We start from the raw sequence: 60948 nt of genomic DNA, 5'->3' as shown, positions 1-60948 counted from the left end.
AAATATATTCATTTGTGGTGAGTAAATGATAAGAGAACTTTAATTTTACTGTGAACTATCCCTTTAATTGTTTACTTCCCAAAGATTTGTTTAATAATGATTTAAGGAAATTCATATTGATACAATGGTGATCAAGCTTAAATGTCACTGAATTTATCTTAAACTTGGTCACTTTGACCATATTCACCCTATATTATAAAATTCGCAACACATACAATCCACATTAAACACGCAAATACCACTAGATAGAGGTAACACAAGAAATGCCCTGAGAAATGTAATGATGTTAGACTTTTTAAATTTAAATGACTGAAACTGAGAAAATGAAAACTGACAGAAAAACAGTGAAAACTAAAAGTTATTTGGAATGGCAAATTGAATATAAATCAGAAATGAAAACTAAATAAAAAAAATCCCAAACTATAATAACACTGTGATTTTAATGCATCCATCTGTACAGTTTATGAAGATGCAGAGAGCTGAAAATACTAGGCACACTTCAGGTGAGAGTATGTTCCTATTAGACATGCGTGAAAGAGTGAATGAGTTGGTCTGCGTCAGTGCAAGAATGTTCACATTTGTAACTAATATTTTATATTTTCCGCACACAATGTATATACATTTATCCAATACATGTTTTATTTTGTACTTTGGAGAATAACCTCTAGGTAGATATGAAATTAAAACCATCTTTGTTCAATACAATGTTAAACTGTTTATGAAAGTGATTTACAGTTTAATCGTAAATCTCGATTAACATACTCACCTCTAAATCTTTTGTAGTCATTTTTGTATTACTTTAGTGTAAATATATGTTCATTTGGATTCATATATTGACTTTAAGTGAATAAAAAGACACAAATTCACCCGTTTTCTCATTGGAAATAGGTACATTTCAACATATCATTGTCCTGGTCACAAAAGCAAAGTTTGTGGGGAATAATAGCCATTTTCTATACTTTTGAGGCATAAGCAATTAGGAAATAACACTTACTACCCAGGAACAAAAATAGTGTTACATAGTGTAATATGTTATTTTATATGGTGCCTTTCTAGAACACAAGGTCGCTTTACATGAGAGCAATTACATGAAAAATAGCAAATGGATAGTTTCACAAAAAAGAAGGGGGAAAAAGGGACTCCCTAACTAACTAACTAGCAGCCAAAAGATATGAAAAAATTCGAAATACTCAGCAGCCTCAGAGGGTTTAATGCGGCCTCAGATTGAGTCAGTTTTCTTACTGAAAAACTGTAAAAATGATTCACACAGCTTAACAGACGCAGGTGGTGACAATGATGGAGACTGTGTAAGTTTCTTAAAAGTGGAAAATAGAGTTTTGGGTTTACAGTTTGAGTTATTGTAGTTAGCCTGTGCATTGTTAAGAGAAGCCTTGTAATGGACATGGTGATCAGAGAGAAGAGAAAAGCCTTTCCAGACATTGACTTTCTGCATTCATAGCCCGCAATTCAGGAGTATACCAAGGAGAGAAATGAACCAGTCTACACTTGACAGGTGCATAGTCATCTAAAATGGAGGTAACTGCTGCATTGCACAAAGATATAATTTCATTAGGACAGGAGAAGTTTAAAGAAGAATTGCAAATAGAATAATAATACAAGACTTAATTGAGATAACAACTGAAACTAAACTTAATGAGCTTATGATCACAAAAAAACATCCAAAGTTCCCAACACAGAAAGATTGTGAAACCCAGAGGAACATACAATATCCAATGAGTTGCCATGACAATGAGTTAGAAAATTTACATACTGATTAAAATTAAAAACAATTGAGTATATACAGTGCATCTGGAAAGTTTTCACAGCGCTTAACTTTTTCCACATTTTGTTATGTTACAGCCTTATTTCAAAATGGATTCAATTCATTATTGTCCTCAAAATTCTAAACACAATACCCCATAATGACAACATGAAAGAAGTTTGTTTGAAATCTTTGCAAATTTATAAAATAAAAATCACATGTACGTAAGTATTCACAGCCTTTGCTCAATACTTTGTTGAAGCACCTTTGGCACCAATTACAGCCTCAAGTCTTTTTGTGTATGATGCTTCAAGCTTGGCACACCTATTTTTGGGCAGTTTCTCCCATTATTCTTTGCAAGACCTCTCAAGCTCCATCAGGTTGGATGGGGAGCGTCGGTGCATAGCCATTTTCAGATCTCTCCAGCAATGTTCAATCTGGTTAAAGTCTGGGATCTGTCTGGGCCACTCAAGGACATTCACAGAGTTGTCACATAGCCACTCCTTTGTTATCTTTCCTTTCCTAGGGTTGTTGTCCTGTTGTAAGATGAACCTTCACCCCAGTCTGAGGTCCAGAGCGCTCTGGAGCAGGTTTTCATCAAGGATGTCTCTGTACATTGCTGCATTCATCTTCCCTCGCTCCTGACAAATCTTCCAGTTCCTGCCGCTGAAAAACATCCCCACAGCATGATGCTGCCATCACCATGCTTCAATGTAGGGATGTTATTGGCCAGGTGATGAGATTTCCTCCAGACACGATGCTTGTCATTCAGGCCAAAGAGATTAATCTTTGTTCCATCAGACCAGAGAATTTTGTTTATCATGGTTTGAGAGTCCTTCAGGTGCCTTTTGGCAAACTCTAGACAGGCTGTCATGTGCCTTTTGAGGAGTGGCTTCCGTCTGGCCACTCTACCATACAGGCCTGATTGGTGGAGTGCTGCAGAGATGTTTGTTCTTCTGGAAGTTTCTCCTCTCTCCACAGAGAAATGCTGGAGCTCTGTCAGAGTCACCATCAGGTTCTTGGTCACCTCCCTGACTAAGGCCCTTCTCCCCTATCGCTCAGTTTGGCCAGGCGGCCAGCTACAGGAAGAGTCCCGGTGGTTCCAAACATCTTCCATTTATGGATGATGGAGGCAACTGTGCTCACTGGGACCTTCAATGCTGCAGAAATTGTTCTGTACCCTACCCCAGATCTGTGCCACGATACAATCCTGTCTCGGAGGTCTACAGACAATTCCTTGGATTTCATGGCTTGGTTTGTGCTCTGACATGCACTTTTACATTTACATTTACATTTACATTTATGCATTTGGCAGACGCTTTTATCCAAAGCGACTTACAGTGCACTTATTACAGGGACAATCCCCCCGGAGCAACCTGGAGTTAAGTGCCTTGCTCAAGGGCACAATGGTGGTGGCTGTGGGGATTGAACCAGCGACCTTCTAATTACAAGTTATGCGCTTAGCCCACTACGCCACCACCACTTTTACCTGTGGGACCTTATATAGACAGGTGTGTGCCTTTCCAAATCATGTCCAATCAACTGAATTTATCACAGGTGGACTCCAATCAAGTTGTAGAAACATCACAAGGATGATCAGTGGAAACAGGATGCACCTGAGCTCAATTTTGAGTGTCATAGCAAAGGCTGTGTATACTTATGTATTTATAATTTTTTTTTTTACTTCAAGTTGTCATTATGGGGTATTTTTTGTAAAATTTTGTGGAAAATAATGAATTTAACAAAATTTGGAAAAAGTGAAGTGCTGTGAATACTTTCCAGATGCAGTGTAAATCAGACCGTGGAACTGTTGCAGTGGTAGGGCAACCTTAGGATAGATTGAGTGCATTCGTCAGTCCGCCGTGCCAATTCATTGCCAAGAAGGAAACTTGCAGTTAGGGCACCAACACGTTTTTTGCCAAACTGACTTTGAGGCTCAGATGTTCCTGATGTGTAAGCAGCAGATAAATGTGCTTGCACGCTTGTTCCTCAGATTGTGCTTAAAGCCACCAATTGCCAATCAAGTAAATTACATGGGCAATGCCTAGCATTAGCGGAGCGAGACCCGCACAATACATTTCATAAATGTGTGAAAAGCTAAGGACAGGACTTTGAACTATGTATTCTCCTCAAAGGCTCCCAAGAAAAATGCCAAGAATGGCCTGTGGTGAGGGTCTATTTGCATATGCAAGTACGTGTCTTTCAGATTGTTTGACACAAACCAGTCTAATGGACAGATGACAGATGCGTTGCAAGCCAGTTTGCATTCTATTACATCTTTGGCGAGGAGACATAGTACCTGTGATCGCAAAATCGATGCATCCTGCACTGCTTCTGCCTCACAAACAGAAGCACATAGCCATGTACAACTGTGTACCCAGTTCAGTACCCAGCCAAAAATCCCCGAAAGATTGTGTCAGGCTTTCGCGTAGCAGGGGTCATCCGTGACAACCGGGGTCCAAATGCCGCCCTCTTGGGGGCAGTTGCTCAGCACAACCATTTTTTGGGTAAAAAATGGACATTTACAAATGTATATGTAGTTTTTTGCCTCATGCAACCGCAACAGGGTTTGAAAACCTTACTGGACACTTTTCCTTCCTTTCTTGGGCACAGATGGTTGCTGGAGCATCAATTCATGGTGCAGCATGTTTAACCAGCACCACAAAGGCGGCAGCACCAGAGACACGGACCCTTGTTGAATAGGGTGAATATCAAGTCATAATAAGCCACTCATGCAGTTCTGGAATGAACAGCACCGGCGACAAAACTCGGATGTTCCCCAACAAGGTAAAATGTTTGTCCTTTTTTCTTTTTAGGATAAAGCGAGAACTTCAAACAACTCCTGCCCATGGGGGAAATTACGGTAAGCACATCACCCTAGCGGGAACATTGAAGACCCAGCAACAAAATATCCCTGACATCATCACCACCACCACCACCAACATGATCGATCACTGCGTGCCGGAGCAAGCCTCAAATTGTTACAGCTGTACTGAACAGGCGAAGCCTGATGGAGAAGAGGAGAGACGCAAGGCTCAAGCCAGTGACAAATCATTCTCAAATTCTCTGTGCTCTGACACTAAAAGCTATTTCATTGAAGCACAAACATGGAGAAGAAACAATCCACTGATCCGCATGATTGAAAAAGGTTTAAAAGAGCGGCACTCCTCTGAGGAGTTAATATAGTGCCAGCTACTAACAGAGCGTCAAAGTGACCGACATATCCATTATTACAACTTTGTTGTCATGATGAAGTAACTTATAAACCCATGTAATCATAAAAGTCCCAGTTCCCATTCTTTGTAATTGCATACAATGACATTAGAGTCTGTAAATATGGAAACTGGTCAGAAATTTTAGCTTTGGGTGAACTATTCCTTTAAAAGCAATCTTAACAATTTTAAATAAAACAGTTTTCATCTTATGTGATCAAATTAAGTGGGGACAGAAGTAGCTTTGGTTAGTGTGTTGAGACAGATTGATGACAGAAATGTTGGAGAAATCACAGGCGCAGGTGGGTATGTGTTAAAGGTGCTGTTTTTCTCTGGGTACAACATGGATTCAGGCTTGCTCAAACGTGTCCAGTCAATCTTCACATTGACAGATCTGCACCGGGTGTCTTTGCCTTCTGTCGGAAGGGATTCCCATCACTGAGTCTATGAGGCAAACACAAGTACACACTAACAGCACCAACCAAACTGCAGCAGAGATTGGAAGATGCAGCTATGACACTGTAAGCATCTGTATTTATTTTCAAACAAAATCATATTAATTATTCTGTAGAGGGAGCGTATAGCTGTAGTATGGTTTTTATCTTGTCTGCTGTACTTAAAATGCAGTTCAGTAACTACAAAATGCCTCAAAGAATCCTTAAGGAATGCCAAAGGAATTTAAAATAATTCTAATCATATAAAAAACTTCCCAATAAGATCAAATACAAATAATATAATTTTTATTTAATTTTTGTAAGTTTCTTGTTAGATTCTTCTTAATTTTTTGTTTGATCTCTTTACGATTGGTTCGAAATAATGGTAGATATTCAATTAATAATCCATTTTTATTCATTAATTGATTATATTATCCATTTGACCGATCTTAAAAATAAAGGTTTCAGTTAGATCTTACAAGGGTTGTACACTTTCTTACTAGGGCTGTCAATTGAGCAGAGAAACATCACGGTTACTGTTGTAACCTCCATTCCCTGAGGGAGGGAATGAGATGTTGTGTCGAATGAAGTGAGACAAGGGGTCTTCCTTGGGAGCCTTGCATACCTCTGAACTTGAGAAAAAGCCAATGTGAAATTGGCAGACAGAATTAGCATGTCCTGCCCCGGACATACTGGTATAAAGGGAAGCGGGCGTGCGTCTATCAGTCAGGTTTTTGCACTGAGGAGCCGAGAATAAGGCACGGCCATTTATAGTGGTAGGTCTAGTGCCGTGGCAGGAGGGACACAACATCTCGTTCCCTCCCTCAGGGAATGGAGGTTACAGCAGTAACCGTGACATTCCCCTTCTGTCACTCACTCTATGTTGTGTCGAATGAAGTGACACAAGGGTCCCATTCAAAAGCGCCATGCACTAGTACGTGTTACGTGAACTGTTGACAGATGCAATCAAGCTGTTGTGTGCTAGAGGCAACTGTATTGGCTGCACGTAGCCCTCCCCAACGCCCCCAAAAGAGATGTCATATACAAACCTTAGGTTCCCAACACCCCTGAGGGGGGAGCAGGTGCTACATGACTAGCATGGGAGCAAGCCCTGCAGCTGCGGCCTTTTCTCTCTCTATGTCTCTCGCATAGAGTGTGAAGCACTATGAAATGCATCAGGGAAGGTGGTCCTTCCCAGTCCTATTCTCTCAGGGGGAAAAGACCCTGCAGAGGCCACATCCTGCCCAGACTAAGAGGAGTTAATATGTGGCAAATACACCACAAGGGTTGTGAAGCCGTACGTGGGAGTGGTGTGGTGGTAGGTCCTGCCTGATGAGGCATGGCGACTGGGGACAGTGGGACTGCCCAAAGGAGACGCGGGTCCGCCAACAGGGAGTACCATGGAAAATACATCACAGGGAGTTGCCTGAAGAGGGAACTAAGCCTGTGGAGCCCTACCCCAGTACAGAGCACCTGTGGCTCATAGTGGGTCTTGATGCAAATTGCTCTGCAGAATTAGCTGGCCAGAGGGCTAGAGAGGAGAACATCCAGGAAGAGACGCTTAGTGGCTAACCTGGGAAAGAAGACGCACTGGATCAACTTGGTGAAGGGGGCTGTGTACAAGCGAATCACCCGGTCGATTGTTCCGCATTACCGAGTTCCACCGGCTCGGACATGACAAAACGCATGACGAGACCGACTCAACCCTGAGATTGTAAAATCTCGCAAAGGTATTGGGTGTTGCCCAGCCCGCTGCTCTGCAGATGTCTGCTAGGGAGGTGCCATTGGCCAGTGCCCAAGAGGATGCCAAACTTGTCGTCGAATGTGCTTGAACCTGCAAGGGGGCGGGTGTCCATGACCCAGCGGGCAGCCTCAGTTTGGAGACGCGCGTTTCCTTTCCGCCATCTGCCGAGCAGACAATGAGCTGCTCAGAACATATAGAGCTCTGCATGCAGTCCAAATAGATATGCAAAGCACGTACCGGACACAGCAACGAGAAGGCTGGGTCTGGCTCCTCCCGGGGCAGCTTGCTTACAGGTTCATGACCTAGTCCCTGAAAGGGGTTGTAGGAACCTTAGCCACATAGCATGGTCGGGCCTAAGGATAACGTGAGTATGTGCCGGACCAAACTTTAGGCAGGTGTTTCTGACAGAGAACACTTGCAGGTCCCCAACCCACTTGATGGAGGCTAACGCTATCAGAATGGCCGTCTTCAGGGAGAGGGCCTTGACCTCAACTGAGTCAAGCGGCTCAAAGGGGGGTCTCTTAAGGCCTCAGAGTTCCCAGGAGGGGAACAGGCTTGGCCGGGGAGGGTTCAGTCTCTGGGTGCCTCTAAGTAATATGATAATCAAGTTGTGCAAGGACTTGCTGTCTACTGTGTCGTGGTGGGCCGCGATAGCAGCTACATACACCTTCAAGCTGGAGGGGGACAGCCTCCCCTCCAGCCTCTCCTGCAGGAGTGAAAGCAATTACCGCATCTCTCTGGGTCTTCAGCTCGGGAAGGACACTAATTTGTGAACAATCGCCACTTCAGGGTGTAAAGTTGTCTGGTGGAGGGAGCTCTGGCTTGGTTGATCATGTCTACAACTGCAGGTGGTAGGTCACTCAGATCATCCCAGTTCCGTCCAGGGGTCAGAAGTGGAGGTTCCAGAGGTCTGGGCACTGGTGGCAGAGGGTGCCCCATCCCTGAGAAAGAATATCCTTCCTCAGAGGGATTTTCCAGGGAGGTTCTGTCACTAGGAGCGTAAGATCGGAGAACCGGGTGGGCTAATAAGGAGCCACCAAGGTGACCTTTTCCTCATCCTCCCTGACCTTGCACAACACCAGTGCAACAAGGCTCACTGGGGGGAAATGTGTGCTTGCGCAACCCCGGGGGCCAGCTGTGTGCCAACGTGTCTGTCCCGAGAGGTTTTCTCCCTGTTTCTGTCAGGGAGTACCAGAGTGGTCCCTTATCCCTCTCGGAGGCTTAATTAGCCTGATAAGGGACAGGGTGTGTATAATCACAACCCGGTCCTGCCCTCCGCCCTGTCACAGACTTGTATGTCAGTAACATGCAATGCACTTTTCTCATCTCCTGCCAAACCCAGATGATTTCTTTCTTCCGTTGTGCACAACAGTGATATTCCTATTTCTTCTCTCAAGACTGGGTTGACTCAATCTGCCTCAACAAATACCAATAATTTTGAAAAAATTCCAAATTCCAACTGATGTTTATTTAGTCTCATATATATGAGCTTTATGTGTAGTTTAGCAGTTAGTGATCTGAGCTGTTAATCCAAAAGCTATAGGTTCAAATCTCATGGTGATCCATGAGCAGTGTTGGGGAGTAGCAAAATATATGTAATGCGATTACATGTTTAAAATACAAAATATAAGTTACAATTTAAATAATTTGTAATTAGAATACAGTTACATTCAAAAAGCATTTTGATTACTGAAGAGATTACTTTGCATTGTATTGTCATTTGTTTCATTTAATATTTAGTCCTTAAAATGGAAAACATTTATACATAAAAAAATATGGTACAAAACCGATAAATGACTCTAAGTGAGGAAAAAATTTAGCACTTTCAAGCCTGCAATTTTCATGTCACAAAAAAAAAATATTTCCAGAAGGCAGGTCACTGTTTGCATTGAGTGCTGTGGAGTTTAAAGAGAGCCTCCATTTCCTATGGCTTAATGAATGGGAGGGCAAGGGCCAGTGTACAAAGCATCACCCTGCCTCACTGCTCCATTATTATTCTGCTGATGAGCCCATAGCTCTCCAAAAGAAAACAGTGTGCAGGCAGTCGACATCATCAGGTTTGATGTCACTGATATTAATATTTTACACCATTGTTTGGTTTCAGAACAGAACCTAGCGGAAATAGTAGGAAACACTTTGTGATAATATATGTATTGTTCAGTGGATAGCAAACTATTACACTATGGGTTTTATGCCATTTTTCTTACAGAGACGAACTCTCAACACTGGATGTAATTGTCACAGGAAGGAAACCTCCTTGAAGCAAATGTTGCTAGAAATTACTTTTCTTTTGAAGTGATCACACAGAGAGGGGTGAAGCTAACTGGAGAATATACTCAGTGAGTCATAAAGTCATGAGGGATATTCTTTGGCAACACACTCTCATGAATTTGAAGTATGGACATATTAGCTGTGCAATTTACAGTTTTTACAAGTGGTTACATGCTTTTCTCAATACATAGTATACATTTTCAACATTCAAAATTATTAACACAACATCAGTGTCTGTGTACTGAATTGTGGATCTTCTTGTCAATGCTTTGATACAAAATACACTCGATGACCACATCTTTAAGAAATCCATGAAAAATATTCTCACTCAAATGCAACCATAAGATAAACTGTTTATCAGCAGACAATTTTGCACACTTTTTCATTCGGTTTTCAAAACTGTTATTTTTCATCATAATTTGATATCGAAAAAAGAAAATGTAAAACAATTGGATAAACGTACCACAGGTGATTTCTTTTTTTAGCTGATGACATACTCAGCTGTTTTGTTTTATCAATGTTGTTACCATCTATTCAAAAGGGACCAAATTTGCCACATTTCAATATGCAAACATGGCTGACAGAACAGATAGACTGGTAGCACAAGAAAGGGAAAGGGAAGTGCATATGCAAGGTGCAAGACAGTTGAAGACCCAACACAGGACAGAGCACACAAGGGGCATATACTGTGAAATGCAAATGTACTTATAGCAAGGCAAATGAGGGGGGTGATACATTTAGAGTAATTCATTACTCTAAAAAGCAATTAATTACTAACTACTAATTAAATCTTCTACAGTGTAATTAGATTACTGTACTAATTACTCTGTCTGAAAAGTAATTGAATTACTTATTACAAATTACTTTCTAAAACCCTTATCAACTTCGACCAGATGAAAAATACAAGGATAGACATGAAATTATTATTATTAATATATTTTTTTAAAATCATATAAAATCATATAAATTATTCATGAACTGGCCAAAGAATTTAAGGCGGCTGCATTAAATTAGAAAACATATAGACATTAGATGTTTAAATTCACTATTGTTTTATATAGAATTGTTGTATAGTCTATAAAAGTATTTATTACATCAGAAGTATCTGTAATTAAATTACTGAAAAATTAAGAGTAATCCCTTACTTTAATTTTTTTAATGAAAACTTAATTTAATTACAGTAATTAATTACTTAGTAATGCATTACACCCAACACTGGTCAAGACCCAAAACAGAAAGCACATGAGGAGAAAACACAAGACCAAAACAAAAATACAAGAAACCAGTGACGGGATCCAGACACTACATGTAAACGTAAGAGTGTTGGGATCCTGATATTAGCTGGGTGAGATTTTCTGCTATGTTATGGTAGAATGTGCTTATTTTGAGACATGTATGAAGTGTTTTGGTAGTGTAAGTGAAATGTAGAAAGTACAGTAACTACTGTATGTGTCAAGCTGCATGTAAACCTAACCACTAATATAACAAGAATATAATCAACCAACAATCAAACAGGCATATACAAGTAGTCACAATAACTTACCAAATGACTCATGCTGCATTTAAAGTCTTCTGAAAACATACTATAGCCCCATCCATGTGAGTAACAAAATTAAACTAAAAGTTTTATTTGCTGAAAATGTTCCTCCCTATGAAAATGCATCCAAACATATCACATGACAAGATTGGTCACATGACAAGCAAGAGCTATGGCATTTGAAAGCATCAGAGTGACATTTCATTAGTACAGGCAAAAAGTCCTTCCAGTGACATTCGGACAGGAGAGTGTGTAGACTACAAGCAATATGCATTATAAACAGCAAGTACATAATAGCATCATATCCTCAGATTACATTTTCACTGGTATGTATGTACACATTCCAGCTCATCCAATCTACTGCCTACTCTAATGTTGTTTCCATGACCGTAAATTGATTTTTTATTTTATTGTATGTTACGTATTAATTTTATTTTGGCATATTCAGTGTATACCCAAGCTATATTTTTTACTGTGATACCCTGTGGGCTTTGCATGGTCTCTACCACAAAACCATATTACCACACAACTGCTGTTATTTGTTTTTTATTTATTTTGTATCCTGAGTGAGCCTGTAACATGTGAACATCCCAATTCACATATGGTCACACACGGAAAATAAATCATTTTCAATTTCAATCTCACGCCCTCAGTTGTTCAGCATCCCGAGAAACCAATTTTGACTTTATGGCACATCAGTTTGGTGTGTTTGGAGAGAAACACTTTGTAATGATTTTGTGTAAGCATCGACCCCTCTCAATCTGCATGTTGCACGTTTGTTTTTTTAAACTTATGACGCACACAAGTTGAATCACGATGTGGAGGCTCATCGCGCTGTGTGCAGTCACTCAGCTTGCGAAAACTGGCACACATTTAATCAAGAGTTTTTTGCATTTTAAAGCACCATCTGAAATATCTGTGTATTGTGTGTCAGATTGTTCAGTTTCACAATGTAAATAATAGAGGTTAGTGACAACAGTAATTAATATCAAAAGTCATATTTTTCCCACATTCGTGTTGTTTCAACCGTATGCCTTTCTTTCTTCTGTGGAAAAAAAGTGATGTTAGGCAAAATGTTAGCCTCTATCACCATTTGCTCTCTATATAAATTATTCACATATTATTCTTCAAAAATTCTCCTTTTGTGTTCTATAGAACACAGAATGTCATATGGCTTTGGAACAACATGATGGTGAGTAAATGATGACCAAATTTAAATTAGACTTCGATGAACTTTAAAACTGAATTATAAATCAGTTTACACATAATTATCACTCAATCTCTCATTGATGAGAAGTCATAGAGAGTATGAAAAAATGATACGTTGACACACTATACTGTGCATTTCACATCTCATGCAATTCAGTACTATTTGCTTGTGCATGTCTACTGTATGTGTGTACACATGCTTATAAGTGTTTCATAGGAGATACGATTTTTTTCCTGTGTTCCATTAGTGTGCATGAGGAATGAGTAAGTGATGGTATTGATTATATTTAACAAGGAACAAGACATATGAATTATGGGTTTTGTAAGAATGATTTAGCTAGCTGGCCATTATGCCACTAACATCTTATTCTTGTGTTATTATGCGATCGGTGTGTTTGCTACTCTGACAGGTCCTGCAGTGTGGATAAATAGCTGTTATGTGAAGCTGTTCACTGGGTAAGTTTGAAAAAGACCGGATGTAAAGGATCTCACAGCACAACGAAATATAAACTTGCTAGATGTAACAACAGAGGAAGTGCACTATCGTTTTCTCTCTCACCTTTGGCCCATTAAAGCAGTTCAATGATGACAAGACACAAGGACATTCTGCCTAGTTAAGTCAGCCATTTACGGACTCAAGGTACAGGGGTATAATTAGCCAATGAATGGTTGCTGTTCTGTGCAATTTTGAAATGTCACTGTCAGTATCTCTCTCATTATCGGCCACCAAAAGCAGTACAAGAAGCTGCTGTGTGTATTTTAGGGTGCACTTTTTAAAAACCTTCAGTTTGTGACTGTCTGTGTATCTAAAGGAGCTTTGATTTCCTGTCAATGAGCATCCCAGGGATGCAACAGAAATGGTAGTGTATTGGAACACTTTGTCTGTCCACAGTGTACACAGTAGCAAAAAATAAAAAGAGAGAAAAGAAAGAAAAAAACATTATAGTTAACAGTAGCGAAAAAGATACTAGTTAACGGAAGCAAAGGGTGATATGGAGTGGCACAGGCTAAAGCTCTGTTAAAAAAAACTTTTCTAACCCTCATTAAAGGTCATTGCAACCCATCCTCATATCCATAAATCCCTATAGCAACTCTTTGCCTGTGCCACCATAATGTCCTCCTTGGTCCGTCACCTGCACAGCAAAATGTCAATCTGATGCTATACTAAAATTATTTCTGTCATCATTTATACATAATTTTATTTATTTATTATTTATTTGTTTATGGCTTTGTTTACCGTGGGACAAAAAATTATTTTTTTAAGAATATCCAAGTTGTGGCAAATTAACAATTATCATAACAGTAATCCATACTAATTGTGCGCTGTATTCCAGATTTTCTGATGCCATGCGATTGCTTTGTGAGATGAACAGATGCAAATTTAAGTCTTTTATGCAGTGATCACGCCCCTATCCGAAGGTCTCCTCTCATGTAAACATTCAAAATTCTCATCTCAAAATGTGTTTCGTCAGCTTTGATGTCAGTGATGTCAAATGCCATTGGCGCTCATGTGTCTGCTGACTTCAACATTCTAATGTTTATATGTATATTTTATATCGTCTGACTGCAGAGATTGCAGCACAAGTCGTTTGGATCACTTTAATAGTGCTTTTTTGTTTTAGTTGTTGAAATAAATTATCATGACTGCACCATATCTGCTTCTTACGTTGTTTTTTAGTTTTTTTTTTGTTATTGTTTGGTTTAGGGGTAGGTGTAGGGGTGGGGTTAGGTGTCAAAATAAAACATTATGACCACTCACAGGAAAAGCGAATAACATTGATCATCTCCTAACAATGCCACATGTCAAGGTTGGGGTAGATTAGATGGTAAGCGAATCAGCGAATAGTCAACGTGTTGATTGCATGAGAAAAGGGCAGAAGTAATGACCTGATCAAGTTTGACAAGGGCCATATTTTTATGACCAGACAACTGGGTCAGAAGCATCTCTGAAATGGCAAGGCTTGTGGGGTGCTCCCGGTCAGCAGTGTTGAGTATGCACAAGGCTCATCGATGCACAAGGGCTATCCCATCTGTTCCAAACTGACAAAAAGTCTGCTGTGGCCACAGAAAATGTTTATGATGGTTACAGGAGGACTATGTCACAACACACTGTGTATTGCACCCTGCTGCGGAGTGTCCATGATGATCCCTGTCCACTGTCGAAGGGCCTTCAATGGGCACACGAGTGTCGGAACTGGACCATGGAGCAGTGGAAGAAGGTCGTCTGGTCCAATGAGTCCCACTTTCTTTTACATCACGTGGACGGCCGTGTATGTGTGTGCCGTTTACCTGGGGAAGTGATGGCACCAGGAAGCACTCTGGAAAGATGACAAGCCGTTGGAGGGAATCTGATGCTATGGGCAATGTTCTGCTGGGAAACCCTGGATTTGGCCATTCATTTTGACATCAATGACTGCTTCAGTTAGTGTTCACATCAACCATCAGAATGGGGAAAAAAGGTGATGATTGCTGGTACATGTTTGATTTTATCTGCAGCTGAATCTCCTAGGATTTTCATGCACAACAGTCTCTAGAGTAGAGAATTGTGCCAAAAACAAAAAACATCCAGTGAGTGGCAGTTCTGCTGACGGACACACTTTGTTGATGAGAGAGGTCAACAGAGAATGGCCAGACTGGTTGGAGCTGAAATAAAGGCTACAGTAACTCAGATAACCACTTCGTACAATAGTAGTGACCAGAATAGCATCTCAGAATGCACAACATATTGAACCTTGAGGCGGATGGTCTACAACAGCAGGGCTATACACCATAGTGTTCCTAATAAAGTGCTCTGTGAGTGTATAGTATATACATACTGTAAATTCATATATATTTTTTAAAACTAAACATATTGTCATTAAATATGCACAATAAATCCAAAGATTTCCAAGCCTATGACGGAATCATAGGCATAGGCTTGCAAGTCCACCAAAGCACTTGCAAGTTCCTGGATATTTCTGGGGGGAATGGCCCAAGCCCTCACCCTCCGATCCGACAGGTCCCAGATGTGCTCAATGGGATTGAGATCCGGGCTCTTCCCTGGCCATGGCAGAACACTGACAATCCTGTCTTGCAGGAAATCACACACCGAACGAGCAATAGTGGCTGGTGGCATTGTCTTGCTGTAGGGTCATGTCAGGATGAGCCTGCAAGAAGGGTACCACATCAGGGAGGAGGACGTCTTCCCTGTAAATCACAGCACTGAGATTGCCTGCAATGACAACAAGCTCAGTCCGATGATGCTGTGACACACCGCCCCAAACAATGACGGACCCTCCACCTCCAAAATGATCCTGCTCCAGAGTACAGGCCTTGGTGTAATGCTCATTCCTTCGATGATAACTGCAAATCCAACCATCACTCCTGGTGAGACAAAACCATGACTCGTCAGTGAAGAGCACTTTTTGCCAGTCCTGTCTGGTCCCCAGCGAAGGTGGGTTTGTGACCATAGGCAACGTTGTTGCCACTGATGTCTGGTAAGGACCTGTCTTACAACAGACCTACAAGCCCTCAGTCCAGCATCTCTCAGCCTATTGCAGACAGTCTGAGCTCTGATGGAGTCAGATGGCTTGTAGGCCTGTCCTCCATCAGTCCCTCCAATCCCTCCATCAGTGCTCCAATTCCTGGAGTATCTGGGCAGTTGTTGTTGCTATCCTGTACCTGTCCCGCAGTTGTGATATTAAAATGTACCGATCCTGTGCAGGTGTTATTACACATGGTCTGCCACTACAAGGATGATCATCTGTCCGTCCTGTCTCCCTGTAGTGCTGTCTTAGGTGTCTCACAGTACAAACATTGCAATTTATTTACCTGGCCACTTCTGCAGTCCTCATGCCTCCATGCAGCATGCCTAATGCACATTCACGCAGATGAGCAGGGACCCTGGGCATCTTTCTTTTGGTGTTTTTCAGAGTCAGTAGAGAGGTCTCTTTAGTATCCTAAGTTTTTATAACTGTGGCCTTAATTTCCCACTGTCTGTAAGCTGTTAGTGTCTTAATGACTGTTGCACAGGTATATGTTCATTAATTGTTAATGGTTCATTGATCAAGCATGGAAAACATTGTTTAAATCCTTTACAATAAAGATCTGTAAAGTTATTTGAATATTTACTAAATTATCTATAAAATACAGTGTCCTGAAAAAGGGACGTTTCTTTTTTTGCTGAGTTTAGAATAATTCAATAAAGGTGTCTACATGCACAAAAATCAACTTATTCCAAAAATGCAAGAAAACTGCATTAACAGTAAATTTGAAAGCAGGTTATTCTCTTCTTTTAATGTCAAAACTTAAACAGTCATGCACACAACACCGGTAAGTATGCTGGTACATGCTACACATAATTGTGGCACTGAGCAAAATTGAACATGCAATTAAAGTCCAATACCTTGATTTGTATTTGTAATAATTGTAAGACAATCTGGTTAGCAACATCACTCTTCATGATCTAAAGCTTCTGAAGAAAGTTTCTCTTGCCCATCCAATGCAGTGGGTTGAAATCTTTTTTAACATTACAATTTTAATGTTCAATTGTTTTCAACATTGTTTGTGTCATGTTTAGGTCAGGGGGTTCTGATTCTTGTGAATTATTATTCTGTTGTCACTGGTTGTCATAATGGTAAATGGCATACAGAGAGAATGATTCAAGATGAATAATGCAAAAATACAGTGATATTAAAAAAATATAAACATGCTAAATTAATAACCCCAATGCAAAGTTAATTAGAAGGAAGACAAGGGATCCATGAGTGTAAAATAGAGGAATGAATGGCTTTCTGTGTTACATTTAAAATGAGGAACATTCCTTTGAAAGTATGTCTACCATAAACTTTCTTTTATGGAGTTTTTCCAAGTACATAGCTGAAACATGACCAATTATTCAGAAGCAAGAGACATTCTCTTGAAAGGAAAAGCGTTATTGCAAAAATCAAGATGATCACGTTTATTCATACTACATGGAAAAATACCTTCTTTGAAAATATAGGGCATGGATGTCACTCATACTCAGTGACAGGGTTAGAAAGCCATTAGAGATCATTTTAGGATAATTTCTGTACTATACAGAAACACAAATTGTGCTGGTTCTGTTGCCATGACTGACAACAAGGGAGCATTCTCAGTATGTTCTATGAATTTGAAGGACAAGGTTTAAGGATATACTCTACAGTGAGACAAACAGACCCAGGAGCAGAGGGGGCTTTGTACTTGCTTGTTTTTATTAATGGGGGGGGTTACCTCTGCCCTGGAATCTACACCCGTCAAGGATCGCGGCACTAGCTGCAGCAGCGGGAGGGGGGTCTCTGAGAAGCGCACGTGCCTTGGCAGCACAAGGGGCAATCCGTGAAGAGTGTGATCATAGAATGAGTGTGTGCATTGTGAAAGTCAGGAATAGATTTGTGGAATCCTCCGTTGAAGCTTAGTGAGGTGCAGAACAATGCCCAGCAGGGTAGGGCGATCTAGCTACCGACACACAGGCAAAGATAAATGTATCCTCCATGGAAACCCAGCTGACACGCAGCAAACTGGAAGGCAACCACACACTTGGGCAACCAACAGATACACGAGACAGGAACACCTAGGCAGAGAGAGAAAGGTTAGTTACTTCACACCAAACAACAATCTAGCAAAAATAATGAGAACACGAAGGGCTTAAGAAGGGAGCGAATTAGAGGGGAACCAGGTGTTGCTTGGCACGCTAATTAGTGGCATGATCAGTGTTCCCAGGGAAACACAGATCATGCATGCACGTCTGCGAGACATGAGGGGGAGAAAATGACAAAACATACAAAACTAACCGGCGAACTCACCAGAGCCATGACAAAAACAGATTTAAATGTACCTTGTCCATAGGTTTCTGAGATATGTAGCACATTCATACTGTGAATGACAAATATGCATTATAACAGTAGTGTGGTCTTCATAATCCATAGATAAAGCGTTTTACTTTTTTTCAAGTTGTTATGGACTGTTATGCAGCAAAATAAAACATATTGTACCAGCCTATAGAGGCAGATTGCCATAGTGTAATGCTGGGAAGAAGTCAAGAGAGCTGGATCTAGGTGCAGCTAAGGATTTTAATGAAAATAAACAAAATACAAATAACTAGTAGACACAGGAACAAATAAAACATCCACATTGGGAAACAAGAACATAAACAGGTGCAAACTTCTACAAGGGCACTGGTTAAACCCGGGAGGTCAAACACATGCAACAACTGACTAAGAACAAGCAACCAACAGGGCATTATATACAAAAAGACTAATGAGTATATGAAACACAGGTGAGGACAATAGAAGACAGCTGGCAGTGATGAAGGCAGGGAATTATGGGAAGTGTAGTCCATTGTGAACAGATGACAGAGGCAAAACACAGGGCAGACAACAGTGAATCGTGACACATAGGCTGGCTGGTCTGTTTTGCTCTGTTAGAGGGGTTTGGGTCACTTGTCAGTTGGTCAGTTTGGGAGACCAGCTAGCAGAGATGGGTAGTAACGGATTACATGTAATCTGGTTTAATTAATAGATTCCAAAAAAAACAAGTACATGTAATAATTAACAGAAATGAGAGGTAATCCAAAAGTAAAAAGATTTGATTAGCAAAAAAATTTAACTCAAGACCTTACATTACTGAATGCAATTTTAGTAATGTAATTTGTAATTATTACCAGATTAAAAATCTGAAGTAATCTGTTTAGCACTGCTGACCAGCTAAACCAATTTAAACCAGTTTACACAGTTTACACATCCACTGTTATTGTGTTGCATGTTTGACAGTGATGGTATTTGCTGACGTGTATCTTTTTTTTTTTTTGTGAAAGAAACTGTTAAATTTCACAGTAATGTGACTGAAAACTGTGAAGACAGTGAATCAAACTGAGCCAAACAATTATCAAAATCACCTGAAAAGAGCCATTAGATAGCTATTACACACCTGGGCCCGTTTTCACAAAGATTTTTATTCTACCACTAGGAGTTCTCCAAAGAGTTCCTAGTTAACAGTCTTGAAACAAAACTGCTAAGAGCCTGTTTCACAAAAAAAAATATTAAGATAAGAGTGACATCACTGATATGGATGATGTCGGACACGTTTTATGAGCGTGCTATTTTCAATCACCTTCAGTGATTGGTAGACAGGGAAAAGCTATTTGAAGACAATGATATATTATATATTAGTTTCATTTTGTGAGAGAGGTAACTGCAAATCTAACTAAGTTTACAATAATAAAAACACCATCGTGATTAAGACTATACCGTTTTATAAGTCAATGTCAACATTATAACATTTTTAATTACATTAAAATACATTGACTCAATTGTGATTCAGAGGATGCCTTTTTATGGTCAATGTCATAATAATATAGGGCTACATTATTTTTTATGTGAATTGACAACAGCAGCCATGCTTCGGATCGTTACTCTTAGGGAGTTAGAAGTCCTCAGGACGACTTCTAAAATGTAGAGGGTTTAGGAGCTACTTTTAGCATTAAAATGCTTCATGAATACTCTTTACAATTAGGAGTGACAGGCCGCTAATTTTGAAGAGTATTCCCTGTAATTTCTGAGCCTCTTCTTAATATGTTTAACTCCTCGCTATCCTTAGGACTTTAAAATGTCAGTTATCAAACCCCTCATTAGTCACACCTTGATCCTGGAGAATTGTCTAATTTCAGACTAAATTCAAATCTACCATTTATGTTGAAAATACTAGAAAAGGTAGTGTCCTCCCAAATATGTTAATTTCCACAGATAAATGGTATATATAAACAATTTCTGTCAGGATTTAGGCCCCATCACAGTACAGTGAATGCACTTATCACAGTTACAAATGACTTGCTCTTATCACCTGATCACAGTTGCATTTCTCTACTAGTTCTTTTAGATCTTAGTGCTGCCTTTGACACGATAGATTGCGAAATTCTCTTGAATAGGCAAGAGAATTATGTTGGCATTAGAGGACTTGCATTAGCATGGTTTAGGTCCTATTTATCAGACCGCTACCACTTTGTATGTGTAAATGAGGAATTGTCAAATCAAACAAAAATGAAGTATGGAGTGCCGCAGTGATCAGTTTTAGGGCCTCTGATTTTCTCCTTATACATGCTTCCCCTGGGAGATATTGTCAGGAATCATGGAATCATTTGCCACTGTTATGCCGATGATACACAACATTATATTTCTTCTAAACCCAACGAAAATTCATAATTCTCCAAATTAACAGAGCGTATCCATGAAAATATATATATTAAAATATAATTGGACTCTCAATGAACAATACTGTTACTTCAACTTCTACAGTGAAGAATTTAGGTGCTATATCTGGTACTAATCTGTCCTTTCAAAATCTAAGTTTTTTAGAACAGCATTCTTCCACCTCAGATATATTGCCAAGTTACGACACAGGCTCTCTGTTGCTGATTCCAAAAAATTAATTAATGCGTTCATGATCTCAAGACTAGATTATTTTAATGCATTACTGGGAGGATGTCCAGCAAGATCAATAAATAAACTTCAATTGGTTCAAAATGCAGCTGCAAGAGTGCTGACTAGAACCAAGGAATATATATAATCATATTAGCCCAATTTTATTGTCGTTACATTAGCTACCTGTTATATTATATTTCTTATTCATTTAAAAATTCTATTTTTAAAACTACATACAAAGCTTTGAATGGTCTATCTCCACAGTACTTATGTGACCTTTTGACAGGCTATATTTGTTCACGTTCATTACGATCACAAAATTCTGGATTGTTAATAATTCCAAGAATTTCAAAACCCACAAAAGGTGGAAGATATGTAAGATCCTTTACATATTTTGCTCCTAAACTATGAAATAGTCTCCCTAAAACAGTTCGGAATGCAGACACACTCACTCAGTTTAAGTCTAGACTGAAGACTCATCTATTTAGTCAGGCATACACCTAATTTTACATCAACTAAAAATTAGGCTGCTTTAGTTAGGTCTGCCGGAACCAGAAACATTTATCATGATCTATAAATCTGCATATAATTGAATGACATTGTGGCAGCGGGGGCGTGGTCAAGCGCCCGTCCGGGAGAGAAAAGCGGTAAGGGCGCTCACACCTGAGCTAAATTCTGTCTAACACCTGTCTCTAATTGCAGTAGAGCGAGGAGAGCGGATAAAAAGCCAGCAGCCACAGAGCAGAGGGAGACCGACCGACAGCAACCCAGCGTTTCTGTGTTGACGTGTGTGTGTGTGTGTGCACATTATAAGAGACAATTAAAAAGGCTTACCTTGTGCCGGAGACCTGTTTTCCTGTCCTCTTTTGAGAAAGTTACTACACACATCTATGCTAATATTATTCTATTTGTTTCCGTCTCTCATGGAACTGGCCAGATCTGGTAACTTTGGGATATGAATTACCAGAACCAGCCAGATCCAGCTCCATTCCTGCCTGGTGTCAAACTCCAGTGCTACGTGTCACTGAGTGATGACGACAAACTACAGCCGATGCTAGTTAGACATCACTTCAGTCATTTGACATCAGAGGATGAACTGATGCCAACCCCAACTGTAAGACATCGGATACTTCATATGCCACTGCCTGAACCTTGGAAATATGATGGAACCCACCGAAACTCAAGGACTACTTTCTTGAAATGGATTACACAGACTATCATTTAATTGCCAACAAAAGCTTTCATCAGCCAACTAATGATTGACAATTGCATCAATGTGAACTTCTGAAGTTAATCCAGGATGTACTTCAAAGATATTAGTCATTAATCTTAAAGTTCATAAATAATTATTTATTTTAAACCCTGGACCTCAACATTTACTTAGTGTACACACTAACCATGACTTGCATTGCACACAAATAACTAATATTGGCATTATATTCATGTTGTTTAGCCAAAGGGGAACTGGCCCCCACAGTGAGCCTGGATTATCACAAGGTTATTTTTCTCCATTAACCAACATCTTATGGAGTTTTGTGTTCCTCGCCACAGTCGCCTTCGGCTTGCTCACTGTTCTAAACACAATCATTATTTAATTATTTAAATTTATACACAATTTACAATTATATTTAATCAAACTACACTACAATGATGACTTTTTGTTAATGCATGATTTTCTGTAAAGCTGCTTTGAAACGCTGCGTGTTCTGAAAAGCGCTTTACTAATAAAAATTACTTGACTTGAGTTGCTCCTTTATTTCCACTTTAGGAGCTACTTTTAGCCTTAAGATTTTTTGTGAATACGGGCCCTGATAACATTAGTGTGTGTAAACAGAACTGCTCATAATGTTTTATAACACACTCACTATGATTCTGTGAATGCGTTCCTATTGCCTTGAAGTACTTGAATTAATACATAGCTTATATTTATCAGCATTAGCATCAGTTATTTGCTTTCATTTATCTTGAAGCAAATGTAGATGTCCTTGTTATAAATGTTAATTTGGTTTGAGAAGCCATAGCATGCTTTTGAATATGAATTTAAACATTTGAAAACAAAGTTTCAGACTACTCAAATATGCATTACTCCCATAGAATCTCATTGGAAAATAGTAAACGCTTGTCAGAGAAATGGCAGATGGCAACAGTCGCTAACATACAATTGATCAGAAACACTTTTGAGACAAAGCTTTAATGAAGAGTCTATTGTCTGGCACGTTTTCTATCTGCTTTTGAAAGGAAATAAAACAAGGAAATTTAACAGCTGTTTTCAAACAATCAGCTGATACTTCTGGGTCTCTTTTTAAGCTTCAAATTGAGGCACCATCCACAACTGTATTGTTTTAAAAAGACTGACTGAGTCATTAATTAAAACATCTGTTTTGTGTTCCGCATAAGAAAGAAAGTCATATGGGTTTAGAATGTCATGAGTGTCATTAAATGATGACAGAATTTGAATTTTGTTGTTAGATACTCCTTTAAGCTGTTTGTTTCAGCAGGAGAGCCTATCAAAGCCGACAATTTAGTTGCAATTTAGCTTCACAAATGGCCCATACAATTACATATGCATTCAGGTATTTGAACAGATTATTTAGCACTGCAGTTCATTTCCACAAATAGACTACATGGCTTAGTCAGTGTCTTCATGCTCATCACCTCAGTGACCAAAATGGCAATAAAAAACTGGTATTACAAATTCCCTGTAATGAATACCGCACACATACTGAGCACAGGAAAGAGAAAACATAAAAATCTTATGCATTCTGCCCCTTACTTGAAGAATAATCTGCCCAAAATCAATAACACAGATGAAAATTTGTAAAAGAAAGGTGGCAGGAAATTATCAGCCATTCTGCTTGATACTGCAGCAAACAAAATTTGCACAATCAGTCAGAAACCCTAACTGTAGTGATGCTCTTTGTATTCAAACCCTGTCTGCTATTACAGATCACTAGAGGGTCTCCATTCCCATTGTCTTTATCAAAGTGGCACCGTTCCCCAGTGACCAAGTCTACCCCTGTCTCAGGACCTTTCATCATACAATTCAAAACCCCCAAGTGAAGAATTGGAAATAATAATAAGGGAACTTTTACCCTAGAGAAATACAGCATGCTTCAATCAAATAACAGGTAGCACACTGAAGTCTTATTGGCGATGAGTGATTTATGTCTCTTTATTGGTAAGGTAAATTCTGTAAGTGTGGAGTTGCACAGGCATGACAGCAAGAGAAAATTACAGGACTGTTTCACACTGTATTGTGGTTACTTTGGGGTCTTCCATGAGATGGCTTTAAATTAATGCTGCTTTTGACATCTCAATGCACATGCATTTTGAAAAGATTAAATGGTTGAGAATGAAAACAGAATTAAAATGTGTCACTTAGAAAAATAACACCACATGCATGCACAAAACACACCTATATGTGGTTTGTTAAACAAAAATATGGTGACAATGGCAAGGTGACAAAATATTCTTAATTTAATCAATGCAACATACAGTATGTGCATATGTATCCCTACCATGTGTTATTTCCAATCTCTTAAATTATGTTTCTAAATGGCAAAATCTACATATATTATCCTCTGTTCCATGTGCAAAGATGCATAATGCAGCTATACAATACAGTATGTATAATACAAAGATTGTTTCTAAAAGTTTCTAAATCATGCATCTAATTTGTGAAATATATATTATCCTCTTGTTCATGTGAAAATGTATTCATGGATATCATCTGACCTCAAGCCTCAAACTGCATAATTTACAAGGTTCAAATTCTAGATTGGTGCATGTGTGTATCTGCAGCAATATAATCAATGCAACTGTTCGGGCTCCTCATTAGTAATGCAAATGCAAAGAGCTTCAAATTGATATGTACATTTGTGAGTTTCCATGTGCATATTTGTGTGTGGATGAGAAATAACAGTACACCTTCACTCTCTCTCTCTCTCTCTCTCTCTTGCAGTGAAGTGTGAGAATTTACCACAATGTGGAGGAGGGGCCTCCATATGTGAGGGGGAGTGAGGGAGGGCACAAGAAAGCAATAGAGGGATAGAGAAACAGAGAAGCAGAAAAGCAATGAGAGTGAGAGGAGATGAAGTGCTGTTAAATTCCACAAGAGTCACTACCTTGTCGGGAGAATAGACAAAGATATTCTCAATATTACAATGAATCTGGGCAGTGGATATACAGTCATGGATCATCCAGTGAGGTGGTAAGTCAAAGCAACTGATTTAAATTCTCACACTCTCATCAGATGTCAAGGTGTAGTATACACTCTCTCATTTCGTGAGACACCTCAAGAATAAGGTTTGATGTAGGTGTACATTTCTGTGATGACCATGAAAAGCATAGGCTTTGTTTTGACATATATATTAAATTATTGATTCTTCAGTTGACTGCCTAAATCGTAGTAATGCAAAAGGGATATATATATTTATATATATATATATATTTATACCATTTGTGGTTGTGCACATAATGCATCTTTGGGTTAGGTTGTTTTTCTTGTAATGTATCTGTACACTTACTTGTGTGTTGTATTTTGTGTATTGTAGTCTTGTATGTGTATTGTGTATATTTAGTAGTCTTGTATGCTTTATTCACTGCATTTCATATCTTTCAATGCTATTTAAATTCATTCTTTGCTAGTATGAAAGTCTGTTACCCCACATGATGCAATTCATGTACTGAGATGTTTTTATTTGGCAGAAGAGTTCATGAAAGTTTCATTTTATATGGCAAATCTGTTTGAAAGGCGCCTAGGGACACATGTGGTACTATGTGATGCGGTTTGCCTCACAGTTTCCGACAAGTGACAAAATGAATCCACTGTTTGACTGTAACCACAGGTAACAGTTTAAAAGCCCTTTTTATTGAAGGACTCTTCACGTTATATTCGCTGGCAGCCAGCCTGCTAGTTTCAAATTAAAGAAGTGTTTACAAAGATGATTGCTCACTAATAAAGATGCAAAAGACAGTGGTGTTAGTGTCAAACCCCAAAAGGCAGAGCATAAGATAGCATTTGTCAAGCTACCATTGACTTAAATGCAGTGATAACATTCTAACCTAAAATGTGCTTCATGTGGGAACATCTAAACTAAATTAAAATGTAATTAATTTGAAGGGTTAGGACAGGTAGAAATATCTCTAACAAATGCAGGCCACCACTTTTTTACAGTGTGTTCACTCTTTCTCTTATCTGAAAAACACAATGGTAACCTGCAAATATAATCAATAAAGGAATAGTTCACCCCAAAATGAATATTCTTTCATCAGTAACTCACCCTCATGCCATCCCAGATGTGTATGACTTTCTTTGTTCTGCAGAACATAAAGGAAGATTTTTAGAAGAATTTCTCAGCTCTGTCGGTCCATACAAAACAAGAGAATGGTGACCAAAAATGTTTAACTCCAAAAAGCAAATAAAAGGCAGCATACAAAATAATCCATAAGACTCCAGTGGTTTAATCCGTGTCTTCTGAAGCGATCCAATACGTTTTGCCTAGAGACTGCAATGTCAAGATTTATAGTGAAAAAGGAGTTATATTTTGGTTTGTTCTCACCCAAAATCTATTTGATCACTTCAGAAGACATGGATTAAACCACTGAAGTTTTATGGATTACTTTTATGCTGTCTTTATGTGCTTTTTGGAGCTTCAAAGTTTTTTACAGAGCTGATATTCTTTAGATATTCTTCTAAAAATCATTATTTGTGATGCATGAGGGTGAGTAAATGATGAGAACATTTGTATTTTTGGGCAAACTATCCCTTTTAGTTATTTCTACCTTATCTCACCCCTAAAATTAGTTTTGTTTCTGTAACTAATGGGTTGATTCAGACATGTCAAACATTTTTGGCTTGAATAATAAAAAAAATGCTTAGGTAACGTAAAAAATTGCGTAATGTGCTAAAATCTAAATTAAATATGATTTGTATTTGTTTATATTATTATCTATTAAATCTGGTTACACAACAAGTTAATTTTATGGGTTTGATCAAGCAGAGTAAGATAATACATTTGGAGAGGCTCTTGAATCTTCTGAGCAATAAAAAAATAGCTTTTAAGATCACTTCATCTAGTAGCCAATACATATCAACAAACCACTAATTAGATTTTTTTGTAAAAATCAAAGCTTGGCGACAAAGATTCTTTCTCTTTCCCTTTTTTTCTCTCCTCTCACTTTTCTTCCCCTGATTTCCTCTCCACTATATGTTACCTATAAAGCTTTCATGGTACTGAGAGAATAACTGTGATGAATGTGACCAGGAGAGCTTGCCTCTCTTGGTAAACGGCTTCCTGTTAATTTATCTCAATTTACTACTATAAAGGTCTGTTAGATAATGAGTCACGCAGTGTACCTGCTTGCTTCCCTCAAGGAGATATAAATGTCTGAGAAGATCAATTGATCTTACAGCTTAGAATGTTTACACAAACAAAACAATCAGTAAATGTGAATGATATTGTTTTTGTAGGGATAGAAAGTTAGCATTAGGAATTTCTGCATACCAATTAAGGTCTAATAGAATATGTGCACACTTTTGCACGGAGCAGATTAGGCATGAATATCATGCAAATTTCTTTTTTCAATACCAGCTGGATATTTCACTTTGAGTATGTACTTTGTAAGCCTCATAAGAAGCACTACAGTAAATGTATTAGTCAAATTCCCTTAAAAGCTCTTGAAAGTGCTTGCTTTTTCTCACTTTTACTGTAAAACCATTTGTGATTCAGTCGAGTCTGCTGATTCAACCTGCATTATTTTTTAATCAAATTGTAGATATACTGCATGTAAACCAGTGACTAAATATAAGTTAAAACTATCCCAGTTTTATTTAAATCAAAGTCAAAATCATATTTTGTGCAACACCAAATAGAAAATGTTTTACCATTCCTGGCACAAATAAGTATCATCATTATAAGTCTCTGGTATCATTCACTCCACATGCTTGTTAATGGAAAAGACAAAAAAGTTAGATCTTTTTTTTTTTTTTTGTTCCCACAGCCCGATCAATATTTGGGGTGAAGAAATCAATGTTGACTGTTTCTGAGCAACACCTATTGAGAAGTACCCTGAGATTAACTGCTGGTAAGCAAATTAATTCTTTCCAATTTGCAATTTGCCAATGCCAATGTGATCCTGTAATAATCCAATGCATTCCACGTCATTCTCTCCACAATCGTATGTCTTATTTTGTGGTGTTAAGAATCTACATCTAATAAAAATCTCAATTTTATCCCCAATTCAAACAACACTGTACAAAGATCTCTCATGGGTACAAAATAAATTTGTTCATTTTGATATGCTCTCAAAAAGATGGAGATATTTTCTTAATACCACGATGAGTCTGGCTCATTGCCTCTGAAGACATTATTATTACATTCTATGATTGATTTTAGCCATGACTCCATTGTATCCTTCATCCTCTGTTCTTGTTTCATGATCTTTGTCATTTCATTAGATGTTTGATCTATTTTTTTCATGTTCATCAAAATAACGTCTTGAGTCTGATCCTCATGATTTTTGCTCTCAGTGCGGTTCTAGCTACGCGTCTTATCATCAAAGGTTTTATGACTCATTCTGATCAATCTGTGATTATACCTCTATCTCAAAGCTTCATCATTTAAGGCCTTGAAAAACAATGCATGTCTTCACAAGCTCTTATATTCTGAATTTGATAACTTAGACATACTGAATAGATTAATTGACTATGAAGGCACCTTTACTATGTAATACCCTGTCTGTTCCGGATGTGAACGATGAAGGAATGAGACTGCCTACACTGGAATCTTCAAAGTGAATGTTCTGCTAACATGGACCAATCAGCTGTAAGCTCAAGGCTAGACATTAGAAATGGTTAAATGGGTGAACAACCAGTATTCTACTTTGTGCATACAATCATGCAGATACGGGTCACGAGCTTCAGTTAATGTTCATATCAGAATGGTGACAAAATGTGATTTCAGTGATTTCGACTGTGGCATGATTGTTGGTGCCAGACAGGCTGTTTTAGTATTTCTATAACTGCTGATCTCCTGAGATTTTCATACACAACCGTCTCTAGATTTTATTTAGAATACCAAAAACATGCATTTCTGCAGACAGAAATTACTTGATGATGAGAGAGCTCAACAGAGTGACTTGTAGACCTGATAGAATGGATAGGCTTGTTCAAGCTGTCAGAAAGGCTACGGTAACTCAGATAACCACTTTGTACTACTTTAGTAAGCAGACTAGCATCTCAGAATGCACAACATGTAGAACTTTGTGGTGGATGGGCTACAACAGCAAAAGACCACGTCAGGCACTTCATTAGAAACATAGTGTTCCTAATAAAGTGCTCAGTGAGTGTATATGGTATAATCATTAATATAATGTTATTATTGCATCAACTGCATTGACATATGCTTATAAACAAAGGATTATTTAAATTAGTAGACCAGAAACCAGAAACATCAGAAGGTGGTGTTGATGTAATGTCAGAAGATATTTAAATATATTCAAAATAAAATGTATGGCAAAAGATATTCACATATCTCATATTTGTCAAGTAATCATTTTATTTGAGATGGACAGGATAATAATCACACTGCAACAGACACTTATAGTGTAGAGAGTATCATTGATTATAATGGAAGTGATTTGCATTCGTCGTGATGCAATGTGATGCTCATGTCTGGTGTAGACAGGGTGTAAGTTATAATGTAAAGCGTGCCAGTCAGTCATATATATATATATATATATATATATATATATATAAATGATCAGGACCTCTGACACGAAGCTGTGTTTACTGCCTATGGAGAAGTGACAATGGTGAAATATAGTGGTCATTATACAAAAATACTGGACAGTTCAATGCTGCAATTGACCAATCCAAATCAAGTATACCAGAAAGCTGTGTAATAATGAGATTTAAATTTATGGAATCTTTCAGGTTTCAGAAATATGTCAGAAATCATACATTTTATATCATGATCCTTACATTCTTTGTGAGACTGAAGTCCCTTTAGCACCATACTGTCTAAATTCAAATAAACAATGTATTACCTTTTGCAGGGCTCTAGAACTTCACGTCTTAAAATGTCAGATCACGAGGACCTAAATAAAGTCATGGGACACTGGAATGCCTCAGAGAGCTACCAGCTCAACCCAGCCAGTGTCATTGTCTCTGTGGTCTTCTCACTCATCTTCCTTCTGGGGACCATTGGAAACAGCCTGGTACTGGCTGTGCTCCTCAGAAGTGGCCAAGTCGGATATAACACCACCAATCTGTTCATCCTTAACCTCAGCGTAGCTGATTTCTTCTTCATTATCTTCTGTGTGCCTTTCCAAGCCACCATCTACTCTCTGGAGGGTTGGGTGTTTGGGTCCTTCATGTGCAAGGTGGTTCACTTCTTCATCAACCTCACCATGTATGCTAGCAGCTTCACCCTGGCTGCAGTATCGGTGGACAGGTATGTTGTATGTAAATTACATTAATCCTATCAAGTGAAGATCAAATGAGTTATAACCTCATGGCTTACCTTGATGCACCCCATGGGGTTTAATATGACAGAACTTCAAGGAGAACTTAACAGTAATTTAATTGGTCAGGGCCAGGGTTATGTAATGAAATGCATTCGCTGAACATGAGGAAGTCTAGCAAATTTCATCGGCTAAGGATGGAGTTTAACTAGATGAATGTCAGAGCCACCAATCCATTTCATTAATGCATGGCAGCAGAGAAATTCAGAGGCTTTTTTTTTTTTTTTAAATAATGGCATAAATGTAACAAGGCCACTCATGTGGCCCACTGAAATATGTTGCAAATAATGACATAAAATGTAACAAAGCCACTCATGTGGCCCAGTGAATTATGTTACTTTCAGCCTGAGCAACAGTGCCACTGCCCTCCATCACCACTGAAACTGTTTACCTTTGGTGAAAAGGGCAGTCATTTTACAGTTTCCCACTCTGTGAAAAATGGTGTGGGTCTCAAAGGAGAATGAAAATCCCCACTGGCCAATACCTCTCCAATAGAAAACAACAAGACAAATTCATCTTGTGCAATGAAACATAGTTACAGCATTAATTGTGTGACTTTTACCAGTATCCCTTCAGATCAAACTTGAATTTTAGGAAGCACTACTCGGTTTTTCGTTTATACAAGACTAAAGGGGTAATATTGCACTTGGCATAGACTGCTTTATTTAATTGGTGCATTTCCTCTTCTGCAGGTATTTGGCCATTCGTTACCCCCTGCGCTCAAGAGAATTGCGAACGCCATGCAATGCAGTGGTTGCAATGGTAGTAATTTGGGGTCTGTCTCTTGTTTTTGCTGGGCCTTACTTGAGTTATTACGACCTCATCGATTTTGAAAACAGCAATGTGTGTGTCCCTGGCTGGGAGGAACATAACCGCAAAGTCCTGGACACCTGCACCTTCATTTTCGGCTATGTCATCCCAGTGCTTATAGTAAGCCTGTCATATACACGCACCATCAAGTACCTCTGGACAGCCGTTGACCCTTTGGATGGCATGTCTGAGTCAAAACGAGCCAAGCGCAAAGTCACCAAAATGATCATCATAGTCACCGTGCTCTTTTGCATCTGTTGGCTACCGTACCACGTGGTCATTTTGTGCTACCTCTATGGAGACTTCCCCTTCAACCAGACCACGTATGCATTTAGGCTGCTGTCACACTGCATGGCCTACGCAAACTCCTGCCTCAACCCTATTGTTTACGCCTTGGTGTCAAAACACTTTCGCAAAGGCTTCAAGAAGGTGTTCAGCTGCATCCTCAGCAAAAAGGGGCGTAATAAAGTGCATGTGGTCCATGTGGCAAACACAGTTCCTGGCTTTGAAGCTGGCTCCACTGAAGTGTCTCAAATGAATGAAGAGAATGCCAGACAGAACGAGAGTGAAATGGTCAACCGCCCACCCATGGATCCACAGGATGCAACTATGACTATTACGTTACCCTTCCAGAATCAGCCCTGAAGAAACAGAGAATAGCTAATCAGACATCCTTATTAAAAACTCAAGAAGAACCAGTGGATTGCAGCTGTTCGATATCACCATGGTTTTGAATTGACTGGGCTGACTAAGGACAGCAGAAAACTTGGTTATTTAAGATTCAAATATCTCAATTGAAAATATATGTTTGCAATTTGGTTCTCGCACAAAAATACTTTTTTTTTTTTTTGCTTGGTTCTTTATTTGAGTCTAATGCAGGAATGTCTTATTTATGAGCTCTTGTTAAGGCTATTAGCTGCATTATCTGTTTGTTTTTTATGGAATTGTTGCCTTTGACGCATGTTTCAATTTAATGCTGTGATAACTATTCTCCTGTGAAAATGTGTTACCGATTATCGTGCGTAACACACTTTAATATCTAAAGAGCCTTGTATCTTTATGCGAGCAAAGCTGTGTATTTCCTACCTTGCTTCAGGCTTTGATGAGGACTCTTGATTAAGCTCCTCAGCTTAGTTTAACAAGCTCTTAAAAACAAATATGCTTATGTTAAGTATGTTCATGCTCTTATCTCTATTTCTTGGCACTGTTGTTCTCTGCTCTTTAAGAATGTCTTGAAACTCATTAATAGTTGAATTTTGCATCAATAACTCCACTCCACATTCTACTGTACTTAGAATTCCTTCATTAAAGTTTATGTCATACAGTCATATAAACTAATGGCTTTGGTTAAACAGTTTCTCAAAACACAGGCTACCAACAGTTTACATTCTATGGTTCTTGTGCTGCCTTAACCTCATGTCTCAATTTCCAAAAGTGTATTATGTGCTGTAGCTACACATGTACAGAAATCGGAATAATGGAAGTTTTAATTTGATGTTGACGGTATATTTCAATAAAATGTGCTTTGATATTTCTCTTGGATCAGCATAGTATCTTAATACATGCAAATAAATTTGGAGATATAATGACCCCAAATGAGTTCAGCATTAGCCTGAGTAACTTTGCAGCCTAAAGCCAGCCCAAGGGATATTTTTCATGCTAGATCAAACTTTTCCCCTGAGGCTCAGTAAGAAAGTGAAGCTGCAGCATTGTCAGTGAGAATTAAAATGTAATGTCTTGAATTTATTATCCATGAAAACAACGTTGAGTGGGGAAAGCACTCTCGTATGCACCATAAGAACAATAAAATTGCCGAGATACACTTCCAAAGATATGGTCTCAGGACCGTAACTAGTGGGTTGAAAGGTGGTGACAATTCTAGGACTAAAGCCTTCAGTAGTTACGCACTAGTTATGGCCTCTATGGTCATATAGATTCAGCTTGTATGTCAAAAACATGCAACATTGGTGAAATAAGTCTTCAAATCAATGTCACCATTCTTCCCTCCCTAAAAATGGTTTATTCCCAATGTTTTGCTCGTGCTTAATGTAAATTGCCAGCTGAGTGACCCAACAAAATGGAAAATCCTGCACCAACAAGTGAACACCACCAATCAGCATTCAGAACATTGATGTTGTTCTGAGAACAGTTTTGGTTATCACTATGGCGATTCTGCATTGTGAGTCTTATGCATAGTTAAATAAAGTATTGGAAATGACTGGCGACTGAGAAAAACAAAAGAAAGAAACAATTCTGGGTACCAGAAACTAGAGAAAAAATGAGCGGGATGCAAGGACTGCAGGAGCCGTCTATCAAGACATTTCCAAGACAGGTTAGTGCACTATAAGGTTGTCAAACAGGATGGACCCTGATTGTTTCGCCATCGAATTTAGTTTCACGGGAGCAGGGCACTTATAAAAGCTGCTGGCACATAAGAAAAGCTTCTGGTACTGTGACATCACATTTGTATTATTACCGGTAAGGTGTACTGGCTTGTGCCGACCCACATCTAGCACTTGACAAAATCCCTGTCTCGGTGAGATATTAATTTTAACAATGTTGGTTTGTATAACATGCATGGGAAAATATCTTATGTGTGTCAAAATACAGGATGCATTATGCTTTGCAGTGTAAATGCAGCATTACAGACATGGTCTGATGTACCATATTTGATATTCTCATTTCAACATGACTTTTCAAAAAACTCAGTAGCGCTAAAGGGAAAAATTAACACAGTTTGAGTGATGCAGAAATGTCTATGGGGATCACTTGTTGATTTTCTAAGTGATTTTGGTCACAAACTTGCACTCACTGTATTAAGTTTCAGAGTGGACTGGACTGTTGAAGAGACAGTAACATTTTAGAAGTATGTTTCAGATGACCACAGTGAATTTACATGGTAATATTTCCACAGATGAACAGGCAGTTATTGAAAAAGGTTGCATCCTCCTCGTGTGCTGTAGTTGTCCAATCAATGTTTAATTTAATAATTGTTAATCTAGGGTTTACAAATTTAAAGTGTAAAATCTCCACAAGGATTAATTACTAACCCAGGATAAAGTATGAACTTTGTGGAACAAGACAACCCAGGATTATGCAATTCATCAAAGAGAACTTGGAATTCTCTGCTTCATAACAGTTCATTTAGCATTTATGTCAAGCCTTAGATTTAAGAAAGCTCTCATTGATCTGACCACATGAAAGTCGATGTCAAATATCTTTTTTGATCCCACAGAAATGAAATAATTGAAACATTATGGATGTTTTGAAAAGGCTCTTTACTCAGAAATTGATTATTCATGCTATATTCCTCTGAATACCCAATTGTTGACGTACAAAACACCATTAGTTATACACTCGCTAATATAACATGTCTTGTTTGATATTTAATCAATTTTGTTAATGTGTGACATGATTAGTACTGGTTCTAAATCAAGAACTGGTTCTAAATCAATGTACATGGAAGGAATAACAAAGTATCTGACCCATTTTTATAAATCAGATTTTCTGTTATATAGTTATTTTCTACTGCAGTTAGCTTTTGTTTTATTAGTGTTCCATTTGTACCAGGAAATTGGACAGTACAATTTGTAAATAATAACAGAAATTCTTCAGAGAGTGCAATGACTTCGATGGCCTTGCCTTCAAGAAATAGAGCCAATATAATATTCATTTTTAATATACTAATATATACAATTATATTATATATATTTATACATACACACACACTTGCATGCTGGTGCTTTGAATCCTGGTTTGAAAAGAAACTCAAGCCTCCTTGCGCTCTTTCCCTTTCTGTCTCTATCTTTTTTTGTTTAGTTGTAAAGGCATGTGTGATGAGCAGGATGGCGCATGGCCAGCACTGAATCAGCTGATCAGCAGAAGAGCGAGATAAAGGACACCCGGAGATGCCAGTTCGAAAGAGAGAGGCGCACACGGCCGCATTGCAGAAGTGTCTGTGTTTGTTTACGTTTAAGTTGAGTTTCTCATTAAAACTCTGTTTACTGTTCGGCAGGTTCCAGCCTCCTCCTTGCCCGTCCTTTAACAGTTACAGTGGTTCCGAAACCTGGGAAGGAGGCCGGCTGCCGAGAAGGGGAGGAGCGGTTCTGTACGCCAGGGGCCGGAGGACTCGCTGCCGTCCGCTGGGGGAGGTGCGAGCTGCCGTCCACCAGAAGGCAGAAGAGTGGTTGAGGACCGGGTGACAGCTTGTTCGGGAGTCAGCGAGCAAGTTCTTCTCTCTCTCTCCTCTCCCCAGAGATGGAGGGGGAGTTAGTCAGACCGGTGACGCCCTGGCCTGAATCGTGCGGGGGAGGAGTGTGATAGGGGAGGTCATGGCCGGGCCATGAAGGAGCATTCTGAATCAGCGGGAGAGTGAGATAAGGGGCAGCCAGAGATGCCAGTTTGTGAGAGAAAGAGACACACGGCCCTGTGACATAGGCTTAAAATATATATATATATTTTAATACACAGTAATCTGTAGCAGATAGCTTGCTTCATATATCCAGTACAGCAACAGTTTAAGGACTCACTTTTTCATTCTTTATCATTTATAATCTAACTCTATTATTTACCTGTACCGCAACTGTAGTAATTAGACAACCTATACATTTAAGTTTAAATCACATCAAAATTATAGTATACAATTTTAGAGACTTACATAAGCTATGTGATCTTTTTGTTTGCACCCGCTTAAGTGTCAAGTGTTGGACCCACTTAGGACCCCTCTCCCCCTCGCTTCTGATCCAGAGATGCAACGCAACAGCCGTATAGTGCATATTTACACACTTAAATCACACAGACATTGTTGTACCATTCATCATATATAAACCGCTTTTTGGCTGTGGATAAAAAGTGTCTGCAAAATAAATGTACGCAAGCCAAATTACTTTCTCCAGGGGGGCACCTTAGCCCAGAAGGCTAAAGAAGCAGTGGTTTGGGCCACTGTAGTCACCCCCTGTCCATGTCCCTGCATGGGTCATTACACTGACATAAACACCACAAGCACACACATACACACACCAGCAATTCCTTGTCAGGTGATAGAGAACCTCTTAAGTGAAAGATATGTTGTGGTGCATGTAGAAACTAATGGCACACACGACTACCAATAACAAAAAAAGGGTCTTTTAATATTTCTCTGTCAAAGTGGTTAAAAATGTCATTTAAATCTTAAGCTTCACAGACAGGTCATACTACTTAACAATACTTCACATGGACTGGGGTACTCAAATAAACCAAACAAAACAAAAGAAATAAAACTCAAAATATCAGGTGCCAAATCACAGCAATCCAAAACCAACTGATATTACAAACTCATTATCCCCTGACCATCCTGATAACCCAGTTGTAATATGAACCCAGCAAGCTCAAGGATAAATAGAGCATAAAAATACAGCAGATTCATAAATATAATAGTTATGACCCCTTTAAATATGAATCAAGCTCTAGGTATACAAATATCTAAAGGTGGTATAAGCAAGTGGTGGCACGCACACTTTTGTAACATAGGCTTCACCCCATACGTGTTGATTCTACACCTGTTGGTGTATATTGTCTCTGTAGAATCCACATTTCACTTGAATCACCACTGCTATTATTCCCACACAGAGTAGACCCAGCAAGACGCGCTCCCAGATAAAAAAAAAAAAAACACTTTCATGTTTTTGTACAAAACAAACCCAAATGCACTTTGTGATAGATGCATTCACATGACCAGTTGGAGTAAAAGCATCAGCAATTTCCTGCGCTTCCGTTTTACAAGACAATTCGGATTAAGTATCATTATATGGACAGTGCCAGCATTAAAAGCAAAATACGTTCTCTGCAAGAGCCTTTCATGTGGAGTTAAAAGCGAAATGTAGCTTCGCGATTGCTGTAGCAAAGTACGACTGTGGAGGATGAGTGTTTAAGAGATTTAATGGCCATTGCAATAAATATGAAAACTATGGGGACTAGTTATTTTTATTAGTCAATCTCCCACTTACACTTTGGAAAATCTTTATTGTTACTTGAATTGATGCTGTTTTAGTGCATTTCTATATTTAAAAAGTGGAATGTTTTTTTACTTTAATAAAATGTATATTGTTACTGTAGCGCTTGGTGTCCTAGGAGTCAAGAGGAGACGCAGGAGTAGGAACTTTAAATAATTACAATAACTGGCGTGGAGCAAACACTGGCGTGGAGCAAACACTGGCGTGGAGCAAACACTGGCGTGGAGCAAACACTGGCGTGGAGCAAACACTGGCGTGGAGCAAACACTGGCGTGGAGCAAACACTGGCGTGGAGCAAACATAACAATACAATTCAAGGACTGACAACTACTGACAAAACTAGAGGGTATTTATACACTTGGAACTTAATAAGGGAATGACATACAGGTTGGGATAACGAGGGAGTGATCAGGGCAGTGACTTCTGGGAAACATAGTGCAGGAGAGTACTTCAAAATAAGAGTCCTTGAATGTGGTGAAGACAGACTGTGTACATATTGTTTTCTTTTTTCTTAGAAGGAACTTAATGCATTTTGACATGAAAATCTCAGCTCTTTCAAAATCTGCAATTAATCATGATTATAAAAAGATTAAATATATATATATATATATATATATATATATATATATATATATATATATACACACACACACAAAACAAACAACAAAAACAACCGCCATTCGCCACTAAGTGGCGGTGACGTCACCACGACGCTTGTGCCAGGCTATGTGCACGTTAAGGCCACATGAAGTGTCGAAAGCCCGCTGGCAGGAGGTCACAGGACAGATCCAACCGGTGACATGGGTCGAATGACTGAGATGACTGGCTGATGCACCACCTGTGCCCCCTACTGTGCCAACTTGCTGTGCTTTAGCCACCCTGCGCTCTGCTCGTTGTTGTGAGCGTCGCTCCTCTGCCCTCCGTTGTTGTTGGAGGGCGACTGCCTCCAACTGGCCAGCAGCATCCTTCACAAGCCTGCTCCAAAGAGGCCGATCTTGACACTGCTGGTACCAGTCGTCGGCAAGTCCACTCAGCTCCAGATCCTCCTGTACCACATCACTCCATCTCTTCTCCAGCCCGTGCCGCGCCCGCTTAGCCCCCTCTATCTGGCCAAACAATAACTGTTTGGGCATGCGGTGGCCGGGCATGCGGGCTACATGACCCAGCCAACGCAACCTTGCCTGCCGGAGGAGCTCACCGATGGGACTTTGTCCACATCTTTCAAAGACTTGTGAGCTCCTCACACAATCCAGCCTGGTTAAACCCAGGATGGATCTTAGGCAGGCCAGCCTAAATGTTTCTAGCCGGCGATGATGTTCCATTAGGGGGGTCCACATTTCGCAAGCATAGAGAAGGGAGGGAATGACCGTGGCCGAGAATACTTGAAGCTTTGTGCGGAGCGACAAACCGGGTAGCTTCCACACAGCATTACGCAGCCGATGAAAAGATAATGCCGCTCGACTGATTTGGAGTGAGACCTCTGCTGTCAAACCGGAGCTGGTCATAAGCACACTTCCCAGGTATGGAAAACACTCCACTCTCTCCACAACTGCCCCATCACCAATTGGGAGCTGTGGGGGTGTAGTGTCCGTTGGTACATAATACCCAGGAAGGTGCTTAGTTTTGGTTGGGCTGATGGTCAGGCCCCATCTCTTAGTGGCAAGCTCCAGATTCATCAGCAGCGCCTCCAACTCCTCCTCTGAGTGAGCAGCAATCACCAGCTCATCAGCATACATAATGTGGTTGACCAATAGGGAGCCATCCCTTGACCGCACCCGGGCATCGATCAACCTCCCATTATATCTGTACCAGATGGAAATTCCTCCAGTACAGCCATCGAAGGCTTCACGAACCACATGGTCAAAATAGATATTAAATAATGTGGGGGCCAGAGGACATCCCTGTCGCACTCCAAGGTGAACAGGGAATGGCTCCGACTCCCGACCACGTAGTTTTACCCAGGCCCGCTCGCCATCACGAAGGTCCTTAATGATCGCGAGCAGCGGGTCTGGGATTCCGGAAGCACGAAGAACAACCCAGAGCCCAGGCCTACTGATGGTATCATAGGCCTTGACCAGGTCAATAAAGCAGAGATGTAGGTCTTGCTGGAATTCCCTACACCTCTGCTGTAGCAGACGGACAGAGAATATGGCATCCGTGCAAGACCGCCCCTTCCTGAAACCACACTGGGGCTCCGCAAGTCTCTCCTCAGCGTGCCTGGCAAGGCGATGTTGAATAATCCTTGCCAGGACCTTTCCTGGCACACTGAGGAGTGAGATGCCCCTATAGTTATTACAATCTGAGCGGTCCCCCTTTTTAAAGAGAGGGACCACCAGGGCATCCTTCCAATCCTGCGGAACCCGCCCAGTGGTCCAGACTGTTGTTATGATGTCATGTAGGGCAGTCTGTGCACAAACACCACCCTCCCTCAGCATTTCACTGGGGAGATCATCTCTGCCCGGTGCCTTTCCTGGCTTCAGGCTCTGGATCGCCTTCAGTACTTCCTCTAAAGATGGTACCTCAGCCAGCCACCCACAAGGAGTGACTTCTTCCTTCAATATTTGTGGCACACGCAGCCCCAGCAGGGTCATCCCCACTTTGTCCCACAATGTTTTCCAGGCTCAGGGACTTCCCTCCCCAGGACCTCACAGAAATGCTCAGCAAATCTGTAAACCTGTTTCTGGGGGTCGGAGATTGGATCACCATTCTTTCCCCTAATGATGGTAATAGGTGTGGCGCTGCAAGTAACTTTTTTGATAGAATTAAAGAGCGATTTGTGATCGTGGGCCACTGAGGCAGACTCCATCTCCTCAGCAACCCGCGACCACCAACCATCCTTGCAGCGCCTCACGGCTCTCCGAACCTCCGAGCGAAGGCTGCGGTAATCCTCCTCATTCTCTGAGGTGGGATGCTGTAGACGATGAGAGTGGGCCTGTCGCTTTTTCTCAGCCAGCCTGAACACCTCCTCTGTCAGCCAGGGTTTCTGAGGAGGTCTGGACCGTGTGCCCAAAACTGCCATTGCAGTTACATGAGCCACAGCCCTAAACCTCGCCCATTTCCCCTCGACATCCAGAGGAGTGGGGACGATGCCAACTCCATCTGCAAGCGATGCTGAAATTCTCAGCTTGCAACTTTCATCAGCTAGCCTAGACCAGGCCACTATGGGTTTGAAAGGGGCCCTGGGTTTACACCCACCACCGAGTGGAAGAATGGCAGGCGCATCCTACAGATGACAAGTCGATGGTCAGTGGGCAGATCAGCTCCACGGTAGGTCCTGGTGTCAAGGACATGGGCCCGCATCCGCTGTTCCGTCACTATGTAGTCCAGCAGATGTTCTTGCTTGGACCCGGCATGCATCCATGATGTTGTGTGGATGCGCCGATGACGGAACAGTGTGTTGGTAATTACAAGCCCATGGGCTGCACAAAAATCTAGCAGCCTCCTGCCGTTGTTATTGAGCTGATCAGGCCCATGTTTTCCAATCACTCCTGACCAGGTGCTAGCATCATGACCAACTCGGGCATTGAAATCACCCAACATGATGATTCTATCCCGAGGGGCCACTTTAGCCAACACCTGTGACAGGAGGTCATAGAAGGCATCTGACTCATCGGTCTTTCCCGCATCCCTCCACGGATGTTCGTCTTCGGTGGGGGCATAAATAACCACGACCACCACTCCTCGCCTCTGGTTGATGGGAAGGCGAACCCAAAGTATCCTGGGGCTCACAGCTTCCCACACCTCGCCACCACGCTCCCACGCTGCCTTCATTCTCTTGTTCAGAAGAAGAGCCACTCCCTGTTGTTTGGCAGTCGCCTGCCCTGAGTAGAGGACAGTCCACCCCTCATAGTGTCAAGAGCCAGAGCCGGTCCACCGGACCTCCTGAACACCACAGAGATCCAGGCGGTACTGGTCCAGCTCCCGACAGAGGAGTGGCAGCCTCTCCTCCGCTGTGAGCGTTCGAACATTCCACGTGGCCATCCGTAGTGGCTTTTTGTTGTTTCTGGAGGAGCCCCGAGGGTGAGGATTCAGTCTCCTGGCTCTGCCTGATGGAGTTTGGCCAGGAGACGTCATAGACGCCTGTCCCCCCAGGGCCTCCGGCACTAGCTTAATTATATCTCGTGGTTTAGTGGTAATGAGATTGAGGGTAGAGGGGTTACCAGCCCCTCGCACCCGTCCAGAGCCCCCATTTGGCCGCTGTAAAGCACCATGACAGAAAGGGGAGGGAACAGTCTTTATTGGCCCTCCCCTCATGGCGCTGCCTACAACGTTGCCCGTCCGGCACCACACGGAGGTAGGGGGTTGTTTAGCCAGACATACACACACACACACACACACACACACACACACACACACACACACACACACACACACACACAACACGTGTATATACGGCACGCATAGGACCAAAAGCATATTAGGCAGGAGGTCATAATGTTTTAGCTCATCAGTGATATCTATCTATCTATCTATCTATCTCTCTACATACATGCACACGTCTCCCTAGATACTTGAATAGCTTCCAACAAAATTAAAATTATTTCCTGTCAGTTTTCCTCAATGACTCTTATTACATCTGCTGTGAGTTTCCCTAACATTACTGCTTATGTAACACTGACATCATAACAGAGTGCACATAAACACAAACTATATAATAACATTTCTATTTTTGGAACAACAAATGAAAATGTAGGGCTGAAAAATGGATGGAATTGAGGAAGATTCATCAGTAATCAAAGAGACAAGATAACGTGTATAATGGTTTCTGTATTGTACGGCAGTGAGGAATTATGATGTTGACTTGCTTTAGGAGACAAAGGAAGGTCATAGACTTTAGTTAGCGTAGATGTCATATTTAATTTTATATGAATTTACAGACTCTAAGGGATAGATGTATAATGCGTTCAAGAGGTTGAGTCAAATTTTCACAACCAATGTTTTCTGAATTATTATTAATTGTATTTTTTTGACTGAATAATCCATACAAGGTACACAACAATACAACTTACTGAACAGACTGTACACGTATTCAACAGTCTTGTTTTCATACATGTCAAATTCAAAATGGCATCTACCCTGATTAATATCCTATTAGTCTCTACCGTACCAGTTATTTACATGTTTGAGTCCAGTGGGACTTTTATTCTTAATTAGACCGCCAAGCTGGAATTATTAATTCTAGTATAAATAGCGTTTAAGACATCGCAAGAAATATGAACAGCTGACAGGGACATAAAAGCAACAGTTAATTCACAGCACAATTAAGACCTGCGTAGTGGGCATGTGTGTATAGGCCCTTTTCCACCGACAGTCCTGTACTTTTGCTTTAGTAACTAACACTTACGAGGAACGGGACACCCGAGGAGACTTTTCCACTGTTGCATTCGCATTCAGAAGTTACCACTGTAGTAACGTAATCTAGTATCGACCATTTTTCTTCTGATCAGTTTGGAACACATGATTCAATATAAACAACAACAACAAAATCAACAACATTGATGGAGGACGCCAGGATCAGAGTTGCACTTTTGTTAGGGCTGTTTTACATGAACTCTGGCTGCATCCAAAAAAGTAGGCAGCTGCCTAATCAGTTAATGGTTTAAACAACAATCTTTTTGGATGAATGGAACTCTAAAGAAAACTGGTCTCTGAACAGTTTAAAATGCACCTTATTTCATCCTACATCCTTATACAGTCCCCCAAAGGCAGCATTTTCCCGTTTTTGAATGCAGACTTTTGGGGCTTTTCCACTCCACGGTACAACTCGACTCAACTCGACTCTGTTCGCTTTTTGGGATTTCGCTTCTGTGGATAGTACCTGGTACCTGATACTTTTTTTAGTACCACCTCGTTCGAGGTTCCAAGCGAGCCGAGCCGATACTAAATGTGAAGTCAAAATCCTGTAATCACTGATTTGTGACAGAGAATCGTCACTACCAGCGTCACTGGATTTCCGACACGCGACATCACCCCGCTAGTTTTAAAGTTAGCAACAGCGATAACAGTATCATTTTTTCATGCAACTTTCAAATTGTGAAAAAAGAAATGGCTGTGCGCACAACCATGCCGTGGTCAATAATCAAGGCGCAGGCGGTCCACTTGTTTTTATCTAACAAACAGTCACATATTTCTGTATTCACGCATATGCCATTTAACAAGTAAAAATAATACCACAACATTGTATAGGGGTATAAGGGAAAGGAGGAGGTGAGTACTGGCTTGGCAATATAAATAATAGTTTAATAATAAACATAAACACACAAACATAAACACACAGAGCAGCTGCCTGTATTTCTCGCTCTCTCTCTTGAACTGTCTCACCGGCCACCTTTATCCCTTGCGCGCCCCCATCAGGCTGATTGGGGACTGGGCGTGCGTTGTTCCAGCCCTCTTCTGCTCTACAAACACATTTTAATTTGTGGTAATAATTATCATTAATTCCTTTAAACATGTGATGAAATATTTATATCAGGTGTGTCAATCACGCAGCTCATGCAGATCCGGTCCAAATTTGAGGTATTAAAAAACAGTGGTAAAGCGGTAATTTGATGCTACCAGACTTTGAAATCAAGTCAATTAATTTAGCCATAGGTTTTTTCTAAGCCTGATTTTGTGTTCAGAGTTATCAAAGTTATTCAGTAAAGAGCATTATTGTTGTTTGATAGATCATTAACCAATCTGCTTTGGTTAATTAACTCATAATTAGTTTATTAGTTGCTAAATTCCATGTACTCCTTTTTTTTACCCAAATATTGATTATTAAAGAAACATAAAGTGATTTTGGACTTTACTTTGTGCACTCCACAAGGGCACACCAGGGTTAACAATAAATTAATCATTCTACATAAGGTCAGTTTTGTCCAATCGAAGCCTTCACCTAAATTAATCTGACACCCCTGATTTCTTCACTTGATCACCTAAAACAGAATATATGGCTCTGTACTGTAGTGTGTGATTGTCACACCAAATTGTTCTATCATTACGTATGATATCAAAGGTAAGTCACATGTGAGAAAGGTCAATGGTAATTTCCTATTACTATTATTTGCTGTCTAGAACTCTTTTGGTTATTGACTGTTGTCTTGTTTGTTTGTAAATGGGGGTGGGGGTACCCTTTTTCATGGGTTTGAGCTACTGCCCCTCAGAAAGTCTGTGCACGGCCCTGTTCCTGCCAGTGGGAAATTGCCTTATGTGTGGGTGCATTTGCACTGAGAAGTTTTCCTTGAAGCCAAGAGGCTAAATTATCTTGTGCGGTTCCTGCCACTCTGAAATCAATAACAACAGCTGAACTGAGTCAAAGCTTCCTGGTGACCATATAATCCATTACACAATAACATATGTTGCCAGGCAATAGGGGACTGTTTCTATTAGAACATGTCTGATTATATGAACTAATTCATTAGATCCACCTTCACGTAAAGGCTGGCTTTTTTACCCATTTTGTGGTGCATAGTGGGTGCATCCCTTAAATGAAGGGATAGTACCAACAGTGGAACATCTCTTTTGTATCTGGGTGACACAGCTAGGATGTCGTTTAAAAGACATGAAAGGTTTACAATCCTCCATTGTAAAATTCAACTCTAAAATATGAAACCACTTTCAATATTTAATCATTTTAATTTTGTTCTTCTAATTTGATACACGATGAAATAAAACCCACTCTATGCTGCAGCTTAAATCATCATCTTTTCTTTCTGTCTGTGTGCATTTTGATGTAGCTCAAAAGAAGACCTGCAGGATGGCTTAGGGGTGAGTTCAGAACAGGTCACAGGTTTTGTTCACAACATTTCTCCCTATCATGCAGGCATTTAATGTAATGGAGTATTTAATTGCCTTGAACAAATGTTAAGTGTTACAGCTCTTTTGTTTTTACCTCTGTTGGGTAAATTAATATACAGTATTTCCTAATTAAAATCAGGTAATTGCTTCTCATTTTTGTTCTCCAGATGTGTGCTGCTCTCTAAATTTGCATTCTGTGTATATTGTGGAAGAAGTTACACCAACTTCTTGTGAAATTGCATTTGAGGGTTTGCTGTTAATAAACTTCAATCTAAGTCCTTTACCGCCACTGCACGTCATCAATCATAGTGGTGAAAAATGTCAGACTCTTATCAAGAGCAACCCAGAACACCAGAACACATTATTATGATCCAGACTAAATTCTGTAAAAAAACAAAGTGCTCTATCTGCGACTGTTAGGCATGCCTATACTGTTCATTCATACTCTCAAATGAGCCACAGCCTGTGGGAGCAAGGCAGTGGGAGCATGCCTCAATAATCAAACAAGCAGGAGTGTGGGTGTGAAGAAGCGATAAAGAGTCTATTGAAATGCAGCCCAATGACGTTATTTCAAGTCACATACAGGAGATGCCTGCTTCATTAAACACAATTGAAATGAAAAGATTATTAGTGATGAAACAATAGTATAGATGTTTAAATGACATGTCTTAAAGTTGTAAATAGCGAGATCATGAAGGATTAAGTAATCATCAAAATAGAGTATTCATTAAATATTAAATCACACTACAAACAGAAAATAAAAAGAATAGATTTTCAAATGCATACTGTTTAGTAATTCCAGGAATGTCTCCCGCATGGTCAGCCTGTCACAAAGTTAATCTGAGCCATTGAATCAAGTAAGACAATTGTGCTTCTCAAAGGCAGCAGTCCAGAGCATCTTAGTACACAAAACTAAAAAAGGAATGACTGAAATCCCTTAGGATTTAACCTGAACTTTATGAGTTTGAAAATACATTTTACTCCTGCAAATTACAAACATGTAGACGCGTCATCTCAGATAGGCCTTCTATTAAAACAAATAACAGCTTGCTGTAAAAAGCTGTAACTGATTTTTATCATCAAACCTCAAACACAAGGTTTTCTCTAATGTCTTCCCCTGTAATGTTCCCACTTTTGAGACAGGCTCACAATGATCAAAGCCACACCTTGCATAAAGGCAATTAGCCAACACTAGTTCATTCTCAAAGGGTTGCACAATCTTAAAGGGTTGTGCTACTCCAATTGTGAGAGGCATGTAATTGTCCTTTCCAGTTCTTCTTTCTTTATACAGCAGTCATTTCAACATTAGGTAATAATTGAATTCATTCTTACGTGGTACACAAAAGTTATTTTCCTATTAAAATCATGGTTATGTTTAGGTTTTGGCTAAGGTGTTAAGGCCTATTCACACCAAACCTGTTTTTTTCGGTGCGATTGTTTGTTCCGAACAAACCTGAATGTAAAAATGGATTCCTTTGGCAATTATTCACAGTGGGTCCGACAAATCGACCACCGACAGTCTGAAGGTTTTTTTATGGAGAGTGGTCTGATTTATTTTTTCTTTGGACTGCAATGAAAAGTGACTGACCAATGAGAAAAGAGCTTTTTGCAATTTTCCCAACTTTTTGCAGCTGCTCAATCCAGCATGTTGGTGGACTAGCTTACACCGCATTGGACATGCAGTTGATACACACCTCAAAAATTATATACATAAAAATGAATTGTTGCAGTTCACGAACCTGCTGTACTGCAAACATAAACCTGGTCTGTACTCCTCAAAATGCAGAACATAATGAAACAGTTATGCCAAAGTAGGTAAATAATTGCTTTAAAAACATTCACCCAGATAGCAAAAAATGTCCGCACGGCTTCTTTTTGCCGCCGTCCCCAAGCTGTCGGCTATAGGTGCGTCCCACTGGCGGGGATGAAGCGTTTGCCGCCGAATTCGTCACTCCCATTTCTTGCGAGATGCCGCCGGCGGTCAGACGGCGGGCCGCCCGCTTCATTTTCTCTGGCGGTTGCCTCGCGGCAATCGACCGCGGCCGGCCGGCGGCAAGCCGCTTTAAAATAGCCTACAAGGACAGCTTAGACTCTCAAAATCGACCAGCCATGTTGGCTATTATTATTTTTTGCTCCAAAGCCATTAGGGTTTAGCTATAACAGATTCTTGACTCTTGATTCCATGATAAGGTAAGGTTTAGGAAATGAGATTTAAATTACTTTGAAACTCTGAAGCGATTATACAGTAATATATGTAAAATATATTGAATTATTTATGCACAGGTGAAAATTGTTTACATTTCTTTGATTGATGCACATTGAGACATGCAATAAACCAAAAATAATTCCTTTTTGTAAAACTTACTTGGCAATAAATATCTTTCTGATTCTGATTAGGTTTTAAAATAGATATTTAATACAGGGTATGAACAATTTAGCAGAATAAATTGATGAAGTTAGACTTTTCACCAATGCCTGTATCAGTGAACAGTGAAAGATTCTGCAACATGGCCAAAATATCGGGTATACTTTAATTATTTTTTATTAATTTGCAACCATGGTGATATCTATCATAAACATGAAAATCCCTGTTTTGACGTGAAGGATAAAACAGGGATAAAACAGGGACATAGTTGTGCAGAAATTTCGTTTATGTCTACATTTTTTCCAACCTCGATTTTTTTTGTTATTTTACCTTTTACAGGTTTTGCAATTATGACCTGTACAAATGTTTAAGAAAGTGTTAAAGTCCCTGTAAAGGCAATAAAAAAAATCTAAACGCATTATAAATGTTAAAAATGTATTGCTAAAACACATTACAAAGACTGAACTGTGAAGTTCCGCTGTCGCCATATCTGTTTCCGGTTTACTTGCGCGTCGCCCAAAATGTCTTTTTACTCGATGTCTCCAGAATCTTCCGAAAATACTGGCGTCAGCGATGTTCATCGCATTGTTGATGCCTGGTCCCCTGCTCCGACAAGCAAGAGGGACAAGGGCTTTAAACTCTACATATCGAAGTTATCTGCACAACTACAAGCGTAAGTATTTTAATCTAATGTGGTGTGCCGGCAGATAGCGGCTAAGCTAGTTCAGCCACGTGTTCATTTTTAATGTAACGTTAGTATAGAAGCTTGTTTTTCTTAGTTTTAAAGCAGACTGTTTGTTAATTTTTGTGATAATTGTGATATCAATTATATTAACTTGGTCTCCTCTCAGTTTCTAATAAAGATCAGGACACCGGTGAAGTCACTGTCAGGGCATTGTGTTACAGGTCCATGAGAAAATCAGAATCAGCTTTATTGCCAAGTATGCTTACACATACAAGGAATTTGTCTAGGTGACAGGAGCTACCAGTCAACAACAATACAAACAATACCAAAAAACAGCAGCAAGACATAGGTAATTAAAAACAAAAAAGAACACAAAATAAATAATTATACATATACGTACATACACTCACCTTCATACATACCCACATACACACACGTAGTGCAAATCTAATACAATCTGTATATAAAGAACAAAAAAGAGTATATTATGTACAGAGCAATGTAAGTAAAAGCAGATAAACCTCAAAGTTTGAGTGTATGGTGAAGCTAGAATTAATAAGACCGCAGTTATAGGCTTGTTACTTTAATAGCCCGATGTTCCTGGGGACTCGGCTAAGGTTATTCATGTTTAATGTAACTCAAATCAAATGAAAACAGTTATTGTAGGCAGGTAAGTTTCCCTAGCTGGTCCCCTCTGTGTAAAATGCGTTCTTATTCAAGTTTTCAACTCAGTCATTCGTTTAAGATGCAATCTTGTGTTATAAGTATTAGGCTATCATGATTATACAGTGAGCAAGCTATATAAATAAGTATTTAATATAATAAAAGTGTAGAGCAACAACTGAGGGTGTAAGGTAAAGGCTGAATATTGTAGATTTATTACAATATGTTGCATGTTTGAATTAAAATACCTGTGGATATGCAACTTCCCACTAATGAAAGTTTTATTCAAAAGGAGCACACACTCTACAAAGGCCTGACTGGAGATTTGCCTGATCTATCCGTCCTTCAGGTGAGTAGGGATATAACAATAGCACATTTCACTGTACAGTATGATATATCAACCAAAATCTGTATACCAATATTTAATTTTGTTTTTCCTCCCTTTTACAAACAAATATTCTGCTTCAAAGAAAAAAATGAAATTGATGTTATCATAAGGGTTCTTCATTATGAACTTGTATGCCATGCATAACATACTGTGGATAGAAATTACAGGGAAAGTTACTGGTATGATAATTGTGGTTATATTATATTACTATTATATTTAGTGTATTGCTAATCAATATATTATTACTTCCCAGATGACAGCGGCTCGCTTCAAGAGCAGGTGAAGCAAGTTGGGACAATGTTGGAGACATTTGCTCGCACTGGGCAATCAGGTACAACTTGCAAACAACACCTGTGGTTGTTGGTTTAATTCCCACTGGGGCCACCTGTACATGTAGTAGACCTAGATATCAATGTCATAGTTTAGTAGTTGAAGGACCAGGACTGACTACTTTATTCTTTTATTCTGGGAACCCCTGTAAGTGCAGATCAAACCCTAATGCTGCGACGTCTTGGAATTTGGCGATGTTGTGCGTAGCATGGACGACAAAATGCTATGCTGCAACATTTCAGTGCCAATGTGTCTGTTGGAGACTGTTGTGTCTGTTACTCCCCCCTAGACACCCAGGAAGATTTGGCATTGCTTGACAACAGTTTGAGGCAGGATAAAGAGCTCCAGCAACGATTTGTAAGTGTGCCGATTTCGTTTATAACGGTATAGGGTAATCTAAAAAGTAAAATTAAGATCGTACACTGCATATTCTACAGTCTGAATCCACAGCCTGTCACATTTTAAATTTATGAGAAGCTTCAGAGAAATGTAATTTGTAACATGTTTTTTTTTGTATTTTCAGCTTCGGTTTTTGGCAATCAAATGTGGGAGGGACCTAAAGACAACCGTGTGGCTGAATGCTTCAGAGTATCTTCTCTAATCACCTTTCCATCAATACAACCTGGACTGGTGTAGGGGATAAAGCATGTTTTAGAGACATGTTCCTGAAGACCATTGTTCAAAGTAAGTTGGATATTTTTTTTATATTTAAGTAGATGTGTATGACCTTATGCCATTCAAATGGAATGACAGATCTTTATTTTCTACAGGAGCCATCCGGAAGAACCCGGCAACACAGGATGCCACTGACCGCCGGCGGACCGCCGTCAAACGTGTTTGTGATATCGCCATTCTGCCGCCGGCGCACCGCCAGCGGACCGCCGACTTATTGCTATCTGGGCAGTATATTAATCTCTAAAATCACTGCAACATCACCACCTATTGTACAGCAGTAAAATAGTTTTTAGTTAAAATTTTGATGGACTCTGTGTGAATAGATCTTCTGCCAGACGTTTGTCTCACAAAATTGTAATGAATTTGATGTGAACCGGCCTTTAGACTTATGGTTAGGTTTAGTTCTAGGGTTTATATATATATATACAGTGGGTACGGAAAGTATTCAGATCCCCTTAAATTTTTCACTCTTTGTTATATTGCAGCCATTTGCTAAAATCATTTAAGTTCATTTTTTTCCCTCATTATTGTACACACAGCACCACATATTGACAGAAAAACACAGAATTGTTGACATTTTTGCACATTTATTAAAAAAGAAAAACTGAAATATCACATGGTCCTAAGTATTCAGATCCTTTGCTGTGACACTCATATATTTCACTCAGGTGCTGTCCATTTCTTCTGATCATCCTTGAGATGGTTCTACACCTTCAATTGAGTCCAGCTGTGTTTGATTATACTGATTGGACTTGATTAGGAAAGCCACACACCTGTCTATATAAGACCTTACAGCTCACAGTGCATGTCAGAGCAAATGAGAATCATGAGGTCAAAGGAACTGCCTGAAGAGCTCAGAGACAGAATTGTGGCAAGGCACAGATCTGGCCAAGGTTACAAAAAAATGTCTGCTGCCCTTAAGGTTCATAAGAGCACAGTGGCCTCCATAATCCTTAAATGGAAGACGTTTGGGACGACCAGAACCCTTCCTAGAGCTGGCCGTCCGGCCAAACTGAGCTATCGGGGGAGAAGAGCCTTGGTGAGAGAGGTAAAGAAGAACCCAAAGATCTCTGTGGCTGAGCTCCAGAGATGCAGTTGGGAGATGGGAGAAAGTTGTAGTAAGTAAACCATCACTGCAGCCATCCACCAGTCGGGGCTTTATGGCAGAGTGGCCCGATGGAAGCCTCTCCTCAGTGCAAGACACATGAAAGCCCACATGGAGTTTGCTAAAAAACACCTGAAGGACTCCAAGATGGTGATAAATAAGATTCTCTGGTCTGATGAGACCAAGATAGAACTTTTTGGCCTTAATTCTAAGCGGTATGTGTGGAGAAAACCAGGCACTGCTCATCACCTGTCCAATACAGTCTCAACAGTGAAGCATGGTGGTGGCAGCATCATGCTGTGGGGGTGTTTTTCAGCTGCAGGGACAGGACGACTGGTTGCAATCGAGGGAAAGATGAATGCGGCCAAGTACAGGGATATCCTGGACGAAAACCTTCTCCAGAGTGCTCTGGACCTCAGACTGGGCCGAAGGTTCACCTTCCAACAAGACAATGACCCTAAGCACACCGCTAAAATAACGAAGGAGTGGCTTCACAACAACTCCGTGACTGTTCTTGAATGGCCCAGCCAGAGGCCTGACTTAAACCCAATTGAGCATCTCTGGAGAGACCTAAAAATGGCTGTCCACCAACGTTTACCATCCAACCTGACAGAACTGGAGAGGATCTGCAAGGAGGAATGGCAGAGGATACCCAAATCCAGATGTGAAAAACTTGTTGCATCTTTCCCAAAAAGACTCATGGCTGTATTAGATCAAAAGGGTGCTTCTACTAAATACTGAACAAAGGGTCTGAATACTTTGGACCATGTGATATTTCAGTTTTTCTTTTTTAATAAATGTGCAAAAATGTCAACAATTCTGTGTTTTTCTGTCAATATGGGGTGCTGTGTGTACAATAAAGAGGAAAAAAAATGAACTTAAATGATTTTAGCAAATGGCTGCAATATAACAAAGAGTGAAAAATTTAAGGGGGTCTGAATACTTTCCGTCAGACATGGGGACTTGTGACTTGGACTCGAGTCGACTCGAGTCGCTATTTTTATGACTTGTGACTTGACTTGACAAAAAATAAAATACTTGAGACTTGACTCGGACTTGGAACTTAAAGACTCGGGACCTGACTTGACTTGAGACACGAAGACTTGAATGACTTGAGTGTTAATCACATCATGTTTTCAGTTTGAATATAAAATATGTACATTATTTTAAAAAATAAAGTTGATCCAGCTGGAGCGCAGGCTGAGAATAGTTTTGTCATGACTGGATCACGACACTATAGGCTATCATCAGCCATGCCCTCTCGTACCTTACGCACACCACGCCCACTTAGATCAGATAACCCATCAACATGTCAGCCGGAGGGGTAACGTTACCGAGGGTCATCGTTTTCGGCTTCAAAAATTATTATCAAGATGGCAAAAGACGAACAGCGTTTTGCAAGACATGCAACATTACGATCGCGGACAGCCAGACGACAACCTCCAATTTCGTCCGCCATTTGAAGAGCCATTCTGCCCAGTAAGTGCTTGTCAATTTGTTAATTTTATCTGGTTAGTTGGTAGTTAGCTAATGTAATAATAGCAGGGTTCCCAAGGGTCCTTGAAATCCTTGAAAGTTTGTGAATCTGAAAAATAAAATTCAAGGCCCTGGAAAGTTCTTGAAAATAAACATACATAGATACAGGTCCTTGAAAGTGCTTGAATTTATTTTGTGCAAGAAGTTTTCTGAAAAAAAAAATCTGTCCATTAATTTTTTATTTCGCCAACATTTCGTGGCTTATGCTGCATACTAGCCTGCTTGATTTACGTTAGTTACGCGCATTTACGTTAAGTGTTTCCCGCGCGAGGTACTTTGTTTTGTACGTTGCCATGACGTTCATGCGCGCTGGTACCTCAAGGTGCAATACCTTGTAAAAGAGGTAATGGATATACTCTGAGTGTGTGTGTGAGTGAGTGAGTGAGTGTGGGTGTGGGAGTGTGAGAGCGCGAGAGTGAGTGAGTGTGGGTGTGGGAGTGTGGGAGAGAGAGTGTGTGTGAGAGAGAGTGTGTGAGAGAGAGAGTGTGAGAGAGAGAGGAGAAATGTAACAAAGTTTAATGTACGTAACTGTGTTTGAGAGAGAGAGAGAGAGGGAGGTGTTCAGAGAGGAGTCTGTTGGATGTTAAGCTGTTATTTGTTTTATGGACTCAATGTTGAAAATGTAAAACATTTCAAACACTGTTGGCAGAAGTGAAAAATAAATAATTTTGTAGTTACAATTTTGTTTGATTCCATGATGTATTTTACTGAACATGAGTATTGTAATTTACTGACAGTAACTTATATCTTGTCTTTTCACTTTATTATGATCAGATTCTGCAGGTAAAATTACAATAATAAGGTGACTTGACTTGGACTTGACTTGACATAGCCTGTGACTTGACTTGACTTGCCCAAGAAAAAAATACTTGAGACTTACTTGAGACTTGAAGGTTAAGACTTGAGACTTACTTGAGACTTGCACATGTGTGACTTGGTCCCATCTCTGCTTTCCGTACCCACTGTATATATATATGGTTTGTATGGCTTGCAAAATTCACCACCTCTTGAACAAAATTGCACAGTTCTCCTGGGAAAGAGGAAACCAGATGGCAAGCTGTCTTCAGTGGCTCTTACACTCATTTACCTCTGCTCTATTCCCACAATAAGTCAGACTTGTGTTCTGTGATATAATTAAAATCCACTTGTACAGTTGTTGATAGTTTTGCATAGCTGATGAGCAATCTCTTACGGGAGAGTGAGTATTAAAAAAATAAAGGTTTGCTTAACATTCTGCACTGCAGTGTTTGCAAACATGCATTTTCTGCATTAGTCTTTAAGTAAACACATGAGGAATGAATGTAATTTGTGTCTTCTTAATTGACATATCTATGGCAGTCTTTGTGGCTTAATGTTCTTTAATAATACTTTACATTTATGCCTTTTGTTGATTCATCACATGATCATTTTAAATTTTCTTACAGCAGCATTTTGCGCAATCACTGTGTCACGAACACAACACAGACACAACTGAAGAATTACAAGAATGTTAACTGTAGCAGTGGCTAGCAATGTCTATTGAAGTTGATTCACCAGGGTTTCTATTGTCTCATTGAAGGTGCTTAAATCAGCTCCTGCTGGGTCCAAGCTAGTCTTCTGTCATGAACGCAACACAGACACAGATGGATCGTTGAACCCAATAGCGGGAGCTTTATTGAAGACAGTAAAACACACAGGTGAGTTAATAGCAGATGGATGATTAGATGACTTAGCTTGCAGTGACTGAGTTTGTGTTTATAGGAGAACTGCAGATAGAGTGACATTTAGAAGAGCCGTAAGAAGAAGGGCCTTCCCAATCCACGCAGAGCTGGATGCTGGGGATGATCCTCATGGAAGTTGGTTAGAAGGGCCGGATCTAGAATGTCGTCCCGAGGGCCGTAACCCTCCCAGTGGACAAGGCACTCAAGAAGACCCCTTCGGTGCTGAGAATCCAGGATCTCACGAACAGCATAGAAAGGATCATCATCTAGGAGCAGCGGTGGAGTGGAACCAACAACCTCACCGGCAAATGGAAGGTAAAGTTTTAAAAGGGATATGTGAAAAGTAGGTGTAATACGGTAATGAGTCGATATGGGACTGGATTTACTTGTTGTGCTATAGTAAAAGGACCTATGAAATGGGGACTTAACTTCTTGCAGGGCAGTCGGAGCCTGATGTCACGTGTGGAGAGCCAGACCTTCTGCCCGGGCTGGTAAGGAGTTGGAGTAGAGCACCGAGCATCCGCCTGACTCTTCTGGACTGTCTATCAGGGTGGGAGGTAGAATGGTCTCTGAAGTGGAAGAAATGAGATAGAGAGAGGGCGACCGCCTTGGTGTTCTTGGACCCTGAACGATATGTAACGTTGAAATGGACCCTTGTAAAGAATAAAGCCCACCGGCCTGGTGAAGGTTCAACCGTCAAGCATCTCTAAGATACTCCAAATTGCGATGGTCTATAATAACTTGGAATGGATGACAGGAACCCTCAAGCCAATGGCGCCACTCCTCAAGCACCAGCTTGATTGCAAGAAGCTCCCGGTTGCCGATGTCATAGTTTTGCTCCTCCGGGGACATCTTATGGGAAAAGAAAGCACATGGGTGCAGTTTTGTGGGATTCCCATGCTGTTGAGAGAGGATGGCCCAAACCCCAGTGGTGAAGGCATCCACTTAGACCACAAACTGTAGATCAGGATTAGTATGTACGAGGACGAGAGCAGAGTAGAAAGCATCCTTGAGCTGTTAAAAGGGAATGACAGCGGTCATGGGCCAAAACTGAGACTTGGGCTTGGAATGAAGAAGCGAGGTGAGAGGTGAGGCACAATTGCTGTAATTACAAGTGAACAGGTGGTAGAAATTGGCAAATCCGAGGAAATGCTGTAATTCCTTTACTGTTGTTGGTGGTGGACAAGACTGGACCTTCTGTGCCTTCCATTGGTCCATCTTCACTCCCTCTGGGCAGATGTTAAATCTCAGGAATGGAACAGTAGGCTAATGGAATCACTTTTCTGCATTGAGGAACAAGTGATTTTCAAGGAGCTTCTGCATGACCAGTGTTACATGATGAATGTTTTCTGGGATGTTTCAGGAGAAGATGAGGATATTGTCTATGTATATGATTACAAAGCACTGAAGGTATTCCATGAAAATCTCATTCATAAATCCTTGGAATACGGAAGGGGCATTGGCCAGGCCATAGGGCATTACCCTATATCCATAAAGTACGGTGGACATAAAGAATGCGGTCTTCCACTCATCCCCCTTCCATTTCAGATCAGGTTGTACACGCTGTGCAGATCAAGTTTTGAAAAACTGTTGCTCCTCTGAGTAATTCCACGGTGGCTAGGACCAAGGGAAGGGGATAGCATTACTTCACTGTGATGTTATTTAGTGCTCTGTAATTGACGCAGGGCCACAAGCCTCCGTCCTTCTTGGCCACGAAGAATGTTAACTGTAGCAGTGGCGAGTAATGTCTGTCGCAGTTGATTCACCAGGGTTTCTATCGTCTCGTTGAAGGTGCTTATATCGGCTCCTGCTGGGTCCATGGTTGTGGTCTAGTCTTCTGTCATGAACACAACACAGACACAGATGGATCGTTGAAACCAATAGCGGGAACTTTAACAGAGTTAACAGCAGATGGATGATTAGATGGCTTGTGGTGACGGAGTTCGTGCTTATAGGAGAACTGCAGATAGAGTGAAAGTCAGAAGAGCCGTAGGAAGAAGAAGAAGAGCACTTAAGGAGATCAGGGAGAAGGTATCGAGAATTTGGACGAAGATCAATGTGAGTATATCCACAAACTGATAGCAGTTAAGTTCAAGTGTCCCTTGCAGAGACTAGACAATGACTGAATGGCAGGGGTATATAGAGTATTTATGGAGTGAATGTGATTGTGTGTGTGATTGAGATCAGGTGTGTGTGATTAATAGTTTGAGGAGAGAGAACGTAGTGTGGAATGAGTAGGGGAGTTCAGTGTAGATGTGACACTGGTTTTACAGAGCCATTATTTTCAACTTGGTCTTATAGAATCACGTTACAATACTATCGGTTAGGTTTAAGGATTAGGGTAGGGAGGTAGGTACTGTTGATTTAAACTTGATGGGCTTTAACGTTAAACATCATCTGTTTGGAAGAACTATAAGTCCCTTTTAGTGCCACACAATCGGCATTTCACCTCGGAAGTGCCGATATACGTGTAATCAATTTTGCAAAAAAAAAGGTGCCACTGTCATGTCATTTTAATGAGTTCAGGCTCAATATTTTACCTTTAAATTGAAATTTTATAACATAATTTTCAATTTATTACCCCATTTACACTAATTTAAGTAATATTCTGGATTAAATACAACTAATTCTGAAAATTATTTGGACTTGTTTTTCAGTAAAAAAAAAAAAAAGTTTATAGTAGAGCTCTGCATTAAAGTATGCAATTTGAAATATTTAACACATTAATTTTTCTTCATCACAATTAAAGCATTTAACAATTTTCACATAAGATTCTGACATTTTACTCAGCTTGGTGTGAGTTCTAAATACTGGTTTGAATAAAGCGGAACCTTTGTCATGTGCCATTACACTAACGCATGCACATCTAACACACACACACAACAGCGATTCCGTGTCAATGATCAAGTTATGGAGAAAGGATCTCTTAACCATAATTTTTTGTACAAAACAAACCCAGATGGGACTTGTGATACACATTTACATGACCTGCTGGAGTGAAGCATCATCATGTACCCAGTGCCGTGTTCCAGACAATTCGGATGAAAAATTATTACATGGACACTGTGCCAGCACTAAAAGCAAAACAAGCACTTTTCATGTCGAGTTCAAAGCGGCAAATCATGTAAATGCAGCTTCACGATTGATGTAGCAAAGTACTATTGTGGAGGATGAGTGTTCAAGAGATTTAATGCCCATTGCAATGAAAATACAAACTACAGGGACTAGATGTTTCAATTAGTTAACTTCCCACTCAGACTTTGGGAAGCATTTATTTGTACATTAATTTGTGCTATTTTAGTGCATATCTATCTTTACACTGTGAAATGCTTTATTTTTAAAATGTTAATAAAACATTATTGTTACATATAGTTTTCTTTTCCAAGAAGGAACTTTATGCATTGTCACAGGAATGGAATTGTATATAGAGTCAAATTCAGTACTTTCAAAATCATGCGATTAGTCGCAAATAAATATTTAAATCAACTGACAGCACTATTTTATAGTAATGCACTTATAATAGAAGTCTTACAATAATGGAATAAACATGAAAAAAATATATTCTGTTAATGACAAGAGAATTTGGATTTTAAGATTTGTTTTTGATGTTTAATATCTTTAATTCTAACATTTTCAGATCAAATCAAATCAAATCACTTTATTGTCACACTACCATATACACAAGTGCAACAGTAGGTGAAAGTCTTGTGTGCAATTCCGAGCAACATAGCAGTCATGACGAGACATATACCAATTACAATAAACAACATATTTACACAACACAATTTACATATCAAATGTACATGTACTTAAACAACACGATAATTATATACAATGTACAGTAGACAATACACACAATATAGAATACACATACAATAAAAAAATTAAATAAAGAGTATATTAAAAAAATGAACGCGGCCTCAGGATGCGCGGTTTCCTGCTCACTTATGCTCCCATACAGTTCCTTGAGTGCCCGGTCTGTGTCGGCTTGTGGGGGGATGTACACAGCTGTGATAATGACCGCTGTGAATTCCCTCGGTAGCCAGAATGGTCGACACAGAAGCATGAGATATTCCAGATCAGGAGAGTAGTAAGACTTGAAAAAATGTACGTTCCTCTGATCACACCATGATTTGTTGATCATAAAACATTCACCACCACCTCTGCTTTTACCTGAGAGGTCTTTCGCTCTGTCCGCTTGGTGCACGGAGAAACCCGCGGGTTCGATGGCCGAGTTTGGAATCTCCGCAGACATACAGGTTTCTGTAAGGCAAATAATGAAGCAGTCCCTCGTCTCTCGTAGGAAAGAGATCCGCGCTCTCAGCTCACAAAGCTTCTTGTCCAGAGACTGAACATTTGCCAGTAGTATAGTACTGGGTAGCGTGTTGTAAACCGCGGGTCGGCATTGAGGAATATGAAGTCTGGTTTTCGGTGTGTAATTGCAGAACCAATGTCCAAAAGCGTTTGTCTGTCGTATAAAATAAGGCAGACCACATCCAAGACAAAAAAAAAAAAAAAACTGTAAGCAAAACAAACAATAAACTGCAGTGTTGTGTCGGAGCTCACAAGGGCATTTTGCATGCATTATATCTCATGAAACCTATGCGTGCACACATTCACAAATATAGCAATAAACTTGACTAGGCTGGTTTTACATAAATGAAATTGTTTAAAGCTGATGTATGTACATTTTCAATGTTAAAATACTTTCTCATATCCCAACTTAATATGCAGAGATAACTACAAGAATGCCATTCATAGGTTGATTTCCCACAAACGTTTAAACACAGTGGCTCTGTGACGCTATCAAACATTGCTCTGTTGTTTGAGCATCCTGACCAGCTTGAAGTGAAGTAACGTGAGTTTGGAGTGAACTACCTGTTTGTTTGACCAATGGCAGAAAGAGTGAGTATTTTAGAAAGCTGTTTGAAAACAATCATCATTTTTGCAGTTTTGTGTGGTGATCCTTGTGGCACAGAAATTACACACTTTAGTTTTAAAATCTGTATTTCAGCCATACAGATTTACAATGCTCTATTTCTTACTAAAACTAAAAGCTGCCACACTGCACTCCAGATGAAGAGCAAATTTCAGTTTTCGATCTGTCCATTCCATTCCCACAAAGTTGTGTGTGATTTAGTTCCAAGGACACCAAGCATTTGCTATTGGCTCTCTCCCTCTCTAAAGAGAAAAGCATGTCTATTCAAAGGTGCATTGCATACTCATTATAAAAAGATGAGTCCAAGCTCTGCAGCTATTCTGTGTGGGTGTGAAAGAGGGCCCATTTCCCAGAGATGCTGCTCTCTGAACAGATTAGATGTTAAGCAATAAGATTGCAGTGGAGAAAATTCTCATGGGAAATATATTTCTCTAATTATTTGTGGAAATAATGGAGGCTGTACTTTGAGCATGATTTGGACACCTGCCACTTGACACATCTGTGCATTTTAAACAATGGACAACACTGAAGTAGAACAGAGGCAAATTGCTTTGTCGTATGCCTCTATTAAGAAGATGTGCATTTCTTTTAAATCTGTGTATATGCAAAAAAAAAAAAAAAAAGGCACACATTCAAAAACACACTTACATACATTGAAACACAGGGTACACTCTTTGATTATTCTGCAGTTCATTTATATAAAAACAATAGCTTTTTCATATTTATATGTGTTCCTTGATTTAGTAAAAATGGCAAGCAAAATGGTCCTTGAAAAGTACATTTGCTTTTAAGACCAATACACCACATTTCCCACACTGTGTTTGTTCCTGTTTACCTCTGGAAAAGCAAGTGGAGATAAATGGTGTACTCTAGCTTGACTGGATGGTTTAATTAAGGCAACAAACAGCCTGGTGTAGAAGGCGAATGAGCAGCTCAATGCTGAGGGCTTCAGATTAATTACCACTCCATACAGAGTTGCAGACAGAGTATGTTGGAAAACTTTTGTTGGAGCAAATGTTTGCATGCTTTTTAAAAAAAAATATTTAATGCTTAAATACAGATTATTGACTAAATTCTTTGATTTAGAAGTGTGATGATGTAATGCAAGTAAAGTATTTAATTGTTAAAATGCAAGTAGTGTGATTTTATATGTGCCTTATGGGGGCCAGTAGGTTAAGAGGATATGTAGAATGCTTATGTTATGCATTTAATACCACAAACATAAAAGTGACCTTCTTGAAGGGCAATGCTGCTTTTTTGGAAATACTTTTTGTGATATTCTGATTCTTGTGCTACAGTATACTGAAGGGTTTAAATATGTCCTTGTACAGTTATACACACTATTCTGTTACCTGTCTGTCGCTCACTTCGATGTTGTGTTGAAGAAGCATCACTAGTCTCTCTTGAGTGCCGAATATGCCTCTGATCTATGAAAAATAGCCAATAGGAATTAGGCAGACAGTATTTGCATACCCCGCCACGGACATATGGGTATAAAAGTGGGCAAATACATCAAGTTCATTCAGAAATCTTCTTCGGAGCCGATGGTCATGTTGCAGTCAGCTGCGAGTCACACACCTGTTCCTGTTTTCCTCTGAAGCTTGCCTGTTGGATTCGACGGCGCATTACAGTGGCTTTCTCCTTCTCTGCATGGCAGTGCAGTTTGCCCCTGGGTGCGTCGACAGCGCATGAAACTTAAAAAGTTATGAAAGAGTGATTTTCACTGAAAGAGTTATTTCCTCTAAAACAGCAAATACGCAGCTGGCGTTGAACGTCCTTTTCAGGACGCGTTTTCAGTTCCTGGATGCGGTAGAGTGCTCTCCGCTTCAGATGGCCACAGGCGTAGTCTCATGTGTCTGGGTTGCGATCACA

The 60948-nt window shown here is 39.9% G+C and overlaps 1 protein-coding gene across 1 annotated transcript; it reads left to right on the top strand.

The window, feature by feature from the left end:
* The first annotated feature begins 24661 nt into the window (after positions 1-24661).
* galr2b (galanin receptor 2b) lies at positions 24662-31624 on the top strand. Its single transcript, XM_052139983.1, has 4 exons — positions 24662-24796; positions 27589-27672; positions 29644-30041; positions 30804-31624. The coding sequence occupies exons 3-4, from the start codon at positions 29668-29670 to the stop codon at positions 31564-31566; spliced, it is 1137 nt and encodes a 378-aa protein (XP_051995943.1). The 5' UTR covers positions 24662-24796; positions 27589-27672; positions 29644-29667; the 3' UTR covers positions 31567-31624.
* The last annotated feature ends 29324 nt before the right edge of the window (positions 31625-60948 follow it).

Source organism: Xyrauchen texanus, chromosome 12 (genome assembly GCF_025860055.1).
Source record: "Xyrauchen texanus isolate HMW12.3.18 chromosome 12, RBS_HiC_50CHRs, whole genome shotgun sequence".
Taxonomy (NCBI): Eukaryota; Metazoa; Chordata; class Actinopteri; order Cypriniformes; family Catostomidae; genus Xyrauchen; species Xyrauchen texanus.
Note: the sequence above shows the minus strand (reverse complement) of the source record. Positions and strands in the feature narration are given on the sequence as shown.

Excerpts from the sequence above, each read along its gene's own strand:
- galr2b (XM_052139983.1), top strand. The coding sequence starts at position 29,668 with ATGTCAGATCACGAGGACCTAAATAAAGTCATGGGACACTGGAATGCC. Across the intron at positions 30,042-30,803 it reads GCTGCAGTATCGGTGGACAG|GTATTTGGCCATTCGTTACC; the intron begins GTATGTTGTATG and ends CCTCTTCTGCAG.